Genomic DNA, 72089 nt, shown 5'->3' on the forward strand with positions numbered 1-72089 from the left:
GTGATAACGACACAAAACCTCTTACATTAAATTCTACATGGTTTTCTCTTTTTTAACTGCAAAAAGAGAAAAATGTAATGACATTAGACGATTAAAGATAACCAACGGAAGCATGCTAATGAAGCACCCAACGTGAAGGACAAAGCAAGTTCAAGTAATTGCTTTGAAGCCTGGCTGTTTCACTAATAGGCTGAATCTGTTACAAGCAAAATTCTATCCTGATATAGAAAACTAAAAATAATGTCTAGTCTCTAGACTTTATATAATCCATTCCAATCCTTTTTCTCATGCTGAGGGGCACATTATCTTAATGGGCACTAGCAGTTGAGTCCTTTGGATATTGAATTTCTTCTGTAGGATTAATGCGTTTGCACTTCACCAATAATATAGATATACGCAGGCACACACACACACACACACACACCCTAAACACAAAACTCCGTTAAAGTAAGTAATGCCAGCAAGAATGTTTCAGAGATGGAAATTGATCAGTAATGTCAAGTGAGAGCTTAAATTTCTCAGACACTAAATTTATATATGCACAGAAGAATCAAATAATTTACCCCCAATAAACTTGCCATATTTTCTGCATGAGTGTTAAGAATCGCAACAAATGGACTATGTCTGCATATGTCTCAGGAATACTAAACAAGGCAAAACACTTCAGAACTGATAGAATCCAAGGAATAAAACCATTTATTTCTCAAGCGAAGTTGCACCGGAGGCTCCAGTAGATAAAATTTTGGTTTAGTCAATTGCTTCCCGCTGTTCAGCGAAGAGAAATGTTTCTCTTATGTTTATTATCTTGATCTCTTTTACAAGCTACCTACCTTACAATCTCCCTAGAACTTTTAAGTCAATATAATACCAAGGGGGGAAAAACTGGATAATTCCAGGATTGGCGTTTAGAATTCAGTGAGTGAAACCTCCCAGAAGTGTATCACTTGTCCCTGTAACATTATACTCCTCGTAAGACAATTATATGATCCTCATTTTTATTGTTTTGTACTATTTATTGCTCAATGAACATTGGTCTCTGCTTGAGAGTTTCTCACCCACTAAGAACTTCTACTGGAGAAAAAAAAGTACTTCTGTAATTTAGGGAGCTGCTTGACTGATATCAAAAACTCAAGAAGGTTGGACTTTGTTAGCAGGTACACGGAAGACCACCAAGATGGCCCAAGAATTTAAGCAACACTGCAGATTAGGCTGGAGGTTAAAAAAAAAGCATCCTAGAATATCAACAACCTAAGATATGCAGATGATACCACTCTAATGGCAGAAAGTGAAGAGGAACTAAAGAGCCTCTTGTTGCTGGTAAAGAAGGAGTGTTCAAAAGTTGGCTTGAAACTTAACATTAAGAAAACCAAGATCATGGCATTCCTGGCAAAGAGATGGGGAAGAAATGGAGGTAGTGACCGATTTTATTTTCCTGGGCTCCAAGATCACTGCAGATGGGGACTGCAGCCAAAAAATTAAAAGACGCTTGCTCCTGGGGAGGAAAGCCATGGCAAATCTAGACAGCACACTAAAAAGCAGAGACATCACCCTGCCAACAAAAGTGCGTATAGTCAAGGCTATGGTCTTCCCAGTTGCAATGTATGGCTGTGAAAGTTGGACCATAAGAAAGGCTGAGCGCCAAAGAATTGAGACCTTTGAACTATGGTGCTGGAGAAGACTCCTGCGAGTCCCTTGGACTGCAAGGCGATCAAACCGGTCAGTCCTAGAGGAGATCAACCCTGACTGCTCTTTAGAAGGCCAGATCCTGAAGGTAAAACTCAAATACTTTGGCCACCTAATGAGAAGGAAGGACTCACTGGAGAAGAGCCTAATGCTGGGAAAGATTGAGGGCAAGAGAAGAAGGGGACGACAGAGAATGAGGTGGCTGGATGGAGTCACTGAAGCAGTAGTCGTGAGCTTAAATGGACTCCAGAAGATGGTAGAGGACAGGAAGGCCTGGAGGAACATTGTTCATGGGGTCGCGATGGATCAGACACGACTTCGCAACTAACAACAACAACAAGAATTAAGCTATTTCTGTGCAATCACCAAGAAAGCTATGTGGATGCCTCTCCATGTGTCAATTTCATCTCAGAGCTGATTTTACCTTTACTATTATAGGCACTGTCCCCTTGGGTAGAGTGCTGTTTTGTTAGCTATTATGATGGACACTTTTTTCCCAGTATCTATAGGATGACACATAAATAATGTATAAACCCAACCTGCCTAAACCCTTTTATGCACAATCTGCACCATCACGCTTAGACTTCAGGCAACAGCAGAAAAACAGTAATGACTTGGGTTAAATAAGCTAATGCCTTCTATGTTTTGAGATGAGGGAGGCAAAAGCATTTGCAAGATGAATACTTTTGAAGAAGAAAAAAATTACTCACTCTTTTTTAATCCAATACCAGTCTGAGCTTTTAATACTCCCCCTCAACAGTTCTGGCAAAATCCCACCATAATTAAACTCAGGACTAAAGTTAATCAGGGATCTTTTTTTGCCCTATCCGGACTGTGCACAAAAGCTGGGCACAGTTTGTAGGCAGAGAAATTATATTATCCTGAGGGAAGGAGAGATTGTTTTCTAAGACAAAACTCTTCCTTAGAGGTAACAGAAGCACCATTCCTGGGAATTTCTTACCTGAGAATGGGAAAGAATGAAGATGTGAGAAGACCAGGAGACTGCAGGCAGATGGAGAATCACTGTATGGTGAAAAATCAGATAACTCACTAAGCACAAGAACAGAATAACAGTTAGAAGGGACCATGGAAGTCTTCTAGTCCAACCCCCTGGCTCAGGCAGGAAAGCCTGTACCATTTCAGACAAATTGTTGTTCCATCTCTTCTTAAAAACTTCCAGTGTTGGAGCATTCACAACTTCTAAAGGCAAGCCATTCCACTGATTAATTATTCTCACTGTCAGGAAATTTCTCCTTAGTTCTAGGTTGCTTCTCTCCTTGATTACTTTCCATCTGTTGCTTCTTGTCCTGCCCTCGGGTGCTTTGGAGAATAGCTTGGCTCCCTCTTCTTTGTGGCAACTCCTGAGATATTGGAAGGCTGCCTTCATGTCACCCCCAGTCCTTCTCTTCATTAAACTAGACGTACCCAATTCCAGTAACCGTTCTTTATATATATTTAGCCTCTAGTCCTCTGATCATCTTTGTTGCTCTTCTCTGCACCCTTTCGATTCTCAACATCTTCTTTACATCATGGTGACTAAAACTGGATGCAGTATTCCTAGTGTGGCCTTACCAAGGCTTTATCAAGTGGTATTAACACTTCATGTGATCTTGATTCTAACCCTCTGTTAATGCAGCCTAAAATTGCATCCAAGAACACTAAATCCTCTTTACCTTTAAAAGAATTTCTAAAGCAAATTCTCCTTCTTCAAATGGAGTGAGAGCAAGCAGAAAACCAGAGTGTGCGAGTGAATGCATTGTGTATCTCTTCCACTGAAAGGAGAACCCGTCTTCACTCCAAAGTGCATTATTGTGTGTGTGTGTGTGTGTGTGTGTGTGTGTGTGTGTGTGTGTGTTGGAAAAGAAAATACAGCTCTCAGTAGAGTCTCTAAACAGAAAATTGCTTCATTACAGTCATGATTCATACTGACTTCTGGAGAGAAGGGGAAAGAGCTTTGAGTGAAGTTGGCAGAGAAGAGGGAGGAAGGAAAACAATTATCTTAGATTGTGAATAAGCTTTTTGAGTGACAAGATTGCTTGATATGGAAAATTGGCGTAGAGAAGTTTTTCATGCCTCTCCTTTGCTGATTCACTTTCCAAAACGAAGACAAGCCACTTAAATCAGACATGTCAAACACAAGGCCTGGGGGCCAGATACGGCCCGCAAAGTGGCTTCATGTGGCCCACGAAGCCTTCCTGGAAACAGTGAGGGAACAGCCCCCACTGCCTTGGCCCTGGCCCAGAGACCCTCTTCCTGCCAGAGACCCTCAGATCTGTCCCACTCCTGCCCAGGCCCCCTGACTTAAATGAATGATAAGGGATTGTAATTGCACCAGTAGAAATACAAAATTCTCAAGTATGAGAAATTGAACACCGGGGCCACCACTTACCTCAAAAGGTGATAGGTTACCCTTGATTAGACGGGCTCAAGGGGATGCTAGGTAGGTATTTTTCCAAGATTCTTTCAACTGAATTCCAGCAGTGAGAACGGGATGCTGGCTTAAATAATCCTTTCCAGCAGAACAATTCCACAATTCTATAAACAGACAAAATTCTACAACAGGCAAAAATAGCACCCATGGTGCTCACAGTCAAGCTTTGAGAGCACCAAGGACTCCACAGACTAAAATAGTTCAGATGTACCCCATTCCATACTATATTTATTTGCTCATTTCACCTGGTAAAGGAATATTTTTTATGATATCGAAAGGAATTGCTGGACCACGTAATCAACAAAATGTGCAGGAAGAATCACGACTTGTTTGTGGGATCCTTGGCAGCCTCTGAGCTTAGTTGTTTTCTTGCAGATGATTCATTACCCTACTAGTAACATCATCAGTGCTAGAAGACAGTGAGGTTTGCTCTCTTGTTTACATACAATGGCTTGCCATGTCAATGTGGGTAGGAAACTGGTTTCTTGATTGCTTGTACATAAACAGAGCAGATCACATTCCCTTCTAGCCCTGATGATGTTACCTGGTTGGGTAATGAAGCATCTGCAAGAAAACAACCAAGCTCAGAGAGCACCATAAAAGGACCGCATAAACAAGAGTCTTGATTCTTTCTGTACATTTTGTAGATTACATGGTCCAGCAATTCCTGTTGATATCATAAAAATATTCCCAATACCAGGCAAAATAAGCAAATAAAGTATGGAATGGGGTACATCTGAACCCCACAGTTCAATCCCGAGCTACCAATATTCTCTTCTGTTGGATTCTTGTTTATTCCTAAGCCTTAAGCATATTCATTTCAAGAATGCATCTGAGCCAAAGTAATTCATATTGCTGTGTTTCCCCACCCCAATGTTCACAAAAATGTTGAATTGCTGATATGTCCACTCTTTCCTGCATTTTCAATTTGCCCTTCCTCACCTGCCTTTGTGATGTCACAATGCAGCCAAACTAATTGGTATTGTATCATCCCATCCACTGTTTGTGATTTGAAATTGGCTGCTATTACCCCTGAGATTAAAGCAAAACAGAGATTGAAGCAACAGTTAGAGAAGAAAACACCAGTAACATAGCACCCTCCTAGGGAAATAATTTTGCCTTTTATATTTTTATATTTCAGGTAGACTTCAGAAAATCTGTACAGGTGACTATTCAGTGCAGCCTTGTCTAAGGACAATTTTCTACAATATAATTTAGATTTTAAAAAAAACAGATGGGAAATAAGATTTATTATTTAGGTGGGCAACGTTTGGTGACTGTCACCTCTATTTGGCCCTTTTCTGTACTTACGTTGTGAGATTAAATTACTTATTTTTTGTTAACTGAACTGAACCTCTTTTAGGATTTACACTGCAGTGATTGCATCTTCTCTTTTTGAAATAAGCAGAAAGTGTGTGTGTGGGGGGGGGGAAGCAAACTTGACATTTTGGTTGGAGGACCAAAAAAAGGAGATGGAAAGTCACACTTTATCTTAGCAGCTCAGATTCCTACTACTGGTTTAGACAACAAATAGTTTCATTTTTTTTTAAAAAAATGTACTGCTTAAAATTCTAAATGTCTGTTCAACTGACACGTTTCACTGAAAATCAATTATCTGTGAACTAGCCTGATAGCCACCAAGAGAAGTAAATCAGAACTTAGTTCCATGCTAGGATTCATGGGAAAAAAGGACTTCGTCTTCTTTCATTATTGACAATTTGCTAAGCTGTAATGTGACTTATTGATTGTATTGTATGGTGTCAAGCCACAAAGATTGTACCTAGCTAGCTAACTAGATACATAGATAGATAGGAGAGAGAGAGAGAGAGAGAGAGAGAGAGAAAGAGAGAGAGAGAGAGAGAGAGAGAGAGAGAGAGAGAGAGAGAGAGAGAGAGAGAGAGAGAGAGAGAGAGAGAGAGAAATTGATTGATTTTAGGAACTATTTTGAATTACAACTTAGCATAGGGCCCATGATCCTTTTCCAAAGTTGATGACCAGCCACCTGAAGTGCAGGTTCTGATCTTCTCAACAGCTTTTCTTCTCTATATTTCAGAGCCCCCCCCCCCAAATCCAAGCTGCATTAGATGGAAAGAGAAGTCCAACCAAGCTTCTCTTGAATCCAGCTTGACTCTTGGGTGACTTCGTGAACACGTCCATGTTGTTCCCTTGGCTACAAACAAGTAGTTTGCTTAGAATTTCTTTGTCTCGTCCATCTAAGTACTTACAAGGCCCAATCTTGTTTAGTTTTTGGAGATTAAATTAAGTCAAATCCTGCTTTTTTTTAAAAAAAGGGAGGCGACTCAGGTTTAGACATTGGATTTGTTTGTTCACATGGTGTCCTCTAGGGTTAAGTTTCTCATTTTTTTCCAGTTTTTGTTTTTCCCACAAATTTGAGTCTGCTGGCATATGACTTTCCTCCAAGTACTTTCCATTTCCCACACCAAACACCACATAATTAGGCGACATTGTTTCTGAAAAGGAATTGATGGGTTGTTATTCTTTTGTCAGCAACATCATTTCTTTTTGCTAGCAAAGGAACCTATTAGGTGAAAGATGGATGGAGGGCTACTGGAGAAGACCTCATCAGATCCATGCCAAAATGTTCAGATACTTCTGATGCAAATGAAGTGGTCAACCAATTTGAAATTCCATGATGTGTGTGTCAAAAACACCCCAATCCACCAGCTACAATGGTGGAATTGAAGCTGTGGTTCACAGCACATACAAAACAGGCAGAGCAGGCAGAATAAATGCTATTTTTTTAGGAGCATTCTTCTCTCAATCTCCCTTCCCCGAGTTTATTTCTGAAACATAACCTCAGAAAAGATCCATATGTGTAGCATTTCTGATTTTTAGCCAGGCAACTAGAGTTGAGGGGGAAAAAAATTAAAGTGCCTTTTGGTATCACTTCCTCTAGCAAGCTTAAATGTAGTTTATTTGAGAACCTTTTTTAAAAAAAAAAATCAGGACAAATTAGAACAAGGTCCCTTTTCTGAGACTCCGGCAGATGTTAGAATTTTATACCTGGTGATAGCCATACCTGCATCTGAGATTTTTCATGAAAAACAACAACCCAGCATCAGTGAGAAAAGAAAATTGCAGGAACGTTTCATGTGGAACAATGGAATTTAATTGGGGCAGTGGGTTCAGAGGTATTCAGAAGATCACAGTTCTTCTCCATATTATTAAGGATGATTTAGTTTTTTCTTAGCTCCCTGTTTATGCCATCACGGTGGTTGGAAGCACAGTCTATAGCCCACTGCAATGTCTGAACCTCACCAAATGTGATGTATTCCTGGGTTAAGTCCACTCGTGAGTTAACCCAGCGTGTGAACCCACTTCCCAAATTCAGCAACAGGATGTTTCCATAGAAATCCATAAATACCTGCATCCTTTGCTCAGCATCCAGAATCAGGTTTGGTCTGTCAGACAACCTCAGATAACTTTCTTCCAAGTGCTTTGAGGGAAGCAGGAGGAATTTATTTTATTTTTTTAGTTCTTGTTAAAAGCAGCCTTAGAATGTCATGCAAACCTAGCTAAATGCGGCTTACTCCATAAACCATGACTCGTTCAACCGAATGGATCCACTTTGCATGAGTGAGCTCTGGCTCCAGCAAGGGAGGGTTGTAAGCCCTGGCTTATGTTTTGTGCAAACCTAATCATTGTAGCTTGCACAACAAACCATGGCTTCTGGCAGTGTGCCAGCCTAAGCCTCCTAGGTTATCCCAGGCCACCTGCACACGTGGGGAAGCATCAGTGAAGGCTCTTCTGCCCGGGCACAGAAAGATAACGCATAACCCCTCCTTCCCAGGTGGGGGGGGGAGGGCGTCTTCCGTGCGACATCCTTCCTTCCCAAACAGTGAGAGCATCCCTTCCAAATCTCTTTTCTTCTCTTTTTTTTTCTTTTTTCCTTCCTGTCCTTAAACAGCTCATTTCAATCCCAAACGAGGATTAAAGCGCAACATTCACACGAGCACAAAAACCCAAAGCCACCAAAGAGCATCCACAGGCCAAACTCAAATCAATTCAACTCCACACCCCCACCCCACCCCACCCCACACCCCTCAAACGACGTTGTTGTTGTTAGCTGCGAAGTCGTGTCCGACCCATCGCGACCCTATGGACAACGTTCCTCCAGGCTATGGACAACGTTCCTCCAGGCCTTCCTGTCCTCTACCATCTTCTGGAGTCCATTTAAGCTCACGTCTACTGCTTCAGTGACTCCATCCAGCCACCTCATTCTTTGTCGTCCCCTTCTTCTCTTGCCCTCAACCTTTCCCAGCATTAGGCTCTTCTCCAGTGAGTCCTTCCTTCTCATTAGCTGGCCAAAGTGTTTCAACTTCAGGATCCGGTCTTCTAAAGAGCAGTTAGGGTTGATCTCCTCTAGGACTGACCGGTTTGATCACCTCGCAGTCCAAGGGACTCGCAGGAGTCTTCTCCAGCACCACAGTTCAAAGGCCTCAATTCTTCGAAGCTCAGCCTTTCTTATGATCCATCTTTCACAGCCATACATTGCAACTGGGAAGACCACAGCCTTGACTATAGGCACTTTTGTCGACAGGGTGACGTCTCTGCTTTTTAGTGTACTGTCTAGATTTGCCATGGCTTCCCTCCCCAGGAGCAAGCGTCTTGTAATTTCTTGGCTACAGTCAAACGACCCTAAAATCCCTTAACTGGGGAACGAGCAGATGGCTTGCTCGAAGCCCCCCCCCCCGCCCGAGAGGCGACCGCTGCCCTCCAAAGACCAGGCGGAAGTCGCCGCGCCCCCCCTTCCCGCGGCAACCCCCTTCCCCCAGCTTTCCCCTACCTAAGGTAAAGGTAAAGGTTCCCCCGCACATGCGTGCTAGTCGTCTCCAACTCTAGGGGCTGGTGCTCATCTCCGTTTCAAAGCCAAAGAGCCAGCACTTGTCTGAGGACGTCTCCGTGATCATGTGGCCGGCATGACTAGATGCCAAAGGCGCATGGAACGCTGTTACCTTCCCACCGTAGTGGTCCCTATTTTTCTACTTGCATTTTTATGTGCTTTCGAACTGCTAGGTTGGCAGAAGCTGGGACGAGTAACAGGCGCTCACTCTGTTACGCGGCACTCGGGATTTGACACGCCAAACTGCCGGACCTTCTGATCAACAAGCTCAGCGTCCTAACCCACTGAGCCACCGTGTCCCTTTCCCCTACCTACCCCCCCAAAAAAAAAATCTGCTCCCCCCTCTAAGACAAACCAAAAAAACAAAAGTCCCTGCGCCTCTACGCCACGGGGTACGGTAACCAGCCGGCGGGCACGCCCCGAGCCCCGGGCAGTCCGGCACCTCCGCCGCGCGCGCCCCCGCGATGGCATCTGGAGGAAGGAAGGAAGGAAGGAAGGGGGGGGCAAAAAGAAGACGTCCGGCCAAGCCAGGCGCGCTCCCGTCCTGCGGCTGGCTCTCCCCCGCCTCCCCACCCTCCCGCGCTTCCCCTTCCCGGCGCGCGCGCCCCCGTCCTCTTAAAGGCGGCTCTCCAGCCCCGCCGCCTTCCTTCTGCCGCCGCCGGAGCAGCAGCAGCAGCAGCGCCATGGCCAAGGAAGGAGCCGAGAAAGCCGAGGAGACGGAGCAGATGATCGCGAAGGAGGCGCCCGAAGGCGGCGGCAGCGGCGGCTGCAACGGCGAAGGCATGGGCGAAGGCATCATCGGCGGCGGTAGCGGCGAAGGCAGCCCGAAAGGCGGGGATGCCAAGGAGATGCGAGCCGTGGTGCTCTCCGCCTTCGGGGGCCTCAACAAGCTCCGGGTGTCGAAAAAAGTGATGCCGGAGCCTCAGGAAGGAGAGCTGAAGATCCGCGTGAAAGCCTGGTCCAGTATTCTGGCTTGTTTTATTTTTATTATTATTATTATTATTATTATTATTATTATTATTATTATTATTATTATTATTATTATTATTATTATTATTATTATTATTATTATTATTATTATTATTATTATTATTATTTATTATTATTATTATTATTATATTTTTTTAATATTTTTTTATTATTATTGTGATGATGGTGATGATGATGATGATGATTCGGGTTAGCCGACGGTCGTCTGGAAGCATCTTCTTGCCTCCCTTCCATCCTCTGCGTCTCTCTCTCTCTCTTTGGATTTGATGGGCAAACGGGCGTCTAGTGGAGGGGTTAGGGATTGGAGACTCTTCAGCTCCAATGTAGTGACTGAGTAAGAGAAGAACGGGTTGGCCCCATGCCCCCCCCAAAAAAAGAACCCTACCTTTCCCCCTCCCCATCCCCGTTTTATTCTCCAGCGACTTTTGCAAAGTTCCAGCTCAATCTCGGGGGGGGGGGGGCGGTGAATTTAATAGGGAGCTCTCCCACCCCCACCTTTGTCCTTTGCAATCGATGCCTTCCTTAACCATCAGGAGAAAAGAGCCTTTTTTAAAAAAAAAACACCTCCAAACAAACAAACTGGGGCTTATTCCCAAGTTCCGGAGCATTTGGTTATAAAAACAGCTTTCTGAGCTTTGACTCAGCAGCAAATGCGGCTCTGTCCCTAAGTCCTCATTTGTAGGAAAATATGCACAAGACTGCAAGCAAAAAAAAAAATCGACTTATCTTTTTTTTCCCCTTTCTCCCTCTTTCTATTGCTCTTCCTCTTTTCATCTTTCTCTTCCCCCCCCTTTCCTCTCTCCCCATTGGCGCTCAATAATGGGGTGACGGTGAATCTTAAAAAAAAATGTGAATCATTTTTGCTATGTTTTTTTTTTCCAAAGGACCCAATGTATTAGAAACCCTTTCAAGTTTTTTTTTAAAGGATTCCTGTGTATCAGGAAGCCTTTTCCAAGGGGAACAATATTTTGGGCTGTTTTGGTCTTTTTCTGGCACCTTCACATTTCTCTTATGTCTGTGACACCCCCCCCCCCACTCTTTGGTATATGTGGATGTTGATTCTGCTACATAGGGACTGATTGCCTTTCCTTCTGATAGCCTCAAGTTCTTTTCTTTGGTCAAGCTCATTAATAAATCCTCTTTTCCCCAACGGGTCCCCTGCTCTATGCTTAATCCCTGTTTTTCCCCTCCTAGCTAATTTTTTTCCCCTGGAAATTCTCTATTGGAAAGATGCGGATGAGGGTTAGACGTACGGCTACTACAGATTGGAATTATTCAAGGGCTGTACAACTTGTTGAGATGCTGAGAGCTTGAGCAAACTGTGGGTAACATGTTGGGTTGGAATTTCTAAAAGTGAGCAGTAGAAATCAGAAAGAATGATGAAGCAGGCTTGTAAAGCCAATGCTGGCTTGCTGCCTCTTCTTGAACTCCTTTGCTTACTTGAAGGAAATGCACCTATTTAAGCAAACTATAACTCATTGTAAGGTCCTTGAGTTGTGCTTGACTCCTGATGACTACCTGGGCAGAAACATGCAGTTTTTATGGGGGGCAATATGGGAATGGTTTCCCAGTATCTTCTTCCTGATTATTTTAATCTACTCGGTGACCCTGAAATTCCCAAGGATATTTAACTAATTGTCCTCTCTAGTTAATAGTTATGTCCAGTGCTGCTTAGCTTCCCAGCCCAAAGTTAAGTTGTTATCATCTACTGAAAATACAATATTTTTATCTCCAACTTGGCTCAACCCAACTACCTAGATATGCAGTTTTGGCAGGAGGCAACAGTCATTTGCTACTGCCTCCTTCTAGGATGTTCTTACAGTTTCCTCATTTAGCTGATTTTCTGTAGAAGTCTCCCATCCAAGGGACTAACCAGGCCCAATGCTGCTTAGCTTCTGAGGTGACAGAAAATAGGTCAAGGGTGGATTGTGTTGCTTAGTTTCTTCTGAAAGTATGTGACTGTATGAACTTAAACATATTGTTAGCCAGAAGTCATGGGACTAATCCTGTTGGAACATTTTTGTTTCTTTTGCAGTAAAGAAATAAAATAAAAGAGATTAGAGTCGTACACTTTATGTCTGTGCAGACAATCTTTCTCCCGCTTTAAATTGTTGGTCTTAACTGTTTTAACATCTTGGAGGTTTTGATGTTATGTTTGTTGTTAAATCAGCAGGATTTATTTACTTCTGCTCCACAAGGCCATTCCAAACAATGAGGATAATTGGAAGGAAAGAGAACTAAGAAGTGGCACATAAAAAACTGATTTAGAATTAACCACCAACCCATCTCTTCCATCTTCCTGTTCCATATTAAAACTGCCTTCTCCTAATGATGTGGAAGGAAGGGAATTTGCTCTGGCAGTCAGATCTTTATTATAGTCCTAGACTAGCATACGGAAGGTGGGATACAAACAGTGATTTTTACAAAAAAAATTTTTTAAAAAATACACAAATAAATATATATATTAAAAAGCCTATATATTTTTTAAAAGCCTATATATGTTTGTGTGTGTGTGTGTGTGTATACACATACACATATACACACTTATACACACACACACATAATGCATACACACAAAAATCTAAAATATACAGAGGAATAAAAACAACAGATAAATACATGAAAGGTTAATATATATCATTCATATATATATACATATACACACACACACACAAACACACACACACACACACACACACACACACACACACATATATATATATATATATATATGTAAATTATTCAAATTGCTAGTAAAGAATTTGGGAGGCTGAGATGATCATTTCGAACTCTTTATGTTCTCATCAGTCAGTCATACCCTTTATCTGAGATTCGAACCTGGGCTGATTATATATTAGGCAGTTGTTTTAACTTCCTGAGCTGTCATAAGTTGACTATATCCTGTGGATAAGCCTTGAGTCAGGCCAAAACAGGAATGAAAGAGTTAATTAGCAAGCTGCATTCAAAAAGCCTTGACAAATACTTAACATATATATATATATATCACAATACAGTACAAAAAATTATTTGAGGGATTTTAAGTGCTGTTGACAATGTTGTGTTATGGAAAGATTATCCTCTACAAGATTATCCTCTACAAGCAGCAGAGAAATATCCAATTCTCCTGATACTTGTACAAAAATGGTGAAATGAGGTTATAGGTCAGCGGTCTTCAAACTTGGCCCTTTTATGACTTGTGGACGTGTGCCTGGCTGAGGAATTCTGGGTGTTGAAGTCCACAAGTCATAAAAGGGCCAGGTTTGAAGACCCCTGCTATAGGTTTTCATATAGTATGTGATTAAGTGATTAGAAGTGCATCTTTCCCAAATAGATGGAACTAGGTGTTGACTACAAACAATAAAATGCATTGTGGAAAGTTTCGGTTCAAGAATCCAACTACTTTTTGCCTGTTTCAAATGTGTTCTGCCTTTACCTTTACCTCCAGTTTTTCAACAATTTATCAGCATTCCGTGAATATGGGTTGTATTGCATCTTCAGGGGTCTATTTTTAGGGGTGCCCAAATTATTTTGAAACTTTGACCAGTGGTAGAGTTTCACAGTGCCTCTTTCTGTCTCTCCCACGTTCTTGGATGTTCACATTTGCCACATGCTATATGTCAGGGGTCTTCAAACTTGGCCCTTTTATGACTTGTGGACTTCAACTGCCAGAATTCCTCAGCCAGCATGTCTAACTGAGGAATTCTGGGAGTTGAAGTCCACAAGTCATAAAAGGGCCAAGTTTGAAGACCCCTGCTATATGTTCTTCCCATTGCACATGTGCTACTATCCTATAGATCAAAAGCAGAGATATAGGATTTATTTGGTAATTATATAATCATAGATTATACTATTGTAGCACACATACAGTATGTATGCTACAGTTTTAGTTAGGTGCATGTTTCAAAGAACATTTGCAAAGTTAATTCACTCTGCCAAGCTTTGGGGGAATTGTGGTAAGGTAAGGCTGAGTTGAGTCCTAGAAGCCCTATCAAATTTGGGCCCTGGTTAAAAACATGTTGGGAAGTCACAAGTTTATTGAGAGGCTACAATTTAAAGGATCTGTTAGTAGAGTGAGCATGAGTTGGAGAATATTCAGCTCTTTATGAAATTACAGATTTTTCAAAGTAATACTGTATGCAGAGAAGTGATACAAAATGTCCTTCTCTCAATGCTGAGCTTCAGTAGCTTAAAAAACATCCCTGGAACATAAGTAGGAAACGCATCAGAGACTTGAACATCTCTGATACTCAGTCCAAATATGCTTTTCAATCCAAGGGTAAAGACAGTGGTGGATATAGGTGAAGAAAGACTAATCTATTATTTAAAATATTTCACACAACTGAAAATGAAATTTCCCATCTAGACCATCCATGTATTCAATGTCCACATGCATCAAATGTCCACAGAATTTGGAGCTGCAGCTCCTGACATCATTAATCTATCCTGATAGCAAGTATAACACTGTACTGCCACCTCGCATTGGCATCCATGCTAAAATGAAATTCCAGTCGAGAAGCACTCATGGATGAATGAATATTGATGCTCTGGCAGTATAGAGGTTAGGAAATGTTTCAGTGCAGATTTGGTATGAGGAAGGTATGTGAGGCATTTTCCAATGGAGTTCAGGAATAGAAATATCTCCTGTGTACCACCAGGTCAGAAAATCACATTTCTGCCATCCAAGTGTGGCTCCTGTTACACAAAGTCCTGGCATTTTATCGGAAGGAGAAAAAAAAAATCAAGGTGAAATGCTGCAGTGCTTATTTTAGAAGACTTTAACCTTGAAAGAAGCATTATGGCTTGGGGAACAATGGGAACAATGATTTGTATTGCTAAGGACCAGGCATACATTGGGTCTGGTTGCTTATTTTAAATCTGCCTAGTTTTACTGATTCCTTAGAATTCTAGAATTCTCACTCAAAGTGTGAATAATTAGCTCAAATCATATATTTAACACATTTTGCAAAGAGCCAGTTCTCTTTAGAAGTCTATAACGTTGGTAAAAGTGGAAGGAGGAGGAGGAGGAGGAGGAGGAGGAGGAGGAGGAGGAGGCGGCAGTCAACCGCAAGATCAATGGACCTGGTTCCAGAAGTGCAACAATAAGTGTGTCATTGAAAAAATTGAAGGACCAGGCTGGGGACAGGTCATCTTGGAGAAAATCAGCCTATGTAGTCAACAAGAACTGGGGCTAACCTAGTGGCATATAATCTATCAATGATCATGGATTATGGGCAGTGTAGTCCAAAACCCTTGGAATGTATAGTTTGCCTACCCTTGGTAGAGAGGTGAATGCAATCCAATCTTGGATCGTGTTAAATTTCATTCTGCTTTATAAATGGAAGCTGGCTGTCTTTCTCTAGTATATATTCTGGCTCCATTCCATTGCTTTGCTGGATTTGTTCTGCCTTATATTCCTTCATATTCTTATTCAGTTCATTACAAAATATATCCCGCAACGCTAAGCATCGTATTACTGTTTACCCAAGTCTTATGTTTGAAAAAAGCAATGAGCAATGGGTTAGAGTAGAGTTTCGTTCTTCTCCTTTTTACTGTAATGCGTGTCTGATTCAATAATATGCCAAGAGTGGTCTATTTCACCATCTCAGGGTTTTATAGATTGGAGTCAGCCATTAAGAGTATTTCCTTTCTTTCTGCTAAAAAATGTTAACTCAGTAGGACTAAGAGTAAAAGCATAGCGAGAGAAAAAGACTGTAGCTGGAATCCAGGAAATCTTTAAAAAGCACACCAATAAAAAGAACGAGACAGCATTCACCAGTTTGAAGCCATTTTCAGCAAATTAGGCTTAAGTACCCAGAGAATAACATTTTTGCCGTTCAGTGAAACAAACAGCTTAGCTTCATTTAAAAAAATAATAATAATCTCCAGTGCTGGGAGTAACCATTGTCTTATTTCCACTAACATGTTTAAAGGGAATTGAAAGTCTCAAGGATAGAATGGGGTTATTCAAATAGCTTTGGACAAAATCCTACACAGTTTTGTAGGTTGCCATCAGTGTTTTAGCTATAATCCAGAAGCCCAGGGAAACTGTTGTAACAAGGAGTTATGGTAGTCCTCAATTTATGACCCCAGTTTTGGTCTTCCATTACTAAGAAAGACAGCCCCATGAGTTTGATCATGTGATCATGCAGTGATTGTTGAAAACGTGTCGTAAGTCACTTTTTCTCAGTATTGTCATCACTTTGGTCACTAAACAAATAGTAGTAAGTCGAGGACTATCTGGAAGGGACTCATTGATAACCACATTTGATTAATAGCCCATGGATCAGATTACACCACCTTTTTTGAAAGATTCGGGAGCATGGAAAACAATCAGATGAAAGTTACCAGTAATTTGTGGGAAAGGAATGTTACGTTTCAGTTTTTAACGGTATGCTATTGTAATATAGAGTAGCTTCCTTAAAAATTAAATCATTTGCAATCTCCTCTGTACTTGGTTGAAAACTGAACCAATTCGTTTTTGTGAAGTCCTTAATATTTTAACCCCACTATTTTCCAAAGCAGTATAAACAAAAGTGGATTTTAACTGTATGTGATTTTGAACATATAGAAAAGCAAAACCTTCCCTCTCTTCAGGTTGTGGACTCTTTCCCTTTGGAAAAAAAAACCTGTTAGAAAGTCATGCACATTGAATGAGACTTATCGCTCAATCTATTGTTGCTGTTGCCTGTTTCTTTGAGATTAAGTCTTAAAACTTCAAACATAACATGCTGGGGGTTTTTTTGGGGGGGGGGAGATTAATCAACAAAAGGACAATGTGTAAAGGGGTGTCTATTTTTAATGAGAAATTATTTTGTGTTACTTGGAGAAGACAAAGAGAAGGAAACAATGTAATTTGAGCTCTTCTTAGGAGTATCCCAAAAGATGAATAACGAATTCAGCTTGGGGGAAGGGGAATGAAAAGAAATCTCATATAAAGAGCATTTTGGGTTGGTAACTAAAACATGGTTGTAAATGGCATCATAGGACTTTATTCAATGTCACTTTGGTGGTGGTTATCAGCTACTTTCAAATGTAGGCCTTCATATCTTCCCTTCTCATTTTCTTTCCTTACAGTGGCTTAAATTTTATTGACCTGATGGTTCGCCAAGGGAACATTGATAATCCACCAAAAACACCACTTATACCTGGATTTGAATGCTCTGGAATTGTAGAAGCTCTGGGTGACAATGTGAAAGGCTATGAGGTAATATGATGGTGCTTGAGAACAAAACAATATATCCATAAATTAAGATAAACCAGTGGTTCTCAACCTGTGGTCCGTGGACCCTTGGGGAAGGCGCAATGTCATCAGAGGGGGTCCACAAAGGCTGGAAGAAATATTATGATTTAAATCTTGAGTTAGGTCTTGGGGGTCTGTGGCCATGGTCCATGGCCACAAAATGTATTTAAAGGAGGGTCCGTGGTGAAGAAAAAAATAAGAACCACTGTGATAAACCATAACATGGCCTGTTTGGGTTTTATTATAATGTGGTGCGTGTACCTGCCTATCATTGCTTTGTGTTGTGTGTGGATCAGGTTATTGTAGGTTTAAGTATCCTGGCATACTACAGTGTCAGAACTCTGCCCATGTGTTGAATGTTAAAGTATTGTGAATCAGTACCTCTTGATAAGGATGTAGTGGAATCTCCAAAATGGAACAAATCAATTAACCAGATATTAGTGAAATTTAAATGGTGGTAGAGCATTTGATGATTAAATGGCCTTGTTCATACCTCAGATTGAACCATAAGATGGTTTGTTTGCTTTGGGATTAGAATTAGACATCCCTATTCCAATATGTGTTCTATAGCTACCAGGAGACTGGGTTTAAAATGGCTGGTTAGAAATAAGTCTAAATATAACAGCTATATAAATATATATAAATACAGCAAACGTGCAGCAGCAGTGAAATAGAAGCAATTTTAAAACGCTAGCGTCGTGACAAAATTCTCTCTTTAGAAAAAAACAAAATTCACATTAGGAATGCTACTGTTGATGTAGCCAATAGGAGAAGTACTGCAGAAACAAACACAGATCATCATCATCATCATCATCATCATCATCATCATCCCTTAATGACAATAGTTATGCTTGGTTCTAATAGAATATAGACTCCTTGAGAAAAACTGAATAGAATGAAAAGGAGAATCAAATAGGGAGAAGTTCTTTGTAGGAAACGTGAAAAGCCAACATGCTATAAAGGTAGGTCTCAAATCTATAACCCACCAAGTCATTTTCTGGAAGAAGAAAAAAAAAAGATACTTAAAGGAAGGAGTGCAAAGTGCAGGTCTCAGCTGACAAGGACCTACCCTCTTAGAAGGTGTGGGATGGTAACAAGGAAGGCAAGAGCAAGCTAGGTTGACAAAGGTGGGGAGGAAGAAAAAAGGAGGGAGTTGGCTGGCCGTGACCCAGAGCAGTAAAAGTCACCTCCATTTTTGTAAACCCAGCAGAAGATCGGCTGTCTCAGCTCGGGCAACGTTGCAGCTTGTCAGTGTTGTCCAGCTCCTCCTTGGGGCTGGAAGGAGGTGACTGGAAAAGATACCTACGATGGCATTCACTGGGTTCATCCAAGACTGGCCGAGTTAGCCTTGCTCCCTCTTCTTCCAAGGACACCTCAAGTAGATAGATGCCTGCTTAGCGGGGTGATGTCAGGATCCATGGACCCCATGGAGGCAAATGCTCAACCTCTGGTAGGAATTAGAAGGAAATGTCTCCTCTGGAATTTGAGGGATTAAACATTAAGAAGTGTTCCTTGCTTGCTTCCACATAGCCATCAGCTTCAATGGTCCCAGCTGCTCTCCACCCAAGAGCCAGCCATAGCCACCCCTGCTGCCCAAGTGGCTTATATAAAATAACCCCAAATGTAGTTACATTTCATAGTAAACTTCATCTATTTAATATACATGTGCTTGCCACCCTTATTTTCCTCATTCTTGACCCACTAGAGGTTTCATTGTTAAGGCCTTTGGGCTTTTGAGCTAGTCTCGAATAACATTCATGGCAATCTGAGTTTGAGATTTAAGCTGAAAAGGAAAAGCAATCATTTCTTTTGGGCCCTAAATCTGTTTTTCTTCAAAAATACAGTGAGAAATAACCCAGGGCTATTCAGACAATCAGAAGATAACTGCATTTACCTCTGTGCAGACTGCAGTCAAGACAGTAACTTATGAATTGTTAAACTGTCTACTATATCACCCTTAGTATTTGGCACACATAAATTTTACTTGTCTTACTGAACAAGAGGCTGCAGACTTTCTCCTAAAAAAAATTAAAGGGAGGAAAACCTTTAAAATATTACCAACTTCTCGGCAGTAGCTATAGATTGTAGAATTTGAATGGTGCCCTCTTTTTATTATTTATTGTTTCAAGATTGGCTTACCATGTACTCTTATATTTTATAGTATACTTGTGTTTTATTGATCTGGGACTATAATCAGTAAACATAACTAGCCAATCTGTGAATGGAGTAGCCTTCTGCCCCAGCTGTCATTCAATGTCTGCATCCATCCCATATTCTTAGATTTTCCCATGTGCTTCTAACCATCAAAGATTGGGGTTCTAGAAAGAGCTCACTGCAATTTGCTTGTTTGTGGCTTAGCGTGTTTTGACCCAAGGATGCTTTTCCAAAAGGCAAGTTTTTTCTTTTCTCCATAAAAATATTTCGCTTCTCATCCAAGGAGCTTCTTCAGTTCAGCCCAAAACTGAAGAAGTTTCTTCAATGAGAAATAAAATGTTTTCAAGGAAGAAAAACTAAGAAAATCCAGTTGCCTTCTGAAAAAGCATCTTTGGGACAACCATGACTTGGATTATTGAGAATCTCCCTAAACACATGTTTTTGTAAACTCAGTCAACTGTAGTCAAACTCAGTCAGCTATAGTTGATGCTTCTTAAGCCAAATAAACTTTAACTTATCGGGTAAACAAACTGGTACAGTATATCCATTCAACTGAAGACACAAATGAATGCCCACTAGTTACGACTGCAATAAACTTTATTCCAAATCTGCAATTCATCAACCAGTTGAATGAGTTTGTTTCCACTTCTTGGGAGGAGGGGCCCGTAATTGAGATATTCAACTTAATTCTAAGCTTTCACCCATTGTATGCAAATACGGTATATATATTTTTATTTGTTTGTTAAGAATGAAAGAAAACAGGTAAACCATTTTGTTTCACGTAAAAATTCTACTTTTTGCTGGTGGGGAAGAAGAGGTGGGAAAATGGACGTGTCATCCTGTTTCAGTACCATTTTACAAGTTTGTAATCTTTTCTATACCCCAAGGCAGTTGAAATGTGACACTACTCAAGACGCTATAAATGTTTCCGTGCTATAAAGCTCTCAATCCAGCCTCACAGCCTTTGAAGGAAGAGTAACTGGGTTCTAAAAGGGTGCAGTAGAATTTGATCAAGATGGAAAAGCACTGTTTCACAATAAATTAATACGTGGGAGGCAAAAGAGAGGTGCTAGCTGTTTCATTTTCTCATTTTGAAAGGTCATCACCTAAAAGACATGCAGAGCTAATAGAATATGAGATGCTCTATGATGGGAGATATAATCACTGATGGAGCATTTAACAGCCTTTAACATTTAATAGGTGTCTTCTTTAAAAACAGAAGATAGGCTTTGCATCTGGTGGGGTCTATTTCAGTTCCCAGCATTGCTACTTTATGAAAAGAATATTTGATATTATTAAAAAAATGTATAGGCATATCCAAGTCAGCCTACCTTGTCATCCTGCCTTTAAAAAAAATCATATTATGATAGTTGGTTGTCTTAATTCATCCTACAGACTCAGCTGTTTTATTTGTCCATTTTAATCATGCTATGGTGCTTCATTATTTAGTCAGCATGTATTATAGCAATGAAAATCCCCAGCTTATCCAGATGTTGTTGGATTATAACTCCATCTCCTTAAAATTTTCAGGGGTCTTCAAACTCGGCCCTTTTATGACTCATGGACTTCAGCTCCCAGAATTCCTCAGCCAGCATGTCTGGCTGAGAAATTCTGGGAGTTGAAGTCCATGAGTCATAAAAGGGCCGAGTTTGAAGACCTCTGCCTTAAATGAACATAGTAATGAGGGATGCTGGAAGCTAAAGTTGATTAAGGTCTGAGCTTTATGAAGTGCATTTTTCTTGAACTTGAACAAAGTTCTTGAGCTTTATCAAGTTCAAGTTAATTGACAGTGTCAATGCTCACTATTCCTATTTTGTATTTCACATCAGCCATCTCCCACCTGATAAGACCCAAGGTTTATTGAAACCAAGAGTCTCAACTTCCTAAGCAAATTCCAAATTGCAACATGATTCAGTAAGACTGAGTAACCCAGTAAAGAAATAAGCTCTCTTAAATATTTGTTTTTATTTATTAAATGTGTATGTTGCCCATCTTCTCTACCAAGAAATTCTGGGCAGTTTATAATGTCATAAATAACAGAATAAAACAAATATAAGATTTAAACATCACCAGGAAAGCAAAACATTAAAATTAATATTAAAATGAATAAATGAACCAATTGCATAGATGGGGTGGAAGTAAAATCTTGTACTTGTCTACTAACCATTCCAAAATGGGATAGTCGCATCAGGGCCCCAAGCCAGTTATAAATATAACTATTAATATAAATTAATTATATTAATATAATAAATTAATATAAATATGTAAGCTTACTTTTAAATAAGCATGGGTAGAACTGTACTCTACAGCTAGGCAGCCTTTGAAGCATTGAATTGTATCTCACACACACTATTCCTGCTTGCTCACCAGCAATTATTTCATTTATTGTAATAATATACTTTTTGGAAGGAAAAAGTACAATGGGCCAAGCTAATTAAGTAACCAAAATAATTTTATTTCAGATGTGTTCATGTGAAGAATCAGATGACTGTAGGAAAAGTCTTGAACTGTTAGCTATAAGAATGTCAGCTTTGCCGTTTAATTTCATTTTTTCCTCCCAAGCTGTAATTCTGTATTGACATCAAAATAAAACTGCATTGAGTACTTGAACATGCTATATGGAATGATAATAACCAGTTTTTAAAATTGATTTTTGCTACTTTATATGTGAAAACAGTCTTCCTTTCCCTCTCCCCGTATTTTATTGTACGAATAATTAAATATGAGCAAGGTAAAAAATGTATTCCTGCTTTAAAAACTATCAAAAGCAGCTGATAAAGTTGAATGTACTGTAGGCAGAAGACTGCAAAGATACACATGTTGCCATCTGAATCAAACAGTGTTCTCTAAAACACAATTCAGCATAGTGATGCAGCTTATGCATGAATTTAAATCCACAGATATTAAACATGCCAGGAAGGGGTGGATTTACAATCACTGTTAAATACTTTTCATTTAAAATGTGAAACATATAGGACTGATTTTGTTCAGCTTGGAATAAGCCAGCTCTATAAACTGGTTTAAACAATAAACTATTGATTATTTTGAACTTACTTTCCCAAAATATTATGGAAAACATAATACTTAGGGCAGGAGTCTGCAATCTTAGCAACATTAAGACCCGTGGGTTTCAACTCCCAAAATTCCCCAGCCAGCGTGGCTGGTTGAGGAATTATGGGAACTGAAACCCACAAGTCTTAATGTTGTCACGTTTGCAGATCCCTGAGACAGACTATTATCTGTATAGCTCTTTTAGTTTCAAAAGGAAGAGGATGTTTTCAACCTCATTTGAAAAATTGAGTAGCCCCATCGGTCTATTTCAGGAACAATACAGTCCTGTCCAGAGGAAAAATGGGATAGAAATATGGCATAACAATATCTGTCATATTTCTACACATTTTGCATCATTCTTATGCCCACAGTGACTCTCATCTGCCCTCCCCATATGTGATTGTAGCCCTAATCACTGGATGTTACTGTCACCAAGGAATAACTGCCAATGTCTGAAACCAGCCTGCATTTTGCGGGTAACTCAAGGAGGATTATCCAAGAGATTGTAATCCGACTGTGTTTCTTTCAAATGGTTTCAGATTGGAGACAGAGTCATGGCCTTTACCAACTACAACGCCTGGGCCGAGGTTGTATGCACACCTGTTGACTTTGTGTACAAAATTCCCGATGACATAAGCTTCTCTGAAGCAGCTGCCTTTCCTATGAATTTTGTAACTGCATACATGATGCTCTTCGAAGTTGCCAATTTGCGAGCGGGCATGTCTGTGCTGGTTCATTCTGCAGGGGGTGGAGTGGTAAGTTTTCACTTTATTGTCCTATAAAGAATTACAATTTTGATTGTTAGTATTAATAACTGATCTTGTTGTGGATTTTGCAGTTCCGTCTTCTTATGAATTGAGAGGGCTAGATGTAAAAAAAACAAACAAAAAAACCCCCCAACAACCCACGTAAAAGTCTCTCCTGCTCAAAAGAATGTGTCTTTAAGGGGGTTATGTCATGTAAATAGAGGAAAAAGATACAAGAATTTAAATTTAAATTTTACTATAAGTAGAATTGGATTTAAAATGTAGCAGTTACTGGAATTCAGTCTGCTTAACCAGATGTTGTGTACTTTAATGCCATGAAAGTAATGAAAATTTTCTTCCAAGCCCGGTTTGTTGAAAGAAAACTGGCTCCTTGACCAAGAAAGTCTATAATGACTTCCTTTCAGAATAAAATAGTCTGTATAATCTGAGAAGAAGAAGAATTATTGGCTTCTGAAATCTGGCTTCTAATTTGTGGCTATTGGTGAAAATGGAATGAATATTGAGAGCTGGGTACATTAAAACTGAGGAAGAGCAAGAGGAACTTCCAAAAGTGAACATATATGGACTTTCCATGTAGAAATAGAGATACTCAGTTGAGTATGTTTTGGAATAATCTTAACAGGATTTTATGAAACATCTTTTTTAAAGGACAGATGTTCACTGATATGTCACATTTTCTTGAAGAGGAAGTGCTTTGGAAAACAAAGTTGTAAGCTTTACCTAGGCCAAAATCTTGATCATATAAGTTACAAACTGCCTAACCAAGACAATAAAGTAATTGCCATAGCCAACATTATCTTTATACTTTTGTTCATGTTGAATGATTACTCCTGAGTCATTGCTACTAGCTGTCTGGAATGTATAATCTCATGATATTATAACTCAGTATAAGCAAAGAATGTTTTTATTTTTCTCAAATACTTTCTTCCTCCTTCTACCCCACCCCACCTGCAAAAAACCCCCCACCCAAATGCAGACCGTTCAAATCATTTGAAGCCAGAAAAAAATTTGAGTGCAAGAGAACTTTGGAAGAAGTTACTGAACTCCACAAAAGCACTAGTACTATTTCCAAATGACACTATACAGTCATGTAGTTAATAACAAACAGTTGCAAAAAAGGTTAATCTGGAGACTCCCACACTAGCTCATGGTAGGAAAAATATCTACAGCAGTACAATTTGAAACAATGATTGCCTATCAAGCTGGTTTATAAAAAATGCAAGGGAGTAGGCATTGGATATAGCCCCAAGAGAGTGATTTTGTAGGCTTGTGTGGATAACATATTCCAGGACTTTAATGTCTAGCAGGAGGAGGACAGCCAAAGTACCCCATTTATTTTCAAATGTCATGAGCATTCTCGAGCCATTAAGTAAAACAATGGAGGTCCTGTGGCCCAAGAATCTTGGACTTCGTTTTGCATTAATAAAAAGTTCCGAGTCATTGTTTCAAGTACTCCAAACATTCCAGGAGCACATGATCTTTTGCAATATCAAAAGGGTGGGAAGTCTTCTATAGTCTTGGATGATTTATGGTGACCTCTCCACTGGTTGCTTAGATGGGTGAATGGTACGGCCATTCCTTTCGAAAGGAGTGCGGCTTCTTATAAGTTTAATCAATAAATACATTTCAAAGATGAATGGTTGAAAGGTATAGCTAACTGCAATGATCCATGGTTATTGTATTCCGCATGATTGTGATATTGGAAAATCAGGATCTGGGATCGCTAACCATTAGTTCTTTTTCAACTCTGCACAAGATTTCCAAAGATCTTGGCTAAAACCTATAACCTGAAAATCTGCTTGGCATTTTCCAACACTGAATCTCCGATCACCATCCCTAACTATTGCTATCAATGGTTAGAGATCTGATTGTCTTTTCTCCATCCCAGCAAGCACCTAAAAATTTAATTTCTGATGAATTGGGGAGCCTCCTGAATAATTTGGGAATAAGTATAGTGATAAAGGGGGAAATCAATTCATCTGGTTGTTATTTGTTTCCTTTCCACCCAGCAACCAGTTTCTCCCATCCAATGAGAAGAAAAACTTTCCTTCCAGGAATGTTATTTGGGTCTAAGTGCTATCCATGTCTCACCCTATAAGCAAAACTGGGTAATTCAAGGTACTAGTAATGGTGTTTAAGGCCCTACATGGCAGGGGTCCGGAGTACCTTAGGGAACACCTGCTGCCGGCATCAACTTCCCTCCGCCCTGTGCGTTCCCACAGAGAGGGCCTCCTCAGGGTGCCACCGATCAGAGAATGTCGATTGGTGGCCCCCAGGGGGAGATCCTTCTCTGTGGGCGCCCCGGAGCTATGGAATCAGCTACCGGTTGAGCTCCGGACGGCGCCCGACCTCCGCTCCTTTCGCCGCGAGCTAAAAACATACTTTTTTGAACAAGCTGGCCTGGCCTGATGAGGGGATTGGTGGGGTTTTTTATTGTTGTTTTATTGGGGTTTTAATATTGTATTTACTGTTTTTAGTGTGCATATATTTAATCCTTTTTTAATTTTTGTAACTTTGTATTTTTATTCTTGCCCTGTTCACCGCCCTGAGTCCTTCGGGAGAAGGGCGGTATATAAATATTATTAAATAAATTAAATAAATAAATAAATAATTCATCAACAGGGAGATATAGGAGTGTGCATCTTTTATAGGGATATTCTCTACATCAAAGCATTTTCATTTTTCATTACGAAGAAGCCTATTCTGTCAGATTTCCACATCACTCTGCAAATGATATCTTTAAAAATATATATTAAAATGTACGGTTTAATGCAACAGTCCGTTTGCCATAAATATTTTAAACATGGAAGCCTGTTTTCTCTGTGGGAAACCCTCCTGAATGTTCCTATTTTTATATGTGGTTATTGAGCCAAATGCTGCATTGTCAAATCTCCAGGGAGGTACTGGAGAAGGTTATAGAGAAGCTTAGTAGTTATGTGTTGTTTATACATCTAGGAAATCTCCGAATCAGGGCACTTTGCTTTTATCTCTTCTTTTTTTTTTCTTCCCAAGAATGAGTCTGACAGTCCACTTTGCAAATACTCAATTCATCTCAAGTGAGGTTTGTTTAAATCAAATAACAGATTGTTCACTTAATAAATTATCTTTCCCAATTTAACCGTCACCTAATTTTGAGGGCCCTAAGAGAATAAAATAATTCTTTAGTCCAGCTGAAGAGCAACGTCCTAGTACATTTACACAGGCAAGAAAGATTTAAAATGCATCATAAAATGGATCATCAAATAAAACACTCCATTTGCCAAAAAAGACAGCGATTCCTCCTTTTACAAACCCAAAGTGTCCGTCTACAAAGCAAAATGTGGTGTTACCAGGGGGCTTGTCAACAAAAGGATAGAAACTTAACAAGTTTCTGAGCACATAAGAGGATGGGCAAGGAGGTGAAGCAAATTCCATACAAAGGTCTTTATTTTCTTTTATTTTTTAAAAAAGGTGTTCAAGAATTTCAACTACTGCTGGTCTACTGGGAAAAAAATGTTCATTATTGTTACATTGCTGAATTTCCTGTAGCCGAGCAAGTGAGCTTTAAAGAATATTCTCCAATTTTTGAGCAGAGCAAAGGTCTTAATATAATAGGCTGGCTGGATATACAGAAAGTGTACTCCATTTTTATTGCTTTAAAAGTTCTCACTATAGTTTTCCCTCTGCTGCATTGGACAAGGAACTCTCCATCTCACAAGGCACAAATGGCTAAAGCACTTGTGAGAGGCAGGCAACAGTGTTTTTCTATGAATCATCATTTTCTTTGTTGATTGGAAATCATCACCAAACAGAAGGAACTAGACCTGAATGGTTAACATTGTAATTTTTGCTAGTAATTGAGTTTGGAAAGACACACTCTTCTCTCAATCCCCAGGAATCCCATTTGAAGCTGAAATACAACATTTGGCACGTACTTTATGCCTGCAGTGGAGCTTTTGAAAGTTTGGATTGTTAATGTTTTTACAAATGAAATTGGGCTTGGAATCTCGGCTCAGTTGAGGTCCATAACAGAGGATCGGTAATGAACGCTAAACACATTTGATATATCCATGCAACTAATATGCAAATGCATTTGTAGGGACAAGCTATTGCTCAACTCTGCTCAACAGTTCCCAATGTTACTGTCTTTGGAACGGCTTCTTCCTTCAAGCATGAGGCCATCAAAGAGTCTGTCACCTATCTGTTTGACCGAAATATGGATTATGTCCAAGAAGTTAAAAAGTAAGTGAGTGAGTTTGCATTTTACTTGATAGGGGAAATTGTTAATGAGAACAGTAAGAAGGTAATGGAGGTGACAAGTAAGTTAATTTTGGAAAATAATTTTATTGTTCTATTGAAAATGGTCTCTTAGAGTAAAAGATGGAACAGTCACAATCTTCTTCTTCTTCTTCTTCTTCTTCTTCTTCTTCTTCTTCTTCTTCTTCTTCTTCTTCTTCTTCTTCTTCTTCTTCTTCTTCTTCTTCTTCTTCTTCTTCTTCTTCTTCTTCTTCTTCTTCTTCTTCTTCTTCTTCTTCTTCTTCTTCTTCTTCTTCTTCTGCAACTCCTAGATGGTATTTCTAGATAATGATGATGTGACCAGCTATCAATGGGAAATGAAATGTTAGGAAGTCTCCAATAAGCTTATCACATGAACAATATATTTTAAAAAAGAAAAGCAAAATGGGGTGGGGAAATGAGCCCCAAATCCTATTCCCTTTTAATAATACTAGGTTCTTTGATTGCTGCCTGAAAATAATGAAGATAGAACTAAGGAGAAATTTCCTGACAGTTAGAACAATTAATCAGTGGAACAACTTGCCTCCAGAAGTTGTGGATGCTCCAACACTGGAAGGTTTTAAGAAGAGACTGGACAGCCATTTGTCTGGAATGGTATAGGGTTTCCTGCCTGAGCAAGGGGTTGGACTAGAAGTCCTCCAAGGTCCCTTTCAGTTCTGTTATTCTGTTATTATTCTGTTAATGTGATTATTTCCTTGTGCAAAATTCTCACGACATTCTCTTTACTGAATCTTTCTTTCTTTTACATATACAGAAGTAGTATTCAGGGAATCTAGATGTGGGGGGGAAAGTTCTCCCTTAATCTATTTTTATGCATTTAATAGATGTTTTTGTCTCCAGAATTGCATAGACCAATCCTCCTCCATTTTTTTTCCTACAGCAAACTTATGAGGAAACTTGGGCTGAGACTTTGAGTGGGTCAAAGTCCCTACTCAACCAGAGACTTGAACTAAAGTTTCCTTGGGCATGGTCCACCTTAATTTTTGTTTCATTGGCTGGCTTGGATTGGCATCCCAATAACATCTGTCTGAGTTGTTCTGTGCTTCACTCTCAGATAGCTATGCATTACATGTTTGAATAGAATCCTACTTGCTCCTAAGTAATGCATATCTGTGGTTAGGTAAGCATAGCATGTTTGCTTGGTTCTAGCTTAGTGTGTCAAACTCGGGCACCGTGTTTTGTACAGGAACATGTTTATGGCCAGTGACATCTGCAGGAAGCTTTCTCTTTCCATCAGTGTTTCATTGCAAGGCCTTGGAGCATATATACAACCACGCTTGGAGAAAAAAAAGGCTGAGGTTGCATTGTATTTACTCGTTTTGTCATTCTTCTCCCCATCCCCAGACATTGCTGGTTATGTCTTAGTCTTAGTCTTAGTCCACTGTCTGTACTTAATCAGAGTTCTAGCTTGTTCAAGAAACAGTGGTGCAATAGAATCTGCCCAAGACTAAAATATGGACATTTTCCTGCCTTTGTTCCTTATAAAGTCATTCTGCCTCTCGGGGTAAGTGGGTAGAAACTGGAATCCAGCAGCAGAATACGAGTAGCAATTATTTTCTTATTAGAGCATCTTTTGTTCTCTTGAAGAGCAAATACATTATTATGTATAGTTATAGGAGCAAAAGAAAAGGTTTTGCCTCCCCCTCCTTCTCTTTGCTTTCATTCTGTTTTTTTTTTTTAAAAAAGAGGTTAGTCAGCAGGCTTTTCTAAAAGAAAAGTGATCAAAAGAAATGCTGTTAGATAGCACTCCTCAGCAATTGCTCAGGGCACAGGCAAAAATGGTAATAACTATGATGATAGTCTTGGCTCGTAACACACCAGCTACAAGAAGAAGGAAGGGTGGATAATTGATGTGGCAATCGCAGGAAGAGAAAGAATTTGAGAAGAGAAGATCACAAAGTATCAAGAACTGAAAACTGAAGTTGAACGATTATAGCAAAAATTAGCTGCGACGGTCCCAGTGATTATTAGCACACTGGGTGGCCTGCTTGCAGAATCTGTCCGTTGACATTCTGGTTTTCTTTAACAAACAGACCATGGTTTGCAAGCGTGCTCAGTTTTCAGCGAACTCTTTTAGGGCTTTCTTGCCTGTAGCCATAAGCCTGCTATCTTTCTGAAAGATGGATTTCCGTCTTCTCCAAGCTTGCTGATACTTCTGCTATTTGTGATTGTTACTGTTTTGGTTGTAGAGCCTGAAATTGAAAATAGAAGGATTTGTGAGATGTGTGATGGCATAGCAAAGGGGTCACAATAACGTGAGCTGATCTGCAAATTGTTCTCAATGGAGAGACCCCACTGTACAGATCACATGGTTGCAAAATAACTCCTTTTCTTTAGAAGCATCCAGATGGTAGGGTTTAGCATCCTAAGAGACCCATCCATCTTCTTTACTCAGTACAGAAAATAGGACAAATTACTGAGTCTTCTGTCTGTTTTACCTGTGTCTCTTGACCCATAACTTACTTTTCACAGGGATACTTTCTGCCATTTCAAAATTTGGTTTTGCTGATGAGGCTGAAACCTGCAATTCCACCATTGTTTTAAAAATACAGGTTACTTTTTGGGAGAAACGCAGAATTAAAACGAGCTTTATATACGATTTGCTATAGCTTAATGTGGCCAGATAGACTCCTAGTCCTAGCGAACTACTTGCATGTCATATAATTCCATCCCTTCTCTGTCATCACATGCCCACTGCTCTTCCTATTTCTAGAAAAATAAACGTTCAAGATCTAGGTCAGTAAGTTGAACCTATATCCTCATAACTGCTATTAATCAATTTCAGACAATAATTGTCATGAGATAAAAGCTGGTCTTAGGAGATAGAAGTTATTTGGTACACCTTATGCCCTTTAGACTCCATAGAGTACAATTATCCATAATGAGTGCACCAGTGATTTTCATAATTATTTAATTGAAGTGAGCTATTGAAACATTCTTTTAACAACGGCTATAGAGAGTGACGCATATATCCTATGTAACTTTAGAGAATGGTTGAAGCCAGGTTTTCACAGATTTGGTTAATTTAAGGCAGAAACCTGGCAACCTGGTGCCATCCAGATTCTTTGGATTTCATTGTTCATCAGCTGCATCCATTGGGACTAATTGCAAAAGATTTTAGCCTGGAGTTCTGGCAGGCTGAAAGTTGTAGACTTAAATCTACAACATGGAATTTGCTTTTTGAGGATATGCACTGAAGTTGGCTTCACATTGCACGTTTATCTCTGATCTTTCTGTGCATAAGTGGCTCTAAGGAAGCTCACACTGAAACTTGAAATAATAATTTGAATTTGTGGAAAGCTTTCTACCTGGCATTCTCTCCTGTGCAAATGGATCACCCAAAACATCATGTTCGCTACAGCCTAATTTTATGGGCCCCTTGGTTTAATTTTTAAGGATGTCTACAAAGATGTTGAGACTTCTTATAGAAACTGTTCCTTCTTTAGCTTAGAGCAGGGAAGAGAAAAAGCAGGGGGTGGGGAAGAAAGATCAGAATGAGTAAAAGGAGACTGTCAAAAGCAGGAGTGAGTTTTGTTTTTTCTTCACCTCTCTATAAAGATAAGTTTTCTATTTTCTAAATACTGTAGATGGTCTTTCATTTTAATTGGTTGCAATATAAAAAGTTGAACAACTCTGACTTGTAGGTTCTTACCAATCTATTGCCCTATAAAAGTAGAGGAAAGAATTATTTATCATGAGGGCAAAGAAAGTATCCCTGTGCACAAGGGGGCAGTATCAGCAATGTATCAGCAAAGTTGGCCAAATCATTCTACCTAATGGACTCCTGTTCTTATCTCTGCAGAAAGCCATGGATTACTCGAAGCCAAATATTTTAATAGCTGACCTTTACTTTCTCCTCTGCTACAAAGACCTTGTAGAGGGCATTGGGAATGGCCTTGAAAGACAGGAGGAAGAGCCACTATCAAAGCAATGGGCAGATAAGCAGGATTTGAATCCATTTCAAGAAAGTAATTTGGGAAAATGTCTCAGATAAGCTTCTTGGAAGAGAAGGAGTGGCAGAGTTAAAAGAGAGAGCAGCCTAGAATCCCTACATAGCCACAAGTAGATTAAGTCCATGACCATTAGTTGAGAAGATTCCTGTGCATAAGCTATTTAGCAAAAAATCAGTTTAATCGGAGCTTCATGTATAGATCTTTCCTAGTTGACATAAAGATGGGGAGGGGCACAGACTCTCAAGATTCTGTTATTATAGCTGTTCTAATGTAAGAAGCCCTGACTTCCAGGATAATAGTTTCTTCCTCTGTTGGGCTGACAGCCTTCTACACATTTAATTAAAGAATGGAGGAGTAGCATAGTTCCTTTTAAAAACAGAATAAATTTGAGTGATGGGTAGACCAATACATGAAGAGAAAGGATCAGTTCAAACTGGCTAAAGTGGAATGTCTAGGGAGGGAAATACTCAGAAAACATGATGGGAATTCTAAAGAGATCTTGTAGATTCAGTATTTGTGGAATTGTGTCTTCATCTCCCCGGGGCCAGCCTAGCATCTGATAGATACTGTAGGTAGTCCTCACGTAACAACTGTCCCGTCTACTGACTGTTTGAAGTTATGATGGCATTGGGTAACAAGTATCTTCACAGTGTTTCTGTGCTTTGTAGGATCTCTCCAGATGGTGTAGACATTGTCCTGGATTGCCTTTGCGGTGAAAATACTGGTAAAGGCCTCAGTCTACTCAAACCACTTGGGACTTACATTTTATACGGTGAGTAAAATTCAAAAGCTAAATAAATCCTGAACTTCTCAAGAATCACCATTCCACTGGAGCTGCTCTAATTGATTTCTAATGAGTGGTTGCATGGAAAATTCTGTTACTATTTCAAATACCAACTGAGAAGAACCTTATAACTACAGGAGGAGAAATGAAAAGATGGCAGAAAGAGAAGAGAAGGGATATGAAAGACACATAGGACCAATTTATCTATGTTGGCCATCCGGGCTGTCTGTTTTCATATGACCGTACTTACAAGTCCTTCTTTGTGCTGAGCTTTTCTCTTGCTCTTGAAGAAGCCTAAATTACGTTTTAAATTGAAAAGAAACGTTAACTATTAAGCATACTGATTGATAGCATAGAACTCATAGAACCTTGGGTAACATTCTATCAAGGGCATCACAACTTTCCATTTGGTTTTGCACCATTTTCCCTCTTTCTCTCCAAGGATCTCATTTCACTATTTCATAAGCCAGATGTGTCAAACTCGCGATGTCACGTGACATTGCATGACATATCGGAACTGTTTCGCCATTGCCGGCAATGGGGTGGGAGCAGTTTCCGCGTGACGCATCCAGCCTGCAGGCCAGCAGTTTGACACCCCTGTCATAAGCAATGCTATCTGCGGGGATACGATAGAACGTTTTCCATATGGCAGGGTAAATTTTGGGACACAGAACTCAGATCCCCCACATTTAATGAAGAATATGTCATTGGCAGCAAGGAATATCTCACAACCTGAACCTTAACATTGAAAAGTTCTTGTGGAACAAGCTTGACATGACAGAGGCCCACTCTTATATAATTCTTTCTCTCTTCTGAATAATTTCAGTAAAGAATTATTACTGCCATTCATTGCTCTGTCATTTCACAGGTGACAGAGGCTGCCAAGCCAAGTGTTGTTGACCTTTCGATGTCAAAGTGCTCAATAATATTTTAAATGCCCCTTTTTGCATTAATGAAATTTGGGGTCTCACAGCCATGTTAATTTAAAAAAAAGCACTAAATGCAAATCATGAAAACAACCCTAACAGCAAGAAACAGAAAAAATAATAATTCTTTAATAGATACTGTCAAGCCACATATACCTGGGCAAGATCAAGGAAACAAACTGCAAAGATTTCAGTAAGGCCCCTTTAATTCAAGTCTGGGGTAAATAATCCAAGAATCTTGGAAACTGCAGAAGAATTTTTCCACCTTCACTTAAAGTGAATTAATTAAGATGGGCTCTCTTTGAATACTTTGAAAGGCTTCTCCTCACCTGGGTTGAGATGCCGTTTATGTGATAAGCTACCAATGGACTCGCTTTCTATTTCTTGACCGTTAATCTATTTTCCCTTCCATTATTTTCCCAGCCACTCCACAGTCTCTCATATACTGTGTATCAATATACTGTGTATATAATACATACGTAGGTACTATGTCAACCGTCCAATTGGTGATGTTCACTCATTTTTGAAATGTTTCCTTTTTTCTCTTGCTCTCAATTTGTTTTCTCTTGAATTAAATGCAAACTGCCAGGCACATTTTCACAAGCTTGTGCTAAATTAATTTTTTATGGAAATGCACATGTGGATTAGGAATCTTCTACCCCAACCCACCACCCCATATATTATCTTCACACAAGTTGAATCCCATATCAAGATAATCCTAAAGAAGCAAACCTGTGTGATAAGATACTTTTAAGGCTAGAATTTTGGGATTCAAAATACATGTCCTCCAACATGTTCTTACCTTTGAAAAATGTACTCCAATTTCTTATTCAAACCAAAACATTACAAATTTACATCGAGCGTAATCAAACTCATCGCGAAAAGGTCTTTTCTCATCAGATGTCTCTTTCTAAGCATTCTCAGAAACTTGTGAAGGACAGAGCAGATATCATAAGATCTGTTAGACTCTATCTAATTTTCCTTCGTTGTGTTGTACCTAGAATACTGCAGAAGGACATCCCAGGGACATGGAGTCTAGGAAAACATAATTTCCCGGGGCTCCTATGTCCTTGAGATAGCACCTTGCCAGTAACATGACTCACCAAAAAGAGGATGAAAATAATGCACACTGTTTGCCAGAAGACTTGCACCATTAATGCTGAAAGCTCCAACACTGCCACTAGGTAAGGAGCACATGAGGGTTAGGCGTTCGTTCTACGGCACTGAGAGTAGCAGAAGGTTATTTGGTGAAAGACAGTTGGGAGCTTTCTCCTTCTGATGGCATCATTAAGAGCACAACATGTGAGTAGAATTAAGCCCCAACAGTAGACAAGACAGCCTTTTTCAATGAGAATGGAGATGTTGTTCTATGATTTTGACACAGGCTATCAATATTCTCCTGCTTTATCCTGGTGACATATAAATCTACCTCTGCGCTCACGTTTTCTCCTTTTGCTTCCCCCTCTCTTCATTCTTGTCACTGTTTTCTAGGCTCCTCAAACATGGTTACTGGGGAAACCAAAAGTTTCTTCAGCTTTGCAAAATCAGTGAGTATAAGGCCTTTCTGTCTTTGTTAGAGCTTATTTGTATGTGCCCGGCTCCACATCTCTCTCGTCTTTTCTCTGCTGTTTCCTCCCCTCTCTCCCTTTAACAGCATGACTCATCTTTTGCAGATTCAGATCCAAACTAGGCATTATCCACAGCAGAGGTATGAATGTTCCATTAAGTTTATTAGTTTCTTATTTTTACCCATAAAGAAATGGCAAAGAGGTGTTGCTTAAATCCATTTCCAGATTCTAGATATGAATCAAAAAGCTACTGGTTGATTGTTGAAATCCACTGTTATAGAACCCAGATTAGATACAGGTGGAAATTTGAGACAAGGTAATTTAGAACCGTCCAAGGGTTGAGTCACAAGCCCATCATCACCGATGCACAGAATTGCTTCACAGATCTGAGTACGTGATCAGTTCCCAAATCGAAATTAACACAGCAAACTCTGACTTGGTTTTGTACATCACAATGAACCCTTGGGTATCTTAATATTGATATGTACTTAATTCACAAATCTCAGTGATCCACAGCCTTTTTTTAATGGCTGGGCATAAGGGCTGAATTCAAATATTGTATTAATGCAGAAGTGTACAGCTGCTACCTCTTCTACCTTTTGTGGCACAGTAGGAGCTGCATTTCAAAAGTGGAGAAAATCAAGATCTGCCAGGGCAGGGAAGCAATTTGCTTTTAATCTCGCAACCAATTCGAAAAATGTAAAAAGAAAATCTTGAAAAATTAGGCCACCCATTCTGGGAGCTTTGAAAGGGTTGGTGGGCTAAAGTAAAGCCAAAAATGTTCATCCTACAATGGCTTTGCTTTCATTGGCTAAAAAAAATCAAAAAGTGAATCAAAGTACATTGTCACAAAATGAATGAATGAATGAATGAATGATCTCTGAACATCCTTACTAGGTTCACACTGGCTAATCCATTCTAGTTTTTCACTTTGGCTTAGTGTGTCATTGCAGATTCAGCCATTGTGGTTTTTAAACTGTTATGTATGATCTGGGGTCATATATCAACCAAGCCATGGTGTCTTGTTCATTATATTTAACTCTGGCTTATTGCAGTGTGTGAACCCATCCAGTTTTCTTCTAACCTAGATTTGAGAAGGAAGAGTTTCTCCTTTTTTATGTGAAAGTTGAAAGAGTAAGCTAGAAGGCCTTAGGAGCAAAAGGCTAAGACTGAAGTGCCTGTATCTTAGTGGTTGACCTGGATTTACCTTTGTTTCATGGTTGTGTGTTTTTTTAGATCCTGCAGTATGCTGAAGCTTTGAAGTTCATACTTCAGCTCCTCTGGCCTCCTTTCTTCTGTACACTGAGTGCGTGTGTGAGTGCACGAGTGAGTGATTATGAGGTACATCATGTGTCTCCAGTATAATATGCACCTGGAATACATTGGTTCTAATCTTGACACAATTTGTGTGCCCTTAGTGGTGGCAAGTAGAGAAAGTAAATCCTATCAAACTCTACGAAGAAAACAAAGTCATGGCTGGATTTTCTCTGTTGAACCTGCTTTTCAAACAGGGCCGAAGTAGCCTTGTCACTAAAGTAATGGACAATCTCATAAAACTTTACAACGAGAAGAAGATCAAACCAGTGGTTGATTCACTGTGGGCACTGGAAGAGGTAAGGTCTTATCTTTTTTCCTTCTCCGATATATTTCTTTTGGTTTGTTTTTTTATAAACAATGCATTATTAAAATATGTTACAGACATTCCATCTGCATACTTCAAATATCAACACGGGAGCACTGGGATTTTATAAGTTTGTATTTTTAAAATGTAACTCATTGCATAGAGATGAAAAAGGAAGGATCCCATTTCCTGGTTTTATGTTCTAGTGTCTTAATTATAAGCATACTCAATGTAGCTTGTTTAAACATTGGCATTTCCTATTTTTTTAAAAAAACAAACAAACAAACACTTGAATGCTTTTCAGTCATGTGTACTTTGCTGTCAGTTGTATCTTACTATGGATTCCGTAGCTTATTGTCTCAAAAAGCTTATAGGCAATGCTTGTAGACACGGCAGCCTTCCCACAGAGTGTTGGGCAAGAAGTACTAAATGTTTCAGACAGCCATGCTGGTTAAAGGTGGGATGCTTTATCTGGCATAGAGTTTTCTAACCTGAACAACTTCCCTAAGTATCGAATTCAATTCCCAGATCACTCAGCAATGGCCAGCATGATTAGAGAATTCTTGGATTTAGTACAAACATCTGAAATTTGCCCACGTTAGGAAACATTGGTCTAGCACAGGGGTCAGCAACCTGAAACAGTGAAAGAGCCACTCGGAACCGGTTCCCTCACAAAAGGAAAAACTGGGAGCCGCAAAAATATGTGCGCATGCACGTACATGCGCACATGCGCACAACAGGGTTTGACTGAAGAGTGGAGCCAAGGCGAGATATGCACCTACCCTGCATATTTGAATTGATTGGTTGAACTTTTTTAGTCTCACTTTTTTTTTTTTGGACTGCACATGGCAGAGGACCGGGAGCCGCAGGAGACGGCTGAAAGAGCCACATGCGGCTCCGGAGCCGCGGGTTGCAGACCTGTGGTCTAGCATGTTGCAATTCCCTTCAACCAAGGCTTCTGGTGTCCAATTGTCTATGATTTTACTTTCCCCATGTTTTTCTTTTGTTGTACTTGTACTTTGGTCTGTGACCGCCAATAAGTAAATATAAATATATACAATGCATTGGTCTAGCACACCTGGAGATCATCAGACAGACATGGGGGAAAACAGGTAGGAAAAGAGCCCCAGCCAAGGGCAACACTTCACAGAGAAAAGAACTCAGGCTGAATGGGTCAAAAAGAAAAAGGGGAAAAAGTGGAGTGAAGAAAGAACTGAGGACTTAGGTAGAAAAAAGGTTAGTATCTTGAGGGGGAGTTAAAGACTTGAGAAAGGACATCTAAACTTTGTTGTGTCCCATAATGAGAATATTTATTTATTTATTAATCAAATTTACCGTATATCCTTGACCATCTCACAGAAAGTGACTCTGGGCTCCATGCAATAAAATCAGTAAACGAATAAGACAATCCTTAATTAAAACCATTACTTAAATATTTTTTAAAAATGAGAAACTATAAAAGCAGAAAAAGGGACTAGCAGACAGATGGATGTTAATAATAAGAGAGACACCTCTTGACTTTCCCACTCCCCTGGCGCTCCGAGGCCCGCTGCCGTAGTATGAGAGACATATTAAAATAAGATCTATTGGAATAAGCCTTCAAGAAAATGTATGAGTTTTAGTGCAGATTTTAAAAATGTAAGAAAAGTAGGCATGGGGCAAAACAAGGTTGAGAAATTAGAAATGGAGTGAAACCTAAAGAATCATAGATGTTCTTACGCTTGTATTTGTAAGTGGTGTCACGCTATCTTACAAAATAACATTCTTCCATTTGTTTGGTAACACTTCATACCATTTGGCAGCAGTCTCTCCTATCACTCTGACATTAGCTTGAGAAGTAGATAAATACAGTCTGTTCAAGATTATCGTCTAGCTCATTCATCAAGCCTACTCACTGTCATCGGGTGGGGAAATTAAAAAAAACCACATTAAACCTTATAATTGTCCTTGTCCTTTCCTTTCCTCCCTAAGATATGCATTTATTTTTCAATTATCAGTCTGAGGTTTTTCCTGAGTTGCCATATTAAGGGTGCTCTTGTCATTTCATCATTGGAATCTAAGGTCTCAGAGATTACATAGCAAAACATAAAATAAAATAATAAAATAAGATAAAATAAAACCATCAAGGCACATCAGCTGTATGGATAGAATCTATCAAACTCCAAGTTTGGCAGAAGTACAAACAAACAAACAAACACAGATGCTCAGGAAGGTAGAGACTTCCATTTCCTCTCTAGTGACTAAAATAGGATAATTTTGCCTGCTGTTATAAAGACAGAGTTCCTGTTGTCTCTGTTCTGTCCCAGATCAATCACACAAATAAACAAAGGGGTGGCTTTGTTCTCTTTACTAAATGAGGCTTGCTAAGACATCATTTGCAATATAGACAAGTTCCTTCCCAAAGTTCAGTAAGTTTGACTTCAAAGGGTTCCAAATCAAACAGGCAAGTAATCAGGTGGAATCTGAGGGTCAAAGCTTGTAGCAAATTTGTCAGCCAGTTCAGGTTCAACGTCGGTGTATTTATGTGATCACAAGTCAAGGCAGACAGAATGGGAATTAATAGGTGATTGTTGTCAATGGAAAGCTTGTGCCTGCAGCCCTGGTGTAGTTCATTTAGTGAGGTGAGACCCCTTCTGCAGGAGTGGTCTTGCAGACCCTCTTTGCTCTACTCTTCACAGCCCACCAAACTCTTGCATTGGACAGGAGCAGTAATTCCATGCCCTTATCTTCAGATGGCAGCTGTGTCTGCTGTTTTGCGCTGCCTACTTTGCTGGCTCATGCAGCAGTCCAAATAGTGGCACTGGAGCTGTCTGCTCTATTGGCACTTCTGAAGTTGGCACTGCCTGATCATTGTCATCCCCCACCTCTGACTTCGAATCTGAACCCACTATGATAGTACCTCAGAAAAGCAGAGCAAGAATCTAAGGATTGTTGTTTTTTATATATATATAGGGACGCGGTGGCTCAGTGGGTTAGGATGCTGAGCTTGTCGATCAGAAGGTCGGCAGTTTGGCAGGTCGAATCCCGAGTGCCGCGTAGCAAAGTGAGCGCCTGTTACTTGTCCCAGCTTCTGCCAACCTAGCAGTTCAAAAGCACGTAAAAATGCAAGTAGAAAAATAGGGACAATTACGGTGGGAAGGTAACAGCGTTCTGTGCGCCTTTGGCATCTAGTCATGCCGGCCACATGACCATGGAGATGTCTTCAGACAAGCGCTAGCTCTTTGGCTTAAGAAAACAAAGAAATGATGTAATCTGCAAGCAGTTTTCAATCCAAATTTCCAATTGCCAATGCAGAGAAGTCACACAAAACATTCTCTGTGAAGATTCAAGTAGCTGAAAAATATCATTGAAAGAGAATGAGCTTTCAGGACCCTGGACAGATCATTAGGAGCTGAACATGCTATGGCCCCGCTAGTTTTTGCTCCAATTGAAGCCTTGGGCATGTTTGAAATCTGCTCTACACTCCTCCAAGGCTCAATCAGCCATCTCCAGTTGAAGATATCCTCAAGTGTTTTGTCTTAGATTCTCAGATGCAAAGCATGAAATTTTCTGATGGGAGAGATTCTAGTTTGTCTCAAAGCCAGTTTTGTAAGTGAAGGGTCTGCAGACCCTTAGGGACTTTTGAATCTACTACTTTTGTTATTGATTGTTCTCTCTGCCTGGTGTGTTTCGAATTTCTGGCCTAATACAATATCATGACTGTTCTGCTATGAGGTGGGTTTTTTTTTACTGACAACTGACTGTGTGAAAAAATACCACAGATATCCATGGGAAATAAAACCTAATAACTATATCCATCTATATCAGTTATGTATGGGTGGATATTAACTCAATAGGCTGGTTGCTTTATTATGGTAAAGTTCACATTGTCAAACTAAATGTTAGAAATAGAAGACTGATTTTGTTAATTTTCTCCCCTAAGGTTTGCTGGTAAACTAATGAAATGTACTGTACATCCGTGCTTGATATTGCCATGACAACTTTTCCTTTATCATGCAGATCAATCTCTCAATGGAAAAAAGACCAAGGAGACTGATGTGCTAGCGTTCCACTTTGTCATTTGCTTTGCAATGCCAAACAGTCTTCCGGTTCTGGTTTCGCTATTAAGTAAAGATTGGATGTTCAAAGTCTACTAATAAATTTAGATGGTGGGATCAGCGCTACCCCTCTTATTTTATTCCAGCACAGCAGTGGCTCCTGTAATCAAGTTGAGCTGGCTTCAGAAGCGATCAGCGTTTAGTAGAAAACTGAGGTTTGAGTGTGGCTATCAATTTACCATTATTATTCTTGGCAAATTTTGGTAAGAGAATCGACAAATTGAAGTAGGAAATATTTATAAGCCTGGAACCAACCAATAAGAACTCATCTTTGAAGATGAATGTTAGGAACAAACTGTCAGTTAGATACTAAGAATGAGAGAGGTTATCTCACTTTACTCTACTTGAAATTAACTATAATGAGCTTTAGTCCTAAACAAATGAAAATAGAGAGAGATGGGATCATCTACACCAGGGCTCTTCAAACTTGGCCCTTTTATGACTTGTGGACTTCAACTCCCAGAATTCCTCAGCCAGTGTGCCTGGCTGAGGAATTCTGGGAGTTGAAGCCCACAAGTCATAAAAGGGCCAAGTTTGAAGACCCGTGATCTACACCATCTGGCAGAAACAATATTTCTACATACTCTCAGCTCAAGACAAATTCTAATTACTAATTAAATTTAAGAACAAAACACTTTGAGGAGAGACAGTTGTAAGCCAGGATCCCAATGCTCATCCATATACCCATTACTTTCCAGAGCCTTCAGTTGTCTTTACTCTCAAATTTAAAAAAGCCTTTAGGAGACATTTAGAGAGCTTTAGATTTAGAGAAAGGGTTTTTGTTTCTCGTCACTGCAATTCCACCACCATCATGATGTATGTACATTTTAATCTCCCCTAGAATGTGACACATTATGATCAGATTGTTCCATTGTTCTTGCCAGTGGAATTATGTACCCCAGGTGGAATCTAATTTCATTGCTTAATATGAGCATAGGAAATAGCATTTCCATATTTGGAAACTGAATCCCTGGTGGTTTTAATCTATCAGCAAGGGTATTTTAAATCGGTGCTCCAATTTAAAATGTTACTGATGATTTTTTGAATAGTTAAACAGGGAATCTGGTATCATTCTACCCGCTGGTCTACTCAAACCAGAGACCCTCTTGGAAAAGCCTCCAAACCATCCTTTGCAATTATTAAATCTGCCCATCAATGTGATAACAATTATGTCCCAGGTAATAATCACATTCTCTTCAGCTTTAGTTAAAGCTGAATTTTGGAGTTTGATGCTCTGTGATGCTCAGTTGTATATTATGAGACATTTTCCAAGTTTAGAAATAATCCCATCACAATTCTTGGAAATCTTAGTAGGAGCTCCTTAATTAACTTCCAATGCCCTAACATGTTTAGAATTAGGCTGCATTTCCCACTGGGCACTGATTAAGCCTCTGATGTTTTAGATTCTGGCTGAAAGCAAGTCAACTTGGAAACTTGCTTAGTTCATCTCACCTCGCCAGTTAGATTCTTTTCCACTTTAAAGCAAATTAATGATGATTTGGCATATTGCAGTCTTACTTTGTCACTACTACATACTTTGCGATTTGATAAAACTCTCTCTGAATTAAAGCAGAAGATTTGGCACCTGGATATCCAGAATAACAGAACCAAAGTTTCCCATCTCTTTTATAATATAGTTGTTCCTAGATATTTCTATAATGTCTTTTAAGCTCCACATGAGAAGCTATTTACTTGATTAGAATTGGGGCACGACCTATTAGGGCAACATCCAGGAGACGTGTAGGCGTCTCCTATGGAAGCCAAAGTTATTTCTGTTCAGACTTGGATAGAATATGTCCCACATGTACTATTAAATTGTCCATTTTACACCCAATGTTGATTACTTGTCCATATGAGAGACATGGCCAGCCAGAAACCCAGTAAGCTTAAAATAAACCATAGATCATTGTTTCTTGACTATACTACTTAGAAGGAAGAAGCAGGAGGTGGATTTGCCAACCTGCAATCCCTGTAGAGTACCAGTACTGATAATGTTACCTAGTTTGGTAATAAAATGTCTGCAAGAAAACAGCCAAGAACAAAGAGCACCAAGGACTCCACAGTTCAGCCCTGAGCTATAAATATTCTTTTCTATCTGTAGTGTAGCATTTTGTTCAAATATGCCCTAAGTAGAGTTAGGATTTATTTATTTTTTTACAGTTGGACCATGTGTTTGATTATCTGGACTCCAAAATTCATCTCATCAATGATTCTATCAAAACGCTAATAACATTTTCCTGTTTCATGGCTTCTACCAACCATTTTGCTCTGTGCTGGTTTTTAAATGACTATTATTACTGGCTTTTGTGCCAGGCAGCTGGTACTGCAGACTTGGCTTGTTTCATTACTTTGTAGTTTAAAAAGTTATAAGAATAAACTCCAGCAGTTCTCTGCCAAAAGCTTAACTCTGCGTGGAAAAAAAACACCCAAGAGTGTTAATATTTTAGAAGGATGAGCAAAACATTTTGGAATTCAAATATTTATTGGCTACATGATTGAATTCTACACCTGATTTCCCATAACCCCCTCTCTCAGCCACTCTAAATGTAATATATTCCCCCTTAGCATTGTGATGCAGAAGATCAAATATAAACCTTGTTGATATTTGAGATATTAACCTGGTATAAAATGTCATTGCCAAGATATTAATAGTGACAGTTATAAAGGAGCACACAATCCTGGTCATGAAAAAGCAATTATGGTTTTTAAATTCATTGTGTTGCAGTTGACCTAGAAGTTCTCACTTGCAGGTATAGGGAGAATTATCTCATTGTGTTTCAGCTTTCCCATGTTCTTAGATGCAACAGGAAAGTGGAAGGCCAATCTGATAGTCCCGCTATTCAGAATTACAGGTGGTGGGATCTTCGTTGTAGTGGTAGCAACTGAAGTTTTGAAGGGAAGGGAGAAAATTGGAAAGGTATCTGAGAATTGCAGTTCTACTGAACAATATTTGTTGCCTTCCTCTTGTATCAGCTAGGCAAAAATTGGCCATACCATGGTCAATGCTAATTTTATGGTCTACTGAAAGGTAGGAGACATATCATTGGCTGTCTCTTCCTGGAAATTCCTTTACGAGGGGTTGGATTGTTGAATCTAGCCAGAGCAAGATTCAAGGAGATTTAAAGAGTATATGGAAGAGGTAGAGCACAATCCAGCTTGCAAAGTTTTCTTAAAATAGGTAATATCGATGAAAGCAGTTTTAGCTTCCGTTGATTTCCTGGTATGATCTGCCTGGTGGTCTTGAGAACATCACTTATACATCCTTGGTTATGTACAGTAAGTTCAGTTCATAGCACAAGAATTGATACGAGGATTGCCTAGGGATCTTATGAAATACTTCGTCAGGTAAAATGATTTAAGGCTAGGAAGGAAGAGAAAAGTTCAAACCTTTGGTTGACTATTTGGGCTACTGAAACGTTTGGACTGTTGTTGTTTTTTCAATGTTTTGCCTTTTTCTTAATTTCCCTTTCATCTGGTTTGCTGAATTGGTATGGGTAACTTCAAAGTTTTTACACCCTTTTTCCCCCTTCATTTGTGTTGACCGTAATGATGATTATTGGCTGTTGTTTTATTTACAGTTCTTTATATCCAGCCATTCAGGGTAATAAATCTCCCCCAAACCATTTAGAAATAAAGAAAAAGCTATTAGGAATATGTAGACATAGATGCCTGAATGTAAACAAAACAGTAGGTGGTGATAATAACCCTTGGAATCATGAGAAGTGAAGTAATAGAGTTGAACATCCTTCTATTCAACATCATCATTCACCCTGCCTTCCTTTCTTTTCAAGAATCTTACTGCTTTTGGTTGTTTGTATACAAGGATCCTGGAATTGTGTATGTATGCACACAGGAAGTTTGGGTTTCCATTAATATCCTATACACAGTGGACTGGGTGGAGCTAGACAGAGACTAATCAGATCTTGGTGTCTGTGTCCACACATCACACATTACTGATTTTATTACCAATTTTAATCCAGTCTAAAGGGTTCCGATTGTACAATCAAATAAGTTCAATTGCCATATTTGACAGAGCCACAATGAACTAAGATTAAAGCTAGCCAATCTAAATGTCGAGTCCATGTGGCTCCTAAAACTTTCATTAGCCTACCCAAGTACGTTGTGGGAACATAGTCAGTGGCTGTGATTCTACGCTTTTCACATATTCAGTGAACAGTTTAGGAGTTCTTGTCACAGCATAAATGCTTGCTGTCTGTGTGTTAACGCCAGCAATTGGCTGAGCATCAAAACAAAAAACCAGACAGATGCTTTATCAGTTTGGACAAGATCTGGATGAGCTATCTGCGCCATTGGTGTTACCAAAGTAACTCTGATGCTAAAAGCTTGTAATTTTAGGCCACATGACCTGTTACCATGGAGACCTGATCGTCATAAATTGCAGCGGCATGTTTTAGTTGCTTGTTCCTTAGCAGCACTGGGGTAAAGCAGACAGGGAGAAGAATAACAGACCAAAAATGTCTCCTTTAACTCTTGTCTCACCTGGGTGGACTAGAAAGCTTTAAATATGTCCTTCAGAAAATATCCCAGTAATATTTGTATTAAAGGCTACCTGTAGCACTTCCAAATCAGAGGGATATTCTTCCACATCAACAAAGTCAGCATTTGGGGTTAAAGGAGCATTGCCTACTAATATTTGACTACTGTCTCTATAATAAACTCAGGACACACAATCCTTTTTCACCTTGGAATGTGTAAAGTTCTTACAAGAAACTTGGCCAATCTTCTACCCACCTCCCATTTCAAGCATCCATATACCATTTTATTAAGAATTTTTTTAATTATGGTAAAATGTAAATTAAATTTAAAGAAAGAAAAATTAAATAGTGGTAAAAAGGAAGAAGAAGAAAAAGATAAAAATATAATACAAAAAGAGGAAACAGAATACATAAAGAAGTGACTTCCAAACTTCATCACGAGCAGCATAAGCAAATTTAGTACCAGTAGCTCTTCACCTTCTCTAAAGTTACAAAGACCAAAAATTATACTTTTCTACTTTAGGGAATAATTTAAAAAATACTTTATTCTGCCAGGAGTTAAGTGAAAAATGCTTGTGCGTCGATATTAGTAGGCAATGTTCCTTTAACCCCAAATGTTGATGCGGAAAATATCCCACTGATTTGGATGTGCTACAAGTAGTCTTTAATTCAACATTACTGGGGTATTTTCTGAAGGACATGTTTAAAGCTTTCTAGTTGGCTTTATTTATTTGTATTTGGCTCAGCGTGTTATGAGAACTCAGGCACTGTGATCCTTGGATCATGGATTATGTCCAACTGTGCTGAAGCAACCCAGCTATTGTCTTTCAGATTTATCCAGTGATGGTTTTGCTCTTCTGTTTATTTCAGGCTTTGAATACTTTTCAAAGAATTGTAAAATAAAGTCGTGCTCACTTGATCATTACTATTTCTGGAAACAGTATAATTTGTTATTAACTTAATCCAGGACGATGTTTTATCTTTCGAGTCTACCATTCAGTCCTGAGATTTCCAACTGGGTCTACTCCCGAGCTTTTTGAGAGTTAACAAAAGTGACCTAGTGCCGCTATCTAGCTTGGCGGTTACATTTTATCGCTGTTAGTATTATTAATAATGCAAATGCATTCCTTTATGTGAATGTTCTAATCTCCTGTGAGAACTGGAGCAGTTTGCAGTCAAAGGTCAGCCTTAAACTCTTGCACAAAATGAGTTAATAGTCTTTTGAGCATTCCTTGTGAGGCAAAATGAGAAGCAAAGAAAACATATTTTTTTTCTGAGAGAATTCAAACACAAAAAATAATAATACCCATTCTTATATTAAACTCTGATCATCCAAGTAGAAAGATTATTCCACCCATTCAAATAATTGGTTATCATGTAGCTGTCCCTCAGGAATGATGGAATATTGTGTGTAATGGAAAGTTCTGGAATTTGGCAGAGAAAAATGCTTGCCTCCTTATTTCCATCAAACAGAATATAATAGTATTCATACTGTGCACATCAGCCTTTCCATGGGTGATTAGATGCCTATAATGTATGGAAAATACCAACATAGGAAAAGCTCATCTGAATTTTGCAGTAGTAGAACTTAACTGTGAAATGAATGTCAAGTCTGATTTAGTTACAAAAATGCAAGCATACCCAATATTGAACTGGAACAGATCCTAATGATCAGATGCTACATTTTGTGAGTTGTCTAGAGCGTGAACACAATGGAGAGCTGCTTTCTTCCCCTCCATGTACTATAATTTTGGCAACAATTCCATTTTTTGCGATTGGCTTGTGCTTCCTACTAGATTTGGCTACAGTTCTCATGACAGATTTCTCTAGAGGCAGGAAGTGGACATGAATTTGGAGATGTATGAATGGGTTTGTTTTGCTTACGTTTCAGCAAAAGCAGCCAGAAGGAGGATAAGAAAAAAATTAGTTTTCTTTCCCATTTTTTTTCTATTAACAGCAGGTATCAGTATGTTTTTTCCCTCTGCCCCTCTGCGTCAAATGAGAGGAATTTGAATGGAATGCTTCAGAGAAGATTAATGTTCTTGGAAGGGGTGGTGGTGGTTAGGATTAAATTTAAATGCTTTTAGTTGAAGAGAGAGGCTGTCTTCATATGTTAAGCCACAATGTGATTTAATTTTGGCTTGTATAAGCTGATAAATGGTGTTTTTAAAGCGTGAACTAACAACAAACTACATTTAAACAAACTTTGCATGATGTGTGAACCAGATCATGAGAATGGGATCTTCATATAGCAGTTCCACCACCAACCACACCTAGCTTGGTCCTCTTGTGTCATACATCATGGCTGAAAGTGGCCCAGGATTACTTTCGGTAGCCAGCAGGAGATGTCAGAACTGGAATCTCAGCTGAACAAGGCAGAAGGCTAATTTAGTGGATCACTGCTAAAGGAGAGGATTTGTACCTGATGTTCTGTGTAGGTTAAAAGGAAAGGTACCTTCTTCCTTGGAGAAGTTTTGGATTTCTTTCAGGCTTCTTTCCCCCTTGTCCTTAGCTGCTGCTCCCATGATAGTTTATTTTCTCTGGATTTGGTTTGGTTTGGATATAGCCTTTCAACAAGAATCTAAGGTATTCATGTTCCTTGATTGTTGACTCTTTGTTGCACAGCAAACAATTTGTTTAAGATGGATACACTACAGTGATTGAATTCTTGCTGCTAAGCTGTAAACCAGGGGTCTTCAAACTTGGCCCTTTTATGACTTGTGGACTTCAACTCCCAGAAATCCTCAGCCAGGCATGCTGGCTGAGGAATTCTGGACATTGAAGTCCACAAGTCATAAAAGGGCCAAGTTTGAAGACCCCTGCTGTAAACCATGTTTTATAATCATGGGCTCTTGCAACTTGCTTTTTCAAACCCCAACATACTACAGGTGGGAACCCAGTCAGAATGGTTTCAAAACCATCATTTGGTATCGGCAATGTTGTGTCATCCAATGAACTGTATTTATTCAATAACCTTTGATTAATCCTTTCATTGTATTGTGAAAACATCTAGAAAGTGTATAGAAGCCTTAACAACCTCTTTCCTCTTTTCCCTTATCTATATTAAGTACATATATTGTCACAGAAAGCACAAGTAATTTCTTTTTTCTATAATATGGCATTTGAGTAGCTCCTGAGGCACAGCTATATTTTCAAAGAACAAATGATACATAGACAGCATGATTATTTTTTTCTCTCTTGATAGTGTAGAAGCAATTGAAACATTTGTTCTCTGTAGACTTAAGGGCTTGTAAAATTGCAGTTAGCTGTTAATCATTCTTTATCTTTAGAGGAATTTCAAATTAAAGCAATGATTGAAAACCATTGAAAGTCACAATGTTCAGCTCAACAATAAAGTGGCTGAGTTCTTTAGGGGAGAAAATGGGTTGGGTGCCATTGATCCGAGCTGGCTGGCATATGAATGGTGCTGAGAACCATGAAGTAACATTAGATTAGATTAGATTAGATTAGATTAGATTAGATTAGATTAGATTAGATTAGATAACCTTTACTGTTATTTTTTCCCCTGTGGGCACAATGGCACACATTAAAAATGAAATTTAGTTGCTTCCTCACAAAATGTACCCATACATAACACATTTAAAACATACTATATACAACATATGTATAGACCTACACCCTTACATATAAGTAACATATAAATATTATTCACTGTCCATCTTGAATCCATAATGAAAGGAGGAAGCTTTAGAATTCACAAGGTTAATACTATATGGAACAAAACTGTGATTGAATCTAGATGTTCTGCTTCTGATAGCACGGAGCCCCCTCCTCCCAGGAGGTAACAAGGAAAACAGGTGGTGAAGAGGATGCATCTGGAGCACCACAAGTTAAATAGATGTCTGGCATAATGATGGCTTACATGAAGTCAGTCCCTAATTGTTAGTGAACAAACCATATTTGGAACTGATAACCTACATGGCTTGGAGCTCACATTTCAAGACTAGTTGTACTTTTTAACATTGAGCTTGGATAAAGCAGATGCAAGTTGAAATCCTCACTTGATTTCAAGTTGAGTGATGTACTGTCAGCCCAACACCTTTCATTGAGAGTTACAGGAATGCAATGAGAGAAACTTTCTTATCTCCTGAACTACCAGGAGAAAAGAAGATAGAAATACAATGATAGATAAATGGTTACTAAACATGCAACATTATGATTTAGGACAGTGTGTGAATCCAGCCCTACTAAGGTGGAAAGCTGAAACTAATTTTTTTCTAGCTGTAGCCCACATACAGTGTGGAAATTGCTAATGGTGACACAATAAATCAAGCATTCCATCTTGCCTTGTAATAGCCTCTTTACAATCTGGTAACTTCAAGATGTGTTCATGTAGAAGAGCCTTGGTGGAGCAGTGGGCTAATGCCTCCTTAAGTAACACCAGCTGCCTGCAATTAGTGCAGGTTCGCATCTCACCAGGCTCAAGGTTGACTCAGCCTTCCATCCTTCCGAGGTAGGTAAAATGAGGACCCAGATTGTTGGGGGCAATTAAGCTGACTTTGTAATAATGCCGCTGGGGTGTGTGTGAAAGCCCTAATAAGCAGGCATATACATAGAATGAAGGCTACTGCTAAGCTTGTAAGCCGCCCTGAGTCTTTGGAGAAGGGCGGGATATAAATGGAATTAAAATAAAAAAAAATAAAAAATGTAGTTTTCTTAACAATTATAATGTCACCATTGTTGCCTTATGGGGTATTTTGGACAGATTTCAGCTCAGGTACATCTGAGGGACTTCAGAGCTACAGACTGGATGAAAGTTGCCCATAGCAACTGCCATATGCATAAGATTATGCAGCAAATGGAATAATATAGATGATATTCTTGTGACTTCCACCAAAATGGTATTTCTATATTGTACATATGTTATAATCTGATTTTATTGCATTAATGCAGTGCTTTCTGGTTTTGCCATTGTATTATTTACTGCATTTTATTATATATACTGTACACTGCCTAAAATCCCCTTGAATTGAGCTAATGTATAAATGTAATATTTAACTGTAATTACAGGAATTTGTTACCAAAATCCATGTATCATGGAATTAAGCTGCATTCCATGTAACAGCAAGGAAACCCCATCAATTATAAAATCATAGCGTGGAATGGAAAGCCAGAGATCTTATTTTCCAAAGTGATGCTCAGTGAAATATCTTGCCATGATCCTCGCAAGGAGATAGAAATGGGATTGCATATGACACTTCAATTGTATCCATCAGGGGTGCTCTCCAGATGCTTTTATTACATTATTATTATTACTATTATCTAAAGTTGCGTGGTGTGGGGAGATAACCTTGGAAAAAGCATCTAGAAAGAATTAGAACAATAGAGACAGAACAAGACCAGGGAAGTTGGGAAAGTATTAGAAGAAGGCTTAGATCGGATTCTTTCTGATCCCCAGATGTAAAAGACACACGGAAGTGAAAACACAAGCAGACTTGCAAGATTGTGTTACTGTAGCCTTTCACCAAAAGGTTTCTGTCTAATCTTTCTGCGGAATGAATTTCCTGATCTGTTATACCTTGTAGGGCTGACACATGAACAATCCTCAAGGATTCTAAGAGTTTTAGTCTAAACCTGAAGGCATTGTGTTCCTAGTTCTGCCAGACACATTTACACAAAAGAAATCTCCAAACATGTACTCCTAGGAAACAGGCTTTAGACAGCAGCCTTTTTAGTGCTGTGATATTCTGGTGATACAATATTTTCTTTTCTTGTGATGTTTAATTAATTCCATGTCTTTCTTGGACTTACACTTAAAAGTCAACACAGGCATATATATATATATATATATATATATATATATATATATATATATATATATATATATATATATATATATATATATATATATATATATATATATATATATATATATATATATATATATATATATATATATATATATATATATATATATATATATATATATATATATATATATATATATATATATATCCTAGGAAACATACTTGTACTCAAATACCCGTTGTAGGGGGTATTTTGTCTTTGATTTGATTTGCTCTTGCATCACAAAGAGGATTAAAATTTAAGATCTATTGATTATAGGTGAAGGAAGCAATGCAAAGAATCCATGACAGAGGTAATATAGGAAAATTAATTCTGGATGTGGAGAAGTCGCCTACTCCTTTGGTAAGTTACAAGAAGTAGCAGATTTCAAATCCTACATTGATCAATATGTGAATACTGAAGATACCTCCCCCTTTATTAGCCCCCTAGGTGACCTATTGGGTTATTGTTTCAGAGGTATTTTATTACCAGATTCCTCAGTGCCTTCAACAATGGCAGAACTTCCAATGTTCTACCTTCACTGGAAAAGTTCTTAATTTTAATGGAGATATTCAGAGAAGTGACTATTTTGAAAATAGCCCACATTTAATGGTTAAACATCAGGAACTGACCATAGAAGAGGTTTTATGACATTTGCATGATATCATAAAGTTTTAGGATAATGTTTATGCCATGAAATGTTCCACAGAGTTTGCAAAATTTCAATTCCACGAGAGTCATCAGTTTGGAATGCATTTGGAGATCTGCCAATTGGTGGGTCATGCCTTTGCAAATCGCTGCTTGGATCCATCATTTCTCCTTTTACTCAACACACCTTGAAAATGGCACAATGTATGCAAACCTGGTGTGCAAGAGATGATGGCGATAAAAGGTCACTCCCAAAATTCCCTTTCATCTTGTCTTTGCAATTCTTGACAAAACCTCTACCTTTAGGGCCTTCTCCATTATGCTGATTGCTTTGCACGTTAGCCAGAGAATTATATTGACCGACCTGCATCCTTTGTCTTCTGTCTCATCCCCAGATGGCTAACGATAGCACAGAGACCAGCGAAGCTGCCGAAGAGGAAGAAGACCACGAGGGGGACAATGAGAACAAAGAGTGTATACCATTCATCCAACAGTAGTCGGAGAAGGTGGGGATGAGAGCTGGAAGAGTTGATAAGGCAGAAGAAGGGAAGACAACTGGGGAAACCCATTTTGTGCACCAGTGAACAAATGCTCTAGTACAGTGTGTGCTGTTTTGTTTTTCCTTTTGTCTGCAGTCAGCTGAGCTATTCAGGTGTTGGTCATTGATGTTTTGAACTGAAGTGCCATTCTGACTTTGCCAGTATTATGACATTCCATCCTGTGGTCTCCAGTCTGCCTGTAAGAGTCTTGTTGAATACCTATCAAAAGCCTTATTATCATCTACAGTGATAGGAGACACAAACATCTTTCCATGTTGCTTCCCGAGGCAAATTTTCAAGCCACTTTGACAGGGTTGAGGTTGGTTGGTTTTGGAGAGAGGGAGGATGTTAACTTCTGTGGACAGTGTTGTAGTCCACATCTACAATAGTTGCAGACGTGCATAGCCTGGACTCTTACGGGCATTTTCTTCTCTTAAAACACAAGCACGCAATTTGTAGCCCAGACCAACCCCTACCTATTACCAACTCTATTTCGGTAATTTTAAATTGAAATTGAAATTCAGTTTGACGTGGTAGTTAAAGCATCAGGCTAGAAAACAGGAAACTGTGAATTCTAGCTCCACTTTGGGCACCAAACCACCCAAGTGACCTTGGTTGGGCCAGTCACTTTCTCTCAGCTCTAGGAACGAGGCAATGGCAAACTACTTTTGAAAAACCTTACCCAAAAAGCCCTTCCATCAGGGACTTGTCCAGGCAGTCTCTGAGAATTGGACACAGTTGAACAGAAGGAAAAAAACCAAGTTAAAATTAGCGGTTTGGTAATATGGGGGAATATGAAGAGAAATCAAGCTATTTAAAATGCATTTGGAGTCAAGAAAACAAAAGGAAAACATTTAATGCTTGCTTTCTCTTTGGTGACACTTAGCTTGTCTCTCTCCCCAGCCCTATGAAAGGTTCAGATTGGTCCACAGGCAAATGTTGTACTCATGCTTTATAATAGGTGGGGAAGTTAATACAATCAGACCCTGTCTGCTGATAAACTGATACAAAGCCTTAAACCATTGTATTAGGCCAATGTTCTCCTTCATGGCAAAAATATAATCATTAACTGCGCAATGATAGAATGAACCCTGATAACTCCATGTGCACATAAAGCCCTATCCTAGTATATATTTGGAGAACTGCCCGTGAAGTATCAATAAATATGCATTTCCTGCATGAGCGTAAAGAAGGAAAATCTCCTTTGAATCACAAACTAAGACTATCCTGGTAGGCAATTATCACTTTTTTCCCCTGCTCTGTAAAGATCGTTGTAAACAAATTCTTCTCATTTCTCAAGAAAATACCTCATGTGTACACTATTGTTTGGTATACAAAGCAGTCAATCCTCAAGACATGCTAAAACACACTGATTTGTGTAATTATCAGTGTATAATGGTTGTTACGGTAATACTAGTGGTCAGACTCCACCAATTAATTAAAATGGGTTCACTAAAAATATTGCCAACAATATTATATTATTGTACAAAGATTTTTTTTGGGAATGACTTTTCCTAAATGTTTGTTTAGCATCTTCTTTTAGCATTGTTAAGCAAAACAGCACTCTTAAGAATACTTAAAGGTAGCTCAAGAGTAACTATTTCCACTCACCCCATATAAAGAAATATTAGTCTCTTAAAGCTATATCCAAATACTGATGCTTTGTGTAAGCCTTATGTGATTAATGTCTCGCTCTCATTTTTCTTATAGGCAAAGTACTGTGATCCCATTTCCTATGTAGCTTTTGTGTTACCCACTTCATTAATCAAAGAAAATATTTGTCCAAATGTCTTGGAGAACCACAAAATTATTACTAACATCTTTCCTCAAAAAACAGACAGATGCATTTGGATTAACATCTTATTTTAAACATTCCAATTGTATTTTTCTATTTTTCAGAACAGAACAGTTGGGTTCTGTTCTGATCCTAAAAAGATTGACTTTGACAAAAAGCCATTTTACAAAGATTATTCTCTAGTTCCTTTAAGTTGTCAATCAACCAAACCCTAGATGCAAACAAACCAAGTTAAGGATGATAAAAGTCCAAAGAAAGGAAGGGAGTTGAGGTATCAAGTTGTTAGAATAATTTATCATTATTTATACACATCATTTAGTATAATTATATCAATTTTCAGAGCTGGAAGAAAATAAAATGGCCACACTTGGCTGGGTGTGCAGTCCAATCAAATTTAATAGGAATTTTATAGCCATTGGTCTTTAGACAGAAGGGAAAGTACACTCTTGTCCATTCCTGCATTGTTACTTTCTCACCCTCTTAAATCTCCAGTTATCTTCTTTTCCCAAAGTGTGAAAAAATGGCTTTAATGGTAGCAGAATATCTATACTAGTCTGGGATTGCAACAGGTTTGAGACTTGATCCAGAGCTAAACTGGGAAACAGATCCATTCAAATGATTGATTTGATTTTGAAAATTGGTCAGATTCGATGAACTGACATGAGTTTTATTGAAATGTTTGGATCAAATAAGCAAATCAATTCAATTACTTTTTTTTTAAAGCCATTTTTGCTGTCCACAAAAAAAAAATCCAGATCACTTCAAAAGGATCCAATAAGATTTAAGCATCTGCCCAATGTATTTTTAAAAGTCAGTTTGCTTTCAATATTTGATTGAATCACTTTCAGGTATAAACGTCTTCAGATTGAATGTTTGCACAGTAGTAAAAATGAACAGCTTTGATTGAAGCCCCACTTTGAAATTTCAGTGGCAGAATTATAACCACACTGCTGTTTATAAGAGCCTTCTCTAGTTATTCACTGCCCTGCCAATAGATTTTATATCCATCATTAAAATAATATTCCTGCAGTGTTCTCATTCTATCATCAGCCTTCTCTTATTATCCAGGTATCTCTAGTAGTAGCAATGATAAATAATAGCTACTTTCTTCATGGATTGGTTTCAACCCAGTTTTGAAAGCCATTTAAATTGCAATTATTGCACATTCATGTACCATTCCATTTTTGTGACTTACAGCTTTTTTGCAGTAAATCAATGTATCTCTGCAGAATGCCATCTCTTCAAGAATGTAGAAGAAAGCAAAAAATAGATGGAATGAAGGGACTATGTCAAACAAATGCCAATAGAATGCCATATTTTAGATGTGTTTTAATGGCAGCAGCCATTGCAAGCTTACCACTATAAAATCAATCAAATCAAACTTTATTTTGGTCATTAACCAACACATGCCACTATCAAAAGTTGCCTCTTCCCAGAAGATCAGCTGAGCCTTCACTTGAGTCCTTCTTCTAGACTTTAGAGAGCAGAGATGACACTGGTAAACCCTCGCTGAGTGGGCCAACCTTTTTGCATCATTGCACCTGTCCAAATATTTATCTTCTTGTTTTTAATTCAATCCACAGAGATGCCCAGAAGAAAGCAATTAGAGAGAGCCAAGAATTGATCAAGAGCCATGGCAGCACAGTGGTTGTAATGCCGTATTGCAGGCTAATTCAGTTCACCGCCAGGAGTTTGATCCTGATAGGCTCAAAGTTAACTCAAGTTTTCATCCTTCTGAAGTTGGTAAAATGAGGACCCAGCTTTCTGGGGGCAATATGCTAACTCTCTAAATTGCTTAAAGAGGGCTGTAAAGCACTATGAAGTGGTATATAAGCCTAAGTGCTATTGCTATCATAGGCTCCTCGCTTAACCAAGGGCAAAGAGAGATGCATTAAAACTCCATCTTTTGACCTGTTTGCCAGTAAACCTTTTGAAAGGAAACATTTAGAAATAGGCAAAGCTGCTTCCGAGGGAAAAGAGATTCATGTCCATGGCTAAATAGACTAACTTTCAGATGAAACAGAGTTCTGGAGAGGGAGGGGAAGCTTTGCAATGTTTTCTGCACCATGCACATGGTTAAAATTAACACATAAATCCCTAAATCTTTGTAGATGTGCATCCTCCATGATACATTATTCCTCACTCATTTACTGTATGACGTTACGTAATCCCTTAGGGCCTACCTTTTAATCCATTGTTCATCAGTCTTCTATTGCAGAAAGAAAAATGCTACTCCTATTTTCCTTTGTGCAGTTTTGCACTTCTTGATGATGGCAAAGATATCCAGAAGGCAGCCAACCCAAAGCTGAAACCTTTAGCCAGCAATGCAAAATTTATTATTTGACCTGATTTTCATCTTGAGTATTCCCATCAGCAAAAAGGTTGATAAGGCTGAGTGTAATTTGAGAGAGAGGAAGCCAGGAAATTCATTGGTGTTAGATTTAGTCCTGGTTTCCCCCACTCTGTTTTAGAAATGTCGTGCTAGCATTAGAACATCTGTGATTCAGCTTGTTCCCAAGGACCTCCTTTTCTGTTTGAAGGCCAAGGTCCATATGAAATATGCTACGTTTGCTCCTCTTCAGCTGTGATGTTGATAACTCAGATCTCACATTTAGTCCTGCAGTGTTGCAAATATTGAAACAAAAGGGCGTGGATTTGTGGATCATTTATTTGCTGAGAACTCTTAAATTATGGAAACCACTTCAGGAACACCACTGTCCTTGGATGCCTTCTTTTGAAACAATCCAGCAACTTACATTTTATGAGCTAGAGAGAGGCTTTAACTTCAAGTGGAATCAAAATAGCCTAACGTTCATGCAAACTGACATTGCCTGTGATCCATTGAATTCAAATCTTACGTGCCCGAGGTTCACTGGACCTGAATTTTCTCCCGGGATTAGGTGAAAGAGTCCAAAGCACTGGAAGATCCCTCTAAACCCTTGGCTTACGTCCTCCCTATCTGTCAATCAAGCAACTTCATTTCCCTATAATTCTAGCCTGGCTTTTCAGGAAAATCTAGAAATAGATATCATCACTTGAATTTTGAAAGGGTTAACTGCCTGCATCAGAATACATTGGAGGTATGACGGGCTCTAATGCCCCATATAGGTGAAGAAATAGGTGGGAAGCAGTGGCAAATAAAGTCTCAAAATCCATTGTTAACAAGTCTTGCTTTCAATGTGCAGGAAAAAACTGGACGGAGGTGGGGAACATTTGAGTTTGCATTTCTGCCTGGAGAATTCACTATGTAGAAAAGGAATGTTATCTAATCAGTATTATTACTGGGGAACAGAGTTCAGAATCTTTGAGCCCTAACCTCTCGTTACTAATCCACATTCAAGTTTTTCCTCTTAATTAATCGATTGCTTTCATCAAGTAAAAGGAAATGAGTTCCCAACTTGGATTATGGAACTATGACAGCCTCTCTTCGTCATCCACCTGAACTAAGTGAATTGAAATGTTTGTTTTAATTGTTCTCTGTTGCTTTAGAGCTTTTGTTATATTGTGCCTACCAAGCAAATGATGTTTACATAAAAATATAAATAAACTATGAAGCATAGCATTAACTTTGCCTCGTGGCCCTTAATCCAGCATATTTAAGAGCTAACAAGGGAGGTGGGCTCAGAAAGAGCAGGGGTGGGTGCCAAGCTTTGCTTGCAGAATTATCCTTGCGCATTTTCAGTAAGGCTGTGCATTAAGCTGGATGTAACTGTAGCACAAGCTTCTAACTTGTGCAACTCAGCACCTTCAAAACATGAAGGCATGGTGGTGCCATGGTTAGAATGCCGTATTGCAGGCTAATTCTGCTCACTGCCAGCAGTTCAGCAGTTCGAATCTCACCAGCTCAAGGCTGACTCAGACTTCCATCCTTCTGTAAAATGGTAAAATGAGGACCCAGATTGTTGGGGCCAATAGGCTGACTCTGTAAATTGCTTAGGGAAGGCTGTAGAGCACTGTGAAGCAGTGTATACGTCTAAGTGCTATTGCTATTGAATAATTATTGTCAGAAGAGCTAAAAATTGGTGGCATGGTTTCCTGGCAATTGAGAGGTTAAGGAAGCAGTTTATACTTTAACTCAATGGGTAAAACTCTAGACGTGGAGTGTTGGTTGACCCAATCTGACATTATCAACCTTGGGCTACCAACTCTAGGCTACAGAAATCATGTCAGCCAATAAACAGGAGAGACGCAGAAGACCTGGGGGTCAATGGGATTTTTGTGGTGCAGATCTGGTAGCTCTAGCTCCGTGGTGGCGAACCTATGGCACATGTGCCACAGGTGGCATGCAGAGCTCTCTCTGTGGGCACATGTGCCATTGCCCCAGTCCTAGGCCTTCAGCTTGGTTTTATAAAACCTTTTCGCTTTAGGCCTTTGCTGCCATGTGCAAAAAAAGTTCAATCAATTTCAACTTCTTGCGGGGAAAAAAAAGATCTCGCAAAGTTGGAATTGATTGAACTTTTTAGTCCCACCCAGTCTGCCATTACCACCACAGCCACGCCCACCCAATGGAGCACGCCCACCCAATGGGGCATGCCCAGCCAATTGGCCATGCCCACCCGGCACCCGAAGATACATAAGTGGGTTTTGGGTTGCAGTTTGGGCGCTCAGTCTACAAAAGGTTCTCCACCACTGCTCTAGCTAATACTGACTAAAAGTAAAGGTTCCCCCGCACATGCGTGCTAGTCGTTTCCCACTCTAGTGCCGGTGCTCATCTCTGTTTCAAAGCCGAAGAGCCAGCACTTGTCCGAGGACGTCTCCATGGTCATGTGGCCGGCATGACTAGACGCCAAAGGCGCACGGAATGCTGTTACCTTCCCACCGTAGTGGTCCCTATTTTTCTACTTGCATTTTTGCGTGCTTTCAAACTGCTAGGTTGGCAGAAGTTGGGACAAGTAACAGGCGCTCACTCTGTTACATGGCACTCGGGATTCGACCCGCCAAACTGCCGACCTTCTGATCTACAAGCTCAGTGTCCTAACCCACTGAGCCACCCTATAGGCAGGAAATTTTTCTACACCTCCTGAACTGAAGGCATCCTTTACAAGAAACAGCCTTTCAGGAAGCGGTCTCTCTCTCTCTCTCTCTCTCTCTCTCTCTCTCTCTCTCTCTCTCTCTCTCTCTCTCTCTCTCTCTCTCTCTCTCTCTCTCTCTCTCTCTCTCTCTCTCTCCCTCCCTCCCTCCCTCCCTGCAGCAGCCCTGTTATTTTTTTAAAAAATTGACTACATTCCACTACCTAACTAGGCCATCTTACTGCAGGAGCCGTGGCTGGTCTTCTTTGTTTTTGCCAGAAAGACATTCAGATTGTTCCCAGCAAGATTGCCTTGGAGGACTCATTCAACAGTCTAGTGTCAGTTCGGGAATAAAACCAAAAAACCCATCAGGACGTTTGCCAGGAAACAGACGGAACAGAGCAGACACGTCTTCTGGCTTCCCATCCAAGGAGATGCTAAGCAATTCCAAAAGAGCTTCAGGATAACAATGGTCCTTTCACCTTTTCTCCATGCACACCTTGATGCAAGGCTTTGTTTAGGGTTCCAGAAGGACGTTCACTGCATTCGGAAGCAGAACGACAGAACTATTCTTGCGTCCCTTGCCATCCATTTGGTATGGGAGCATGTAAGACTGGTATGGCTGTCCATTTTTCTTAATTCCACTTTTTTGGTCTGCTTTCCTTTTTTGGGGAAACCGCTGCTCTGCCTGTACATTTCTAGAAGGATCGTGTGATTGTCATTATCAAGGAACTCGGTACCAGCCCACTAGCTGGTTTGGGATTAACTGTAGCTAGAGGATTAAATTAGCTTGCAGGTTTTGCTTAATTGCCAGTCTTATCAGTTAGAAACAGAAGGGCAGAGGATTGTAATATTTTAATAATGAACCCTAACCCTCTAGACAGCCATCCTCTACCAGGGCTGTGAATATTTTATTTGATTGTTGTCTGTTGCTTGCTAACAGTCATTTGTGTTTGTTTTCCAAAAGTGCAGAAAAGCTATGCCAATTTGTATATTGGGGGCCCTCGGCTTGCAATTTTAATCCCAAGAGCTCACCTCTTTGCTGCTGCACAGAATAAACGGCAAAACATTTAATGGTAGCAGTGGGGACTTCAGGGATTGACACTGTTAAGCGATGTGGTTTGCACTTCATGACTGCATCGCTTGATGATAAGAAATCCCAGGCCTGACGACTGTTGTAAATCGAGGACTACCTGTACAGAAACATTTCAGGGAAAAAAGAAAAAAAACACCAAGCAGTAGCAAACCCCTAAGAAGCTTGACTCGAGAAACTTTTTATTGCAATAGTGGCAAATATCTGTAGCTTGGGTGTAGGATGAGGGTGAAGGTTCGTCTTCCGAGCTCGTGGGTTGCTTTCTGAACATTTAGTTACCAGGCATTTTCAGCAGACCCTCACTTGACAGCCCCATGCCTGAAACCTTTATAAACAGAAGAACGCCGACACTGACACCCCCTAAATTCTGCTGAAGATGTTACCTAGCCTGGTAACAAAACGTTCAGAAACCAACTCACAAGCTCAGAGAGTGAACCTCCACCCTCAAACCTTTTTTATTTTAAGATGCAAGGTGTTTGTGTGTGTGTGTGTGTGTGTGTGTGTGTGTGTGTGTGTGTGGTGTCACTTTATGGACTAAAAGGCATACAGTTTAAAATATCAGGTTGTGTCTGTTTCCTGTATTAATTACACCCCAACGTAATACTCATGAATCTCATACAGTTCCTCCCACAAAATATTGTGGAGACCTGTCAGGTTCAAAACTGATAATGACACGTTCGTCTAGGGTGAGGTTTTATTATTATTATTATTGTTTTGCATTAATAAAATCTTGCCAGATTGAGGACTCTACTATCTGCATCTACAATACGCCCTAGTAGGAACTGTTAGGGAGGGGATGCTGTCATCCCTCTTTCTCTCACACATATCTGATCTAAGTGGCCTTTAATTCAACTGGAATGCACCCCTCCCTCCTGGAGACACACCTCCTCACTACACTACACCACAGCACCTTTACTCTTCTGGCCTGGAACTTGAGGATCTGCCCTTTGCTCCCCGAAATGGGAATCTTCTAACCTGCCAGTAGCAGCAGCATCTCAGCAAAGTTCCTAAGAAGCCCTGAGGGCACAGTGGTTATCGTGCAGTATTGCAGGCAAACTCTGCCCGGAATCTGGAAGTTGATCCTGATGGGCTCAAAGTTGACTCCACCTTCTATCTCTTCCTGAGGTTGGTAAAATGAAGACCCAGACTGTTGGGGGCAATTTGCTGACATTGCAGACTGCTCAGAGCGTGCTGTAAAGCAGAATTCCCCAACGTTTCTGGCTTTGCAGACCGATGGGGGAGAGGGGGTGGTTCTGCACAAATGGCTGGCAAGTGCAACCACAGCTCCATTGGCACGAGCGGCATGCATGTGCAGTTCATTGAAGTGAGCGGCCGGTGCACATGCATGCCACTCGTGCCAATGGAGCTGTATGCGTGATTGCCAGCCTCTCGTGTGGAGCCATTCCGTCGCCCTCGCTGCTTGCCCAATTGAGGATGCTTGCGCCTGCGTGCTTACCAGCCATTTCTGCGGCCCGGTTGCAAATCCCTCATGGCCCACTAGTGGGACACAGCCCACAGGTTGGGGGCCCCTGCTGTAAAGGGCTATGGGACAGTATATAGGTCTAAGTGCTATTACTCTATGACTCCCAAAGAGAGAAGCAACCTGGAATTGAGGAGAAACTTCCTGACAGTGAGGACAATCGACCAGTGGAACAGCTTACTTGCAGAAATCGTGGGCGCTCCATCACTGGAGATTTTTAAAAAGAGACTGGTCATTCACCTGTCTGAGACGATATAGGTTCTCCTGCTTGAGCAGGGGGCTGGACTAGAAGACCTCCAAGGTCCTTTCCAGCTTCTATTCTATTCTATTCTATTCTATTCTATTCTATTCTATTCTATTCTATTCTATTCTATTCTATTCTATTCTATTCTATTCTATTCTATTCTATTCTATTCTATTCTATTCTATTCTATTCCCACCTTTGAAGTCCCCTGGGTTAGGAGTTAAAAGAAGACCTCTGAATGCAAGATGATTTTCATGAGCAACAATGTCTTTCTGAACCTGGGATGGCCGCAGAAGCTCAAACAGGCTTCTGATAAACTGGGGTAACGAAACCTTATCTAGAAAGGAGCTAAAAACAATCTCCTTTTGCTCAGGTTTTGAAAACTTTCAGTGTTGGATCGGTTTTTAATAGTTTATATGTATCCTGCTTTAATTACATTTTTTAATCATTGAGGGTTATTATGATAATTATGTGGACCACCCACCATCGTTAGAGAGGAATGGGTGGCATATGGATTTTGCAGACCTATTCAAGAAACGGAAATGCCCCCCTTCCAAAACACAGCAAGGAGATTACTTCTGCTAAATTTGGCATAGATGCATTTTTTTTAGAAGAGTCGCTGGGAAAATTGCAATCAGGTGGCCTATGACTCTGCTTGTTTTGCTCTGTAGGAAGGTATATTCTGAATCAGCCACATGAAATTCCCTCCTCTCTTTCTTTAGGAAGACTACCTTAATAGCTTTGACCAGGCATAATAGCCAGCAATACATTACCATGGAAACAAAATAATTGGCTGATTGCTTAAAATGGGCAGGAAGGATCTGAAAGGGTAAAGTTCCTTCATTCCCTTTGAGTCCCCAAATGTGATAATCCAATTGTTTAGCATGAATACTGAATTAGCCCATTATCAGGGTCACAGAATATATTCTACTGTAAATGAACACCATGGCCACGTTTAACTGCACACTCAACTGCCAAGGAGAAAACTAATCTAGTTTAATGCGGGCCTGTGAATGCAGCTGCTAGATCTTTTATCTGATGTTTTTAAGAATGGTTACAGCCATAGGGGGAGTATGGTTGCAAAGCTGAAACTTAAAGGAATAGATGGAAGGGCACCACCAGGAGTGGAGCCTGTGGCTTAATTTGACTCAACATGGGAAAACTCACCCGGCCCGGACACGGAAAGGATTGACAGATCGATAGCTCTTTCTCGATTCTATGGGTGGTGGTGCATGGCTGTTCTTAGTTGGTGGAGCGATTTGTCTGGTTAATTCCGATAACGAATGAGACTCTGGCATGCTAACTAGTTATGCGACCCCCTGAGCGATGGATCGAATATATTCAGAATAAATATGGGACTAAAAAGTTTTATTTAGCATTTGAATAAGTATTAGTTTTACATGATGTATTATCAGTTATTCATTATTGGTTAGTAATTTAGTTATGTTTAAGGGGAGTTAAAGCGCAATAGAATTTAATATGTTTTTTTTTAGTTAGGTAGCATATTTTAGCTTAAGTTTGTAAAGTTAATACCCTGTATTCAGCTCTGGGAAGTCAGGGGGGGAGGGTTAGGGAGGGCAAGGGAGAGGGGAGGGGGATGGAGGGAGGGAGTTTATGTTATTAAAAAATGTATTCTAAAACTTTTCAATAAAAAAAATGGTTACAGCCATAGTCTTATGATTGGGGTTATCCATTGCAGCAAACCAAAGATGGACATATTAAGCCAGGGGTCTTCAAACTTGGCCCTTTTATGACTTGTGGACTTCAACTCCCAGAATTGTCATGCTCTATTTCTGTAGAGATGCAGCTATTTCTTATAGAGAGAGCAACTCCACCTCCTCTTTTATTTGCTCTGTTTCTTTTAAATAATGTAAATCCCTCTAGCTGTGTGTTCCATTTGTGGGTTTCATCCCACCAGGTTTGTGGTGATTAAGTGAATCCTGTAGCTTTAAAGCAAATCTGGCTTCCTCCACTGACTTGACTTGTCGAAAACTGGCAGGGAAGGTCCCAAATGGGATGCTGCATCTGTCATAAACACCATGCCAGATGCCAAGTGACTTTGCTGCAATGGTTGCAATTGTGAGGTCCAGATATAAGTTCCCTTTTTTCAATACTGTTGTAACTTTAACAGTGGCTAAATGAATGGTTATAAATCCACCTATAAAGACTACCTAATCCCTGTAATCCCTTACAAAATCGGGTTGACTGGATGGAGCTGAGCATTTACTGGCCAGATGCCCTTCCTGACACCACATGAAGTTTGCAGTAGATATTTTTTTCATTGCACCCTAGGAGAGAAGTATGTGCTACCTAGGATAGAACTCTCAACCTTCCGAGTGGGAGGCATCTTCTCCACTAGGCCACCACACCGCTTCTCTGAAGACAATCTATAAAGGATGCTAAACTTTGCTTTAGAACAGGGGTCTTCAAACTTGGCCCTTTTATGACTTGTGAACTTCAACTCCCAGAAGTTGGGAGTTGGCTGAGGAATTCTGGGAGTTGGCTGAGGAATTCTGGGAGTTGAAGTCCACAAGTCATAAAAGGGCCGAGTTTGAAGACCCCTGCATTAAGCTAATGGTTGCACTTTCTGGAGTGCAGCCCCTCCGATATCATGTAAAGTAGTCGGCTAAGCCGAGACAATAAATAAATAAGTTTGATTTGCATTTTATTAAAATTAGACAAAGTTAATGACATTGCGGTCAATCATATATTTCATTCATTTCTCCTTCTGCAGCTTTATCCATTATACATAAATAGTGTTTGGAGGACTTCAAGAGTTATTGCTCAAATTTTGGGAGACTGCATGAAGCACAGGTTGTTATGGCTCCAGTTTTATGTTCTGAACCATAAAACAGCCCCAGAGGATGAATGTTCCAATATGCCTACGAAGATCCAGGAAGAAGCAAATAAATATTTGGGTTTAGTTCAAATCTTATTTCCACTTAAGACCCAAGTCTGAGACCCTCCAAACTCTTGATTATTTAGTCTTGGAGGAATTTCCTCCTGGCCATCTACCGGTATGTAACTGTTAACCAGATCTGATCTTACATTTAGGAGATCACCCAAGGTAGCTATTGTAAGCACGTCTTTGGCTTATTACAGATGCCTTGTTATTACTCTTCATGGTTGTTGCTCTTTGATAACAGCTCTTTAAGGTGTTTAACTTTGACTGGAAGTTGTCCAGATATTTAAAGCATTTGAAATTGTAACAATGTAAACCCACTGTTTTCCATTTTTGCTCAGGTTGTGAAAGTACCCCACCTCTGATTTCTATGGGGTGATGAAAGCAACTTGTAAAAGCAAGTATGGTAGGAAATGAAACACAGAATAATAGAGTTGCAAAAGACCTCAGTCCAGTCCAAACCTGATCAAGCAAGAATACTGCATCCAGTTTTGGTCACCATGATGTAAAAAAGATGTTGAGACTCTAGAAAGAGTACAGAGAAGAGCAATAAAGATGATTAGGGAATTGGAAGCTAAAACACATAAGGAACAGTTGCTGGAATTGGGAATGTCTAGTTTAATGAAGAGAAGGGCGAGGGGGGGACATGATAGCAGTGTTCCAATATCTCAGGGGCTGCCCCAAAGAAGAGGGAGTCAAGCTATTCTCCAAAGCACCTGAAGGCAGGACAAGAAGCAATGGATGGAAACTAGTCAAGGAGAGAAGCAACCTAGAACCAAGGAGAAACTTCCTGACAGTTAGAACAATTAACCAGTGGAACAACCTGCCTCCAGAAGTGGTGAATGCTCCAACACTGGAAGTTTTTAAGAAGAGACTGGACAGTCATTTGTCTGAAATGGTATAGTGTTTCCTGTCTGAGCCAGGGGTTGGACTAGATGACCTCCAAGGTTCCTTCCAACTTTGTTATCATTATCATTATCATGATGACGATGATGAAACTCTATAGCACGGGTGTCAAACTTGCCACATTATGGTGACGTATCGCAACGTATGACTTTTTTTGCATTGTAAGAGCTGGGGTGGGCGCAGCCTCTGCATGATGCAACTGGCCCGTGGGCCGGTAGTTTGACACCCCTGCTCTACAGTATACCATTCCAGACAAATGGCTGTCCATCTCTTCTTTAAACTTCCCGTGATGGAGCACCCACAACTTCTGTAGGAAAGCCGTTCCACTGTCAGGAAATTTCTCCTTAGTTCTAGGTTCCTATCTTTAAAAATTTACAACTGTTGTCTTCCACTTAATCTGATTTACATTTGCTTAAGGAGGAGGGTGCAAATATTATGGCCTCCACTCAAAAGCCAGTTATGCCACAGCATTTACGACATTGCTCTATTTACAAACCAAGGCAGTGTCTTGCACTGAGAGTGCAAACTTTTTTCCAGAATTCAGAACTAACAGTGCTTTCAGGTTTTCAGAACTGAAAAAAAGAAGAAGAAAAGTTTGGGGTTCACATCTGAAATGCAACTAAATCCTTAACAGATATTGACTAAAAACATAACCTGTTTGCCTTCTTTTTTAAGAAGCATTTTCAAATGCTGCCATCTTGAGGATAAACTGCACAACGACTGTTGAATGAGAATCAGCAGCACAATGTAAACAGAATAGCCATAGAGAGCATGTAGGGCAAAGGAGAGACGGATCTGGCTAGTAGGGGAAGACAACTGTGCTAGACTATAATAGCCAATCATGAAAAAGAGTTTGGCAGCATCTTTTCAGACTAACAAAAGTTCATGCAGGTTTATGCTGTTCAATACCATTTGTTAATCTGGAAAGGTCCTACCAAGTTTTTTTTTTATGAACCTTGAAACTGGGTAAGTTAATGCAAGGAAATTCAGGTCTGAAGGAAGATTTGAAAATGTGCTACTTGTACCCAAATAAATCATTTCCACCTCTGTATTATTTGAAAAGGCAAGAATGATACAAACAAAAGTGGCACAGTCACTCCTGCAAGTAGGAGGCTTGCTCATGGAAGCCCCCCCCCCTATACAGTATATAAGAGTCTGCTTGGCATAATAGAGAAAGGTTGCTGGCTTTTAAGGGAGGCAAAATTTATAATTTATTTATTTATTAAATGTATATACTTACAAATATTGCAAAATAGGAAATGTATTTCCTTTCACCCCTTTTTCTACTTTCTACTTATTTTTTTTACTACATTTGCCTTATCTGTCTGATTTGCTTTTATCAACACACATACACACACTAAGTAGCTGCACAATACAGATCTTTAATATTAAGTACTTAAGTTAAGACTGAAACTATTATTATATTAATATTTTGTGAAATGGAGGGACATATAAATATGATGAATAAATAGGTATAATTAATACTTCAGATTGAATTGTGGCGGTTCTTTTCTGTTATATTTAACTTAAAATGTCAAATACTTTTATGTTTGTAAACACTGAAATCCTGAATTGTCAGAACCTCTGTTTTTCCCTTTTTATTTTCAATACTTTTAAGTTTTCTAGATAGCAGTATGGGTAACACTTTTAAATTACATTGCATAAAGATTACTGCATTAAAATCTGCCTTGAGGCAATACATTGTATTAAGAATTATGGCATTATAATAAGGTGGGGGAAAGAAATGTTGATTTTTTTAAATGCTTACTTTCAAACAATTGTAGCTACGTATTTATACCCTGTACAAATCATAGCTGAATTGTAGCTATTTATATATATTATAAATATTTTTTGTCCATGTTGATGATTGATGTATTATAATAGATGACTTTTGTTGGCATCATATGTTGGTTCTTGAGTTCAAAATTCTGCAGCTGGTTTTTAATGTTCAGAATATCTTTACATCTTTTGAGTGGGCTGCAAATGTGGTGTTGGTAATTTCTTGCTACCATCCAAGGAACACTTTGCACCCAAACTTTCAGGATTCAGACTTGCTTATTTGCTTCTCAAGTTGTTATCTTAGCATGAAAGAGTTGGCCAAGCTCTTCATCCCTTTTCTGTTTAGACTTTCACTTCAATTGGCAGCCCTCCTGACTATATTCTGACATCAAGGAGTATTTTCAAACCTATTTTTTTCCTAGTCTTTCTAACTATTTTTAGTCCAGAAAAGTCAGTGACTGGACTTTAAATGGCATTCTGAAGTTTCCACTCTACATATAATAAGTACATGGGACTGGGGACAGTGCAAGAAGCTTAATATTAATTAAAAGTAAAATATTAAAGCAATAAAAATGGCTTACAAGTCTCTTTCTGTCTCCCTCTCTGGTTTTGAAGGATTTCAAACTGGGACATTCCTATTTTAAGCAAGGATTAAACTTGGCTAATTGGTGGATATGAGGCCACCAGGAAATTCCAAGGTTATGTTGAACCCCTTCTGTATTTTTGCCAACACACAAACGAAGTTGCTAGGAGTCAGATTTATTAGACAATTTGGATGCACCTGAGTATCTTCGGTTCTCAATCAATATAATAATGGAATCTGCAGGACAAATTTGTATAGATGGAGGCCATATTTCTATATATGTTTATCTGTTTATGTCTACATATACATTTCTATATAAAATGTTCATCCCTCTTTTGGGCACACAAATTTTGCTTCCCACCTGTCTCCTCTCCTCAAGATCCCTTTTTAAAAATTTTATTCATCAAACAAAAATTACAAATTTGAGCAAACCAAAATAAAATAAAATAAAATAAATCAAAATGTGACAGGGGTGATAGGCACACAAGTGCACTTACTCATGGCCACCTCTTAAATCTGGAGTGAGGCCCAGAGAAGTCAAGTTAGAATTAAAACTGTGAAAGTTGATGGCCGGGACAACTGGATCAGGTAAGACTTAGATAATTTTTAATTTATTTTTTATTTTAATTCCATTTATATCCCGCCCTTCTCCGAAGACTCAGGGCGGCTTACAAGCTTAGCAGTAGCCTTCATTCTATGTATATGCCTGCTTATTAGGGCTTTTGCCCCCCCCCTCCCAAGCGGCATTATTACAAAGTCAGCTTAAAAACTAAAAAAAAAACTAAACTAATTGCCCCCAACAATCTGGGTCCTCATTTTACCTACCTGGGAAGGATGGAAGGCTGAGTCAACCTTGAGCCTGGTGGGACTCGAACCTGCACTAATTGCAGGCAGCTGGTGTTACTTAAGGAGGCATTAGCCCACTGCTCCACCAAGGCTCTTCCTTCCTTGTATATGGCAAGCTGCTAAGGATAGGGGTGATTATGCATTGCCAGCTTGCTAAGCCTTTTGAATTCAAGTCGAGGTTCCTATGAAATTTAGCCAATGGCTGCATTTGGCCCAAGGACACCAATTGGCAGCCTCCTGTTATAAAAGTAGCTCTCCAAGGGCCTATTCATCACTACTCATTTCTTCCAAAGCTGCAAATTAGTCTTGGGTTAAGAACCAGATGCACTGAATGTCCAGACTTGACCGGAAATGGGAATCAGGAGTGAGGTGTTCGTAGTTCTGAGAACAGCAGGGCACTTCATCAGGAAGCCCGATGAGACATTTTACTTATTTCATAAACAAGAAGCAGAGCCAATTCCTCACTGCCCTTTTTTTATATAAAGGTAGCCACGGGCAGTTCTCCTGGGATGTGAACTCTCTGAATTGCTAACTGGCTGTTCTTGCTCACCGTCTGAAGAGACATGAAGCTTGGAGGGTGCCTGATTTTCCTTTGCATAGTCATAGTTTTGCTGGATCTAGAGACTGGCCAAGCTTCTTCCTTCAAGACAAAGAAGCACGCCAAGCGGAGAGCAAAAGGTAAGTGAATGGAGCCAAAAGGCAAAAAAAATAACATAAAAAAAAATCAGAGGATGCTGTTGTTTTGAATTATACACCTAAGACAGGGAATCTGAGAACTGGACAATGTAAATGGATTTTCTGCGTCCCTATTATAGCTAAAAGACAGATATTACAGATATTGGAAAGATAAATATATGGCCTCATTTACTCAATGGGTTGAAGACCTGATTGTGTTTTTTTCCTAGGAGTGGATGGCCTATAAATGTAGATTTTATATGGATAAATATAAGGAAATATGGGACTCATTCGTACAAAGTGCAGTAGATTAAAAAAGTATGATAGTCATATAAATTATAATTACCAAGCCTTTATATATCTCCTCATTTATATTATGTGTGTGTGTTTGTATATATCTATATATCTATATCTGTATCTGTATCTATATCTAGCTTTCTAGCTATTTATCTATACACGCACATATATTCCATACACACATACAAAAACACACTTGAATAATGTTTGTAGTAGGTAGTAGGTAATTATCTGTAGAATTGTTTTATTATTGTACAATGGTCTAACCCTAAAAAGATATTTAAGAGCATGCACGCACGCATCATGCTGCATCAGTTTGCAACCTTAAAAAACTTTTTTTTAGGATGATATTGCTATGGTTTCTACTCTTGCATACAATGTAGAGTATCAAAAAGTATAATCCTAAGTGTGCCTACAAAAATAATATGACTGGATTCAAACAATATTAATATTTCATTTGTTAAGAAATGTACTAAACCCTAAATTTCTACTTTATTTAAGAGAAAAATGGTGACCTTAGGAGTCAAATTGACAAGCTTTGGAAAGAGGTAAATTCGCTGAAAGAAATGCAAGCCTTACAAACGGGTAGGTTTTGGCGTGGTTTTCTTTTACCTCCAGAAAAGTCTGCTAGAAGCATTCTTCTCCCTGATCTCATTTTTTTTTCAGTTGCTACCTGCCCTTAATTAGAGTTTTAATATGGGGGAGGGGAGGAGACTATGGCAAATATGATTTCATTTCTTGTTGCACTAAAAGCTATTCATACTGTGGGATACTGAAAGGTGATTTAAAATACCCTTTAAGAATCCCTGGTCTGGGAATTATTTGCTGAGCACTGAGCTGACTTTACTTTGGCAGCTTGCAAGACTAAAATCAATGGAAGCTACAGATCTTGCCTTCCCTGAACAGCCAAGGAGACTCCTATTTGCTGCTAGTTCTGCCCACTCTAATGTCAATATAAGACACTTCTTTACTTTTGCGGTATACTGTGAACTCAGTGAGGTGCACCAGAAGGGGCTGGGTTTCCCCCCCCCAAGCTGAAATAATACAAATAACATTCCCAAGTTGTTTTTATCTCCTCCACCCATTCTATACTGCCTTCAAGAACAAATCTTCTAATAGAAGAATAACATAGTTCTGTAGATTTACAGAATATATATTTTTTAAAAAAAAAGATTTACAGAAGGTTAAAGGATTGGGAGTCAATAGATAAAACCTATGTTTTGCAGGCAGAGCAGACTTAGGCAAGATGGTGCCAGTGCCCCCAGAGCATCTATCTTTAATGCTCAAATGTACCTCTGATTTCTCCAGTATCATCTCTGGGTCCCTAATGCCTATCTGCACTCTTTTTAAAAAGCAAAATATAGCCAAGATTTATTTGGAAATATGTTCACTTGCTTGGGAAAAAAGAGAAGATAAATTGGGGAAATATATATAGCATCCTACTGTGGTCATTAATGATGCCTTCATGCGTTTCCTTTCCTTCCTCACGAGTTCACCCATCTTCCATCCTGGCAAACAGAGGATAAGTATTACTCTGTTCACATAATACACTTAAAGTGAATATTGAACTAATTTATTTTCTGAGTTCATACTGTCCGTTGAAGCATAAAGTAAACCAACAGCTTGGGTTTACCTAGTACCCCAAGCCAAAAATCCTAATTGAAATTGACATTCCAAAGTAAACACGTTGTGAATGAAGCTATTACGTCTTTTAACTATGGTTAAATTCCATCTGTTAATGCAGCCAGTGAAATAATCAGGGAAAATTTCCTTAAAATAAGTTTTGTCAAACAATGGGAACAGTCCATCCACGGAGTTATGGGTTGTCCATCTCTGAATGTTTTTTTAAAAAGAGACTAGGCAGTACTTTTCATGAATGGTTTAACTGGTTTTTTTTTAATGGTTCAGTTGGCTGTTCCCATGCTTTAATTGGCTTTTCTGTTTTCTCTACAATGATTCTGAGATAACGATCTTGTATCATGGTGATGGAAGAGTAATTAAAATGTTCAAGGGGTTAGAGGTTAGATTGCAACTAGGGGGTCTTTTTTAACTTGAGAGAGGGAAGTGACTTAAATAAAACTTGTGTAAAAAGTATAGTTAGGATAAGGGAAAATATTTTTTATGGTGCAGTTGTAACCCCAGATGCCTGATGAAGCAAAAATGAAGGAGATTTGGAAGAGCTGAAAGGAAGCACTTTTTGATTACCGTGGGCTAAAGAAAAAAAAAAGGACAGGGATGTTGCTATCCTGGGCAGCTTTAAAATGGGCAAAAAAATATGCCTTTATCAAAAAAAAAAGGCTACATATTTGTAAAATTGGCCATGACTCACTTAACAATCACCTTGCTTAGCAACCACAGTTGTAAGTTGAGGGCCTCCCCCACTCCCTCTGTGTTTTTCATTCCATTCACAGTCTGCCTTCGTGGAACAAAGATCCATAAGAAATGCTACTTGGTATCGGAAGGTGCAAAACGTTTCCATGAAGCAAACGAGGATTGCATATCCAAAGGTGGGACCCTGGCTATTCCCAGAGATGGAGACGAAACCACAGCCCTGAGAGAGTACAGCAAGAGGAGCTTGCCAGGGG

General features: G+C 39.4%; 2 protein-coding genes across 2 annotated transcripts in view; both read left to right on the forward strand.

The window, feature by feature from the left end:
- The first annotated feature begins 9655 nt into the window (after positions 1–9655).
- Positions 9656–51942, forward strand: VAT1L (vesicle amine transport 1 like). The gene is made up of 9 exons (XM_081336272.1): positions 9656–9936; positions 17043–17172; positions 22953–23168; positions 27259–27401; positions 32077–32180; positions 34610–34665; positions 36105–36299; positions 50988–51071; positions 51752–51942. Exons 1-9 carry the CDS (start codon positions 9662–9664, stop codon positions 51851–51853), a joined length of 1305 nt encoding a protein of 434 aa, XP_081192398.1. The 5' UTR covers positions 9656–9661; the 3' UTR covers positions 51854–51942.
- A 17117-nt stretch (positions 51943–69059) lies between these two features.
- CLEC3A (C-type lectin domain family 3 member A) overlaps positions 69060–72089 on the forward strand; it is a gene marked incomplete at its 3' end in the record, with an annotated part of 3248 nt that continues 218 nt past the window's right edge. Inside the window, exons 1-3 of the mRNA XM_081336229.1 lie at positions 69060–69210; positions 70006–70089; positions 71916–72089. The exon at positions 71916–72089 is cut by the window's right edge and continues 218 nt beyond it. Coding sequence (XP_081192355.1) covers positions 69096–69210; positions 70006–70089; positions 71916–72089 — 373 coding nt within the window. The 5' untranslated portion in view covers positions 69060–69095. The remainder of the gene's footprint in view (positions 69211–70005; positions 70090–71915) is intronic.

Source organism: Vipera berus (assembly GCF_964194415.1).
Source record: "Vipera berus genome assembly, chromosome: 10".
NCBI classification, from domain to species: Eukaryota; Metazoa; Chordata; class Lepidosauria; order Squamata; family Viperidae; genus Vipera; species Vipera berus.

What these genes read in the sequence shown, in the direction of transcription:
- VAT1L (XM_081336272.1), top strand. Translation starts at nt 9,662, where the DNA reads ATGGCCAAGGAAGGAGCCGAGAAAGCCGAGGAGACGGAGCAGATGATC. An exon ending in AAGATCCGCGTGAAAGCCTG is followed by an intron (nt 9,937 to 17,042) that starts GTCCAGTATTCT and finishes CTTTCCTTACAG; the next exon opens with TGGCTTAAATTTTATTGACC. An exon ending in TGGGACTTACATTTTATACG is followed by an intron (nt 32,181 to 34,609) that starts GTGAGTAAAATT and finishes ACTGTTTTCTAG; the next exon opens with GCTCCTCAAACATGGTTACT.